This window comes from Nomascus leucogenys, chromosome 3 (assembly GCF_006542625.1).
Source record: "Nomascus leucogenys isolate Asia chromosome 3, Asia_NLE_v1, whole genome shotgun sequence".
Taxonomy (NCBI): Eukaryota; Metazoa; Chordata; class Mammalia; order Primates; family Hylobatidae; genus Nomascus; species Nomascus leucogenys.
Genome location: NC_044383.1, coordinates 13,860,545 through 13,931,085, shown reverse-complemented (window position 1 = coordinate 13,931,085; position 70,541 = coordinate 13,860,545). Strand labels below are relative to the sequence as shown.

The window sequence follows — 70,541 nt, the reverse complement described above, 5'->3', positions numbered from 1 at the left end:
GAGTTTACATCAGCAGACAGCATGATTCGTAATCCTGCTATCCCTGGTGTTTCTAAATTGTGCTATAAACTGCCTGGTGAGTCGTGCAAAAATGGCTGCACCAACCGAGAACAGTGGGGCTTCTCTGGCAAAAACCACCAACTGTCTAAGGGGAGGAGTAGTAAAAGCAAATTGTGGCTAGAACCCAGTTGACTTCAGTATAGAACAGATTGTTTTCAAGAGGCCCTCCACTAATTTGATCATCATCTTTGGATGAACTAACTCTTCATTATCTTACAAGAAAATGCTTGGAAAGGAAGTGGAAGGCTGATCTGAAGAGTGGCAGGGGCTGCTTCACTTCCTCTGCGGTTTCCTGGAGCTGCCTTGCTCCTCCTCAGGGAATTCGCTGAGAGAGGCCCTCCAGCAGCCAGACCCCGCTGCAAAGGTGTTTCGCGGTCTGCAGGAACAGGCCCCAGGAGCATCCCTCGGGGCCGAATGTGCAGTGGGCGATGCCCCTCCTGACCCAACAGATCCAAGACGAGAATGATCAATACAGCCTTGTGGCCAGCCTTGACAACGTTAGGAATCTCTCCACTACCTTTTTTTTTTTTTTTTTTTTTTGAGCCGGAGTCTCGCTCTGTCGCCCAGGCTGGAGTGCAGTGGCGCAATCTCGGCTCACTGCACGCTCCGCCTCCCAGGTTCACGCCATTCTCCTGCCTCAGCCTCTCCAAGTAGCTGGGATTACAGGCGCCCGCCACCACGCCCGGCTAATTTTTTGTATTTTTAGTAGAGACGGAGTTTCACCGTGGTCTCGATCTCCTGACCTCGTGATCCGCCTACCTCGGCCTCCCAAAGTGCTGGGATTACAAGCGTGAGCCACCGTGCTCGGCCCATCTCTCCACTATCTTAAAAGCGATTCATTTCCGAAAATGTGCCGTGTGTTTCGCAACTAAAAATGGAATCAAAGTAACAATGGAAAATGCAAAGTGTGTGCAAGCAAATGCTTTTATTCAGGCTGGAATATTTCAAGAGCTTAAAGTTCAGGAAAAGTCTGTTACTTTTTGAATTAATTTAATTGTCCTTTTAGACTGTTTATCTATTTTTGGATCAAGTCCTATGCCAGGGACTTGAACTCCACTTCGGATGTGTTACCAAGGTTATGGTTACCCTTTGATGCTGTTTCTGGAAGAAAGAGTGGTGGCAGTCTGCCAAATCAATACACAGGAACCTGAAGGGACCTGGACTTTAATTTCTACAGCACCAATGTTATTGATAAAATTCTGCAGTCAGAGGGGCTCTGTGAAGCTTTGTCTGAACTGGATATGACCAGTGAGGTCCTACAAATTACCATGTCTCCTGACAAGCCTTATTTCAGGTTATCTACTTTTGGAAATGTAGGAAGTTCCCACCTTGACCGCCCCAAAGATTCTGATTTGATGGAAGCATTATAATCAGACCCAAGTCAACAGATGCAAGATTTCCTTACTGAAACCCTCTACAAAGGCATTAGTCCTGTCTTGTCAGGTATCTATTCCGACAGATAACTGAGGCTTCCTTTCATTACAGTATATGATTGGAAATGAAGATGGACCAATATATTTTGTGGAATATTACTGCTGCCCTGATGAAGAAGTTCTTTAATCTGAGTCTTGAGTGTGACGATTCACTGATATTTATGTGTACATTGATGACAGATGAAGTTCTCATTCTGAGTATGGTACTTTTTTTTTTTTTGAGACGGAGTCTCACTCTGTCGCTGAGGCTAGAGTGCAGTGGCACCATCTCGGCTCACTGCAACCTCCGCCTCCCAGGTTCAAGCGATTCTCCTGCCTCAGCCTCCCGAGTAGCTGGGATTACAGGTGCCCGCCACCACGCCTGGCTAATTTTTATATTTTAGTAGAGACGAGGTTTCACCATGTTGGCTAGGCTGGTCTTGAACTCCTGACCTCAGGTGATCCACCCGCCTCGGCCTCCCAAAGTGCTGGGATTACAGGCGTGAGCCGCCACGCCCAGGCTTGAGTTCAGTACTCTTTATAATTTCATGTTGGATTTCCTATAGAGAAGAAGCATGGGGAAGATAGAAACAAGGTCCGTGTACCCTAGTAGTTGCTATGTGTTTTGTAAATACATTTTGTAGAGGCATGTAAATAAATGTTTTCATGTAGTCATAGACTATTCAGGACTGTCCTGTAGTTCTGTCTTTTGAACTCATGGGAATGATTGTGAGCCAAGATTAATAAATTATATGTTCTATTTCAGTAGAACATTTCAAGAGTCTAAAGACTTATGCAGCTACCTGAAATGTTCTTTTATTTATTTACTATTAGAAAAGGCAAAGGTATATGCTCATTGCTTATTAGTTTGAATTCTAGAGACTAGATCTTAAAGCAGTGCTTCTCAAAGTGGTGTGCCCACACCAGCATCAGAACCACCTGCAAACTTGTAGCAAACTCTGGGGAGGAGGCCAGCATTCTATATTTTAACACGCTTTCCCCAGGAGATTCTGACGCATGCTAAATTTTGGGAACCACTGTTTTAAAGGAAACTTTTTTTTAAACTAGCATTTAATTGTATTGAGATGATTGCTTTTACGTGTGATTTCTTTGCAAATGTTCTGAAGTTGAGGCATCACCAAACAAGTCTGAACAATTCTTTATGTGATTTATTTTTAAAGTAGACCTTTTGAAGAGATCTATGAATGGGATATAAAATAATTTTCAGGCCTGGTGCAGTGGCTCATGCCTGTAATTCCAGCACTTTGGGAGGCTGAGGCAGGTGGATTGCCTGAGGTCAGGAGTTCAAGACCAGCCTGGCCAACATAGTGAAACCTCATCTCTACTAAAAATACAAAAATTGGCCGGGCGTGGCAGTGCATGCCAGTAGTCCTGGCTACTCAGGAGGCTGAGGCAGGAGAATTGCTTAAACCTGGGAGGTGGAGGTTGCAGTGAGCCAAGATCATGCCACTGCATTCCAGCCTGAGCAAGAGAGACTCCATCTCAAAAAAAAAAAAAAAAACAATTTTCAGAGTTACAGGTTTTCTTCTTGTTCTCAAAACTGTTCACTCCAGTAGGCAACTGCAGTAAGTACTTATTAGATACCTTCCATTTGCTTATAAGTTTCTTGACAAATCAAGCTGTAGAAAACTGGTTATTAAGTGATTTTGTACTTTTCTGGTAGTCATCACTAAAATAATTTTTGTGGCATATAAATATTTTTATATTTAATAAAATACAATACTAAAAAACAGAAAATACATGGACACCAATCTTGGTCTGCCTTTCTTTACTATCTTTTTTGCAGATAATAGAGTAATACAGTTAAAAGCATGGGAATGGCTTAATGAATATCTCCCAGCCTCCATTTCTTTGTCTGTAAAATGGGGATTATGGGCTGGACCCGGTGGCTCATGCCTGTAATCCCAGCACTTTGGGAGGCCGAGGTGGGTGGATCATGAGGTCAGGAGTTCAAGACTAGCCTGGCCAACATAGTGAAAACCCATCTCTGCTAAAAAGATATAAAAAATTAGCCAGGCGTGGTAGCGGATGCCTGTAATCCCAGCTACTCAGGAGGCTGAGGCAGGAGAATCACTTGAACCCAGGAGATGGAGGTTGCAGTGAGCCGAGACTGCACCACTGGACTCCAGCCTGGGTGACAAGAGTGAAAATCCATCTCCAAAAAAAAAAAACAACAAAGCTTTTACTACAACACCCAGGACAAGGCCACTGCCCAGTCCCAGGTGTTAGGGCTTTAGAAGTTTCTGCATAGTTTTAGTTATTCCTGTATATTTTGTTTTTTTTTTCTATAGCCTCACAACAGAGGTGATATTTATGTACATGTTTTAATGCTCCTACTACTAGATTATAAATTCCCTGAAAGCAAGATTAATGTTTGCTTTCTTTCTATGTCTTCACACTTCTTATACACGGTAGGAACTCAGTAAATATTTGTCGAATAAATGAACATATTGATCCTATATTTAAGTGAAAAAAACTGCAAAATGTGCTTTATCTGGGCATTAATGCAAAAGTTCTCAAGATAAAGTTAATCTGTAGCTGTAAGTATATCTGAGATCTAGAATAATATATCTATGTCAGTTGCTAAGAGGGTCAAATGAGATGTGTATGAAAACCTCTTCAAAAATAGTAACATAGGGCCAGGTGCCGTGGTTCACGCTTGTAATCTCAGCACTTTGGGAGGCCGAGGCAGGTAGATCACAAGGTCATGAGTTCAAGACCAGCCTGGCCAAGATGGTGAAACCCTGTCTCTACTAAAAATATAAAAATTAGCTGGGTGTGGTGGCAGGTGACTGTAATCCCAGCTACTTGGGAGGCTGAGGCAGAGAATTGCTTGAACCTGGGAGGTAGAGGTTGCAGTGAGCCAAGATCGTGCCACTGCACTCCAGCCTGGGTGACAGAGTGAGACTTCATCTAAAAAAAAGAAAAAAAAATGGTAACATAGGGCCAGGCACAGTGGCTCACACCTATAATCCCAGCACTTTGGGAGGCAAAGACAGGTGGATCACTTGAGGTCAGGAGTTTAAGACGAGACTTGCCAACATGGTGAAAACCCATCTCTACTAAAAATATTGAAAAACCAGCTGTGCGTGGTAGCACACGCCTGTAATCCCAGCTACTTGGGAGGCTGAGGCAGGAGAATCGCTTGAACCCGGGAGGCGGAGGTTGCAGTGAGCCGAGATCGCACCACTGCACTGCAGCCTGGGTGACAGAATGAGACCCCATCTCAAAAAAATAAAAATAAAAATAAAAAATGGTAACACAGCAAACATAGGTAATGTGTTATTGGTTTATATAATATACATATATAATATATAGAAGAAATCTATATATTATATATAGAAATATAAATATATTATATATTATATATGTATATTATATATAGAGAGAGAGAGGGAGAGAGGGATTTGTTCTTCTATGCTTCTAGTGGAGCAGCTGCTAATTCCAGGGCATAAACTGCCCCTAGTATGTATTTGGGCCACCAACCACACATGTCAGCAGTAAGCAACTAGCAAGTGCTTATACACAAGCGAATACAAAGACTTTTTGTTGTAAAGAAACAAAAAAGTATATTAGTTATCTATTGCCGCCTAATGCTTTACTCCAAAACTTAGCAGCAGGAAACAACAGCAAACACTTATCATCTCACAGAGTTTCTGTGGGTCAGGAATTCGGGAGCAGTGAGTGGTTTTAGGTTGACTGGGGCAGGAGGATCCATTTCCACGGTGGTTCACGCACACGCATAGTGAGTTGGTGCTGATTGTCGGTGAAGGCCTCAGCTCCTCCCAGGTGTGGCCTCTCCACAAGGCTGCTTGAGTGTCTTCACAACATGGTGACCGGCCTTCCTCAGAGGCAGTGATTCAAGAGACCAGAGCAGAATCTGCAGTGTCTTTTATGATTTATCTTGGAAGTCACAACCATCTCGTCTGGAATATCCTATTGGTCTACCTTATTCAGTGTGGGAGGATACAATACCAGAAGGCGACGGTCATGGAGTCATCTTGGAGGCTGGCTACCACAAAAGGGAACTGATCTCAGAAATCAAGAATGGTAGCTACAGCCCAGCCAGGCTTCCCAGAGACAAGAGCTGGAGGGCATCCCAGGAGCCAGGGCAGCTCAAGGCACTTCAGTGGCAGCCATCCCCCTGTCTTCACTCCTCCTGTTCCTTCCTCTTCATGTGACTCAGCCACACCCCTTCTCTCTTCTCCTGCCAGTTCTTCCCATGTTTCTTAGTTCACATGCCTAAAAGCAGAGCCTGATGGTTCATCTTTTTTCTCAGGTCATCACAGGTCACATGCCAGCCTATGGGTTGGCTTCCAAGGATCCACTCTAAGACCAGGCATAGGGGAGGCAAGGTTCACTTGGTCCAAAACATGGGCATCTTACCCCAGGGCTGTGGTCAGGACAGTCTTACTAAGATGAAATAACAGGTGGGACACAGCTTGGGAAGTGTGGCCTGCCCCATATGGCTACTGCTCACCAGGGATTGTGCTGGATGGAAAGGCCACAGATGGGGCAAAGAAAGAAAAATGGGCGGGGCGCAGTGACTCACACCTGTAATCCTAGCACTTTGGGAGGCCAAGGCGGGTGGATCACCTGAGGTCAGGAGTTTGAGGTCAGCCTGGCCAACTTGGTGAAACTCTATCTCTACTAAAATACAAAAATTACGCAGGCATGGTGGTGTGTGCCTGTAATCCCAGCTAGTCGGGAGGCTGAGGCAGGAGAATTGCTTGAACCCAAGAGGCAAAGGCTGCAGTGAGCTGAGATCATGCCACTGCACTCCAGCCTAGGTGACAGATCAAGACTCTGTCTCAAAAAAAAAGAAAGAAAATTGAAGTCCCATAAATTGATCCCTGGCTTCTCTGTTTAGCGAGACCATAACCAAATAATTTGTGCGTGATAAGGCTGTACTAGATCTCTCATGGCACTCCGGGTGTTGATTGCCTCTACCTGCGGACCACGGAGAAGTCTCCCCAAGAAACTTGAAGGCCAGGGCCTTGAAGGATGAGCTGGAGTTTACCAGATGAAGAGAAGGGAGAATGGCATTTCTGGCAGGAAGGAACCTGCACAGGGTATTTTGGCGGAAGGTGAGACGCTGTAGGTGGGACTGGGGAGCAGGGCAGCTGGGAGGAAAGCTGGCAGGGCCAGTAGGGTGATGTTGTGACGAGCTTGGTGGGACCAGCAAAGAGCTTGGGCTCTACCGGAGAGCAGTGGGAAGACCTCTAAGGATCTGAAACAGGAACGACCACCGTGGGTGGCTCCAGAGGTGATAGCAACTCAGAAGGGAGGCCGGATCCAAGGAGGCACCTGAGCATCCTCCCCTCTTCAGAGTCCAGTTCATACGGAGCTGCCTGTGATTTTTTTTGGAAAGCTGTATTCTCTGTTACAAAAAGACATCCGAGCTTGTGAGGAACTAACGACCGCCCCTCCACTGGTTCCCTTGAATAGCAATCCCTCCAAATATAATTCCACAGGCATCCAAATTAAGCAAAGCTTTATTAAGCACCAAGCCGGCCACATCTGCATAATGAAAATATTTCATTGGAAGCCTGAGAAAACTCCCTGTGGACTCCTTATCAAATAACCCCTCATCCTCCTACAAATACCTACCCAGCCAATTCAGAAAATAACATCTGGAAAAGAAACCCCTTTTTTCAGTTCAGGCCATTCCAGTGAGCAGCTTACAGCAGACTCGGGATTTCTACCCAAGGGAGTGAAGGCTGAGTACGCCAGTCTGGAAGGTTTATTATTTAAATGTCCTCAGGCGGGGCTGGACATGGGCACTCACAGCTATAATCCCAGAACTTTGGGAGGCCAAGGCAGGAGGATTGCTTGAGCCCAGGAGTTTGAGACCAGACTGGGAAACATAGTGAAATCTTGTCTCTACAAAAAAATAAAAATATTAGCCAGGCATGGTGGTGTACATTTGTGGTCCCAGCTACTTGAGAGGCTGAGGTGGGAGGATGGCTTGAACCCGTGAGCTGTGATCTCACCACTGCAGTCCAGCCTGGGTGACTGAGCAAGACTCTATCTCAAAAAAAAAAAAAAAAAAAATCCTAAGGCCAATTTTATATCTTACTGACCATGTTTATAGAGTGACTTCAGAGGAAAAAGCAAGCTCCTGGGTTTGTTTTTTTTTGAGATAGAGTCTCACTGTCTCCCAGGGTGGAGTTCAGTGGTGCAGTCTTGGCTCACTGCAACCTCTGCTGCCCAGGTTCAAGTGATTCTCGTGCACCAGCCACCTGAATAGCTGGGATTACAGGCACACACCATCACGCCTGGCTAACTTTTATATTTTGGAAGACACAGGGTTTCACCATGTTGGCCAGGCTGGTCTCGAACTCCTGGCCTCAAGTGATCTGCCCACCTCAGCCTCCCAAAGTGCTGGGATTCCAGGTGTGAGCCACTGCACACAGCCACTCCTGGGCTCTTTTACTCAGAGAAATGAGTTGTTCTGGTGAAGTCTGGCCTCAGGTAGAGGGACTATTACATTGCAGGAGCCCCTGGAAGCTGCATGGCCTGTGGTTAATAGGCCAGCCTCTGCAGCCAGCCTGCCTGGGCTTATATACTCCTGTGAGACTTGCTACTGTGTGACATTGAGCAAGTTCCTTGAGCTCTATGTACCTCAGTTTCCTTGTCTGTGTAATGGGAATGATACCAATAACACCTCCCTCTTAGGGCTCTTAAGAGGATTAAGTGAATCTTCTAAGGACTAACCTCTTAGAAGAACTTTACATAGCGCAGAGAAAGTGCCCTATAAATGTTTGCTATTATTATTATTACTTTAGTGTAAATTTACTGATCTGCAACTTTCCTCTCGTTAAGGTATACCTACAACAAATTTTCACTTTGAAATTGCTGTCCCAATGATACTAAGTGGAACTAATCATTTATCACCAAGTTCTGTTGCTTTTTTTTTTTTTTTTTTTCCTTTTTTTTTGAGACAGGGTCTTGCTTTGTCACCCAGGCTGGAGTCCAGCACTCACTGCAGCCTCAACCTCCTGGGCTCAAGTGATCCTCCCACCTCAGCATCCTGAGAAGCTGGGACTACAGGTGCATGCCACCATGCCTGGCTAATGTTTGTGTTTTTCGTAGAGATGGGGTCTTGCTATGTTACCTAGGCTGGTCTCGAACTCCTGGGATCAAGCAATCTGCCGACTCAGCCTTCCAAAGTGCTAGGATTACAAGCTTGAGCTACGGCACCCGGCCTGTTGCCTCTTACTCTGAAGTATGGTTTGAGTTGATCTGATTATCTCTGGTATAGGTGATAATTGAGCCCATGGGGCATGCTGTTATGGGTGGTAATTAACCCCAGGAGTTCAAATCCTGGCTCTCCATTCACCAGCTGTGTGATCTCAGGCAAGTTTCTTAACATCTTTGAGCCTCAGTTGTCCCTATAAAACGACAATAATGATAGTACCTATTTCATAGGTGTTTGTGGGGATTGAATGACATCATGCAGGTAAATTGCTGAGCACAGCAGGTAAATCACTGGTACTAATATATATTTAATCAAACCCATTCTTGCCCCAGCCACATCATCTCTCCCTGAAGCGTTCATGTTGGCCTTTTTTTTCCCCTCTGCCTTGCCCTCTGGCCTTTGAACTTATATGGGAACCTGAAGTCTGCTTCCAATCTTACCCTCCTGCAAGGCATTCTCCACATGGCAGTCAAATGATTTTTTAAAACACAAACCTGATCATGCCACTCCTCTGCTTAAAATTCTGCAAGTGGGCTGGGTGCAGTGGCTCATGCCTATAATCCCAGCACTTTGGGAGGCCCAGGTGGGCGGATCACCTGAGGTCAGGAGTTCGAGACCAGCCTGGCCAACATGGTGAAACCCCGTCTCTACTAAAAATACAAAAATATTAACCGGGCATGGTGGTGGGCACCTGTAATCCCAGCTGCTCAGGAGGCTGAGGCAGGATAATCACTTGAACTCGGGAGGTGGAGACTGCAGTGAACCAAGATCATGCCATTGCACTCCAGCCTGGGTGACAGAGTGAGACTCCATCTCGAAAAAAAAAAAGAAAAAGAAAAAGAAAAATTCTGCAAGAGATTCCCATTACCTTTGGGATAAATTCTTGCATCCCCATAGAGGCTCCCCGGGCCTCGCCTACTTCATTAGCCAGAGGCCTATTCAGCATGCGCCTCCCTCAGTGGCCTTGTCTCATCCCCTGAAGGTTCCTTAGCACAGACCTTCACACCTGCAGTGGCCGTCGTTTCTCCCCACACTCTTCCTGCCCAGCTAACTCCCACTCATCCAACAAGCCTCAGCTTACATGTGACTTCCTCAAGACGCCTTCCCGACCTCCCAACTTGGAGGGTTCCCTCCATATTTAATTTCTCAAGGCATCTTATTCTATTCCTTCTTAGTGTTAACAATTGCACCAAAATTATTATCTTTATAATTTGAGTGTCAGAGTTTGTGTTGTTCACGGAACATCCCCAGAGTTCGGTGTGGTGTCCAGCCCGTAGTAGGCACTCAATAAATACTTAAAGATCACGTGGATGAATGAATGAATGATGAACAAATAGTGGCATTTGCAGCCTGAGGCCTATAACCCACTCTGCAAACACCATTCTTCAGAGCCTTGCTTCACTCTGCCTTTTCTTGCTCTGTGGGGGCAAAGGGACATGCTGTTTAGAACCCAGCAGGCTGAGGACAGGCGCTCCCATCACAAGAATCAGAGCCCCAAGTCCTTTTAGAGGCTGAGACAATCCAGTCTTCTGCTCTGTTAATACGGCTGGTGACCAGGAGCTCACTCCTACTTGTTAGCAAGTTCTTCCCATTATCAACCTTAATCATGTCTCCTTAAGAGTTCCCACCCATTTGTGAGATTTTTATTTGTTTGTGACTTCTGTATTTTCTAATTTTTATTTATTTATTTGAGACAGGGTTTTGCTCTGTTATGAAGGCTGGAGTGCAGTGGCACAATCAGGGCTTACTGCAGCCTCGAATTCCCAGGCTCAAGTGATCCTCCTGTCTCAGCCTCCCAAGTAGCTGGGACTACAGGTGTGTGCCACCATGCCTGGCTGATTTTTTTTTTTTTTTTGAGATGGAATCTCACTCTGTCGCCCAGGCTGGAGTGCAGTGGTACGATCTCAGTTTACTGCAACCGCCACCTCCTGGGTTCAAGTGATTCTCCCACCTCAGCCTTCCGAGTAGCTGGGACTACAGGCATGTGCCACCAGGCCTAGCTAATTTTTTTGTATTTTTAGTAGAGACGGGGTTTCACCACATTGGCCAGGCTGGTCTCGAACTCCTGACCTCAGGTGATGGCCCACCTCGGCCTCCCAAAGTGTTGGAATTATAGGTGCGAGCCACTGTGCCTGGCCAGCTGGCTAATTTTTAAAAAATTTTATTTTATGTAAGTACAGGGTCTCCCCCTATGTTGTCCAGGCTGGTCTCAAACTCCTGGACTCAAACAATCCTCCTGCCCTGGCCTCCCACAGTGTTGGGGTTACAGGTGTGAGCCTCCGCATCCAGCCATTCAACTTTTATAGAGTATATATAAATTGCTTTTGTAATTAGAGAGAAAGCAATACATTTTCTAAAGTTCTAACTGCAGAATCTAGTTCTGCCCTTTATGTTAACAATAAAGGCAAAAAAAGAGAAAGAACCATATTACTGGCCTCCTCGCCCACATCATGTTGGCAACTGAGTCCAGCACAAGCACACCTTGGTCTTTGTGTTTGGACCTGCCTGCCATTTGCACATACAGTGAGCTGCCACTAACTAGCAAATGCTTTCCCCAGTTTTCAAAATGTGCCTTTACCAGCCTAGTGTTGAGGCCTGAAATAGTCTTGGGACTACCAGTCCTAACCCTGAGGGCACAGGCTGCCTCGCGAGGTATGGAGCCCTTGAGGGCAAAGATTGCCTGCTCCAGTTCAAGAGTAGGTCTTGGCATCCTGTGGCCAATCAAGAGTACAGAACAGCTGGATGAGTAACCCACAGGTTGTTTTTTTTTTTTTTTTTTTTTTTTTTTTTTTTTTGTGACAGAGTCTTGCTCTGTCACCCAGGCTGGAGTGCAGTGGCGCGATCTTGGCTCACTGCAACCTCCGCCTCCCGGGTTCAAGCTATTCTCCCACCTCAGCCTCCCGAGTAGCTGGGACCACAGGCACACGCCGCCACGCCTGGCTAATTTTTTTTTGTATTTTTAGTAGAAACGGGGTTTCACCATGTTGGCCAGGCAGGTCTGAAACTCCTGACCTCAGGTGATCCTTCTGCCTCGGTCTCCCAAAGTGCTGGGATTACAGGCACGAGCCACCTCACCTAGCTGTAATCCACAGATTTTGAATGAAATTAATCTGGAACAGCCGGGCGTGGTGGCTCACGCTTGTAATCCCAGCACTTTGGGAGGCCGAGGCGGGCGGATCACGAGGTCAGGAGATCGAGACCACGGTGAAACCCCGTCTCTACTAAAAATACAAAAAATTAGCGGGGCGTGGTGGCGGGCGCCTGTAGTCCCAGCTACTCGGAGAGGCTGAGGCGGGACAATGGCGTGAACCCGGGAGGCGGAGCTTGCAGTGAGCCGAGATTGCGCCACTGCACTCCAGCCTGGGTGACAGAGCAAGACTCCGTCTCAAAAAACAAACAAACAAACAAACAAACAAAAAGAAATTAATCTGGAACAGAGGAATTTTGGAAAATGGTAACAAGTTTTCCCCAGGTGCAAGTGCATTAAGCTCCATGCCTATACCCTATAAGAACAACCCTCAAAGGGGCCGAGCGTGGTGGCTCATGCCTGTAATCCTAGCACTTTGGGAGGCCAAGGCAGGTGGATCACTTGAAGTCAAGAATTAAAGACTAGCCTGGCCAACATGGTGAAACCCCATCTCTACCCAAAATACAAAAATTAGCCAGGTGTGGTGACGCACACCTGTACTCCCAGCTACTTGGGAGGCTGAGACAGGAGAATCACTTGAACCTAGGAGGTGGAGGTTGCAGTGAGCCAAGATCTCACCACTGCATTCCAGCCTGGGTGACATAGTGAGACTCCTTAAAAAACAAACAAACAAAAAACAAACAAACAAAAAAACCCTAAAGAAAACAACATTATATTGAATATTGACAATGAAAAAAATAAATAAAATAAAAAGAAAGCAACAAAAGGGCCAGACCAAGACTTGTTGGATGATAAGTTTCCTTTATTCAATTGTTTAATATTTTATTTTATTTTTGAGACAAATTCTCGCTGTCGCCCAGGCTGAAGTGCAATGGCACAATTGCGGCTAACTGTAACCTCTGCCTCCTGGGTTCAAGAGATTCTCCTGCCTCAGCTTCCCAAGTAGCTGGGATTACAGGTGTGTGCCACCATGCCTAGCTAACTTTTTTGTATTTTTAGTAGTGATGGGGTTTCACCATGTTGGCCAGGCTGGTCTTGAACTCCTGACCTCAGGTGATCCACCTGCATTGGCCTCCCACAGTGCTGGGATTACAGCTGAGCCACCATGCCTGGCCTAAAATTTTAAATACATTTTCAAACAAGTATATGTTTTATGTATTATTTATGTACTTAAAAATTATTAACATTTAAAAAATCACAGGCCGGGTATGGTGGCTCGTGCCTGTAATCCCAACACTTTGGGAGGCTGAGGCAGGAGTATTGCTTGAGGCCAGTAGTTTGAGACCAGCTTGAGCAACACAGTGAGGCCTCACCTCTATGAAAAATAATTAAATCAACTGGATGTGGTGGTGCCTGCCTGTAGTCCAAGCTACTCAGGAGGCTGAGGCAGGAGGATTACTTGAGCACAGGAGGTCAAGGTATAGTGAGCTATGGTTGCACCACTGAACTCCAGGATGGGCAACAGATCGAGATCCTGTCTCTAGAAAACAAACAAACAAACAAACAAACAAACAAACCAAACATAAATAAGGAAAATGGTGTTAAATATTCTTTCCACTTACTAAGAACAATGTTTCTTTTTATTAGTGAAAAGTAATAAAGTTAAACCAGTTTGGTCTATCAGGGTAAACAGCTGCTCCCTGGTAGAAGAATGTGACCTTTGGACACAAACAACAACAACCAAGAAACTCATTAAACTGAGGCCAAGTTTCCAGAGGGACCCAGGGGAAGTAATGAAAAGAATCCTTCAAAATGTAGCAACACATTTTCTATAAAATGGAAATGGCTTTGGGGAAATGTTCTGAGGGATTTGTTTACCACAGCTTGGGAAAAGAAAAACGTGTTTTCAAGCACAGCAAAAAGAGCCTGTGTCCAGCAGCCAAGAGATGATGCAGAAACACCGGAGTCCGTAAAAGCTTTGATTCTAGAAAACTTTCTTTTCTTTTCTTTTTCTTTTTTTTTGAAACGGGGTCTTGCTCTGTCACCCAGGCTGGAGTGCAGTGATGCAATCTTGGCTGACTGCAACCTCCACTTCTCAGGCTCAAGCAACCCTCCCGTCTCAGCCTCCTGAGTAGCTGGGACTACTGGTGTGTACCACCACACTCGGCTAATTTTTTTTTAAGTTTTTTTTTTTTTTTTTTGAGACAGCCTCCTAAGTAGCTGGGACTACAGGCACCCGCCACCATGGCTGGCTAATTTTTTGTATTTTTAGTAGAGACGGGGTTTCACTATGTTAGCCAGGATGGTCTCGATCTCCTGACCTCGTGATTCACCTGCCTTGGCCTCCCAAAGTGCTGGGATTACAGGCGTGAGCCACCATGGCTGGCCTTTTTTTTTTTTTTTTTTTAAGACGGAGACTTGCTCTGTTGCCCAGGCTGCAGTGCAATGGCATGATCTCGAATTGTTGCAACCTCCACCTCCCGGGTTCAAGCAATTCTCCTGCCTCAGCCTCCCAAGTAGCTGGGATTACAGGCGCCCGCCACCATGCCTGCCTAATTTTTGTATTTCTTAGTAGAGATGGGGTTTCACCACGTTGATCAGGCTGGTCTCGAACTCCTGATCTCAGGTCATCCACCCGCCTTGACCTCCCAAAGTGCTGGGATTACAGGCATGAGCCACTGCGCCCAGCCCAAAAGATTTTTTATAGAGATGAGGTCTCACTATATTGCCCAGGATGGTCTTGAACTCCTGGATTCAAGCAATTCTCCTGCCTCAGCCTTCCAGAGCACCTGGATTATAGGCATGAGCCACCACGCCCACCTGGCCTAGATAACTAACTAGACACTTCCAGAAGCCAGGAATACCCTATGCTTGCCTTATTTACCTTTGTATTTGAGATCCTACACACTGGCTAACACACAGCAAGCACTCAATAAATACAGAGTCTTAGTTCAAGAGCAAGGAAAGATCTGATAATGTGGCAATAACAATACACTACAACTTACAGTCAGTGGCAATTTAATGTTATTTCATTTCTCAACTCATCTCTGGGCAATGAGATTACAGATGTTCTTTTTTGTATTTTTATGCATTATCTGAATTGTTTACGAGGATGTATTTTGAAATAGAAAACAATAAAATTGACTCCCCATTGGGAAAAAGCAATTCTCATAACCATCGTTGTCAATTTTTTGACACCTTTTGGAAAAGGGTAGTGAATTAATTCTGCCATTGACTATAATTCAGCAGGAAGGCAAAGTGAATTCATTCATTTCGTAATATTTAATCAACACCAACTTGTGTTAAGAATGGAACTAGGTAGACATGAGGAATGTATATGTGCTCCAAATACCAGCTTATGGCCTAAGGAGAGAGACAGACATTGAACACATACTGCCACTAAGAAGTGTCCAGGTGCAACTGTGGCAGCTGCTATGGGGAAGGTAACAGAGCACCTGTGACCCCGAGATTGGTCTCCTGCTTGGGCCTAGCTCCATATGTTTGCTCTTACAAATGTGTTTCCCTACCCAGAAGGCCCTTCCTTCTTCCTCCATCTAGTCAAACTTGACTTTGCTTTGGAATCTTGCTTAAATCTCTAGTTCCTGTTCAAGGTCTCTCTGATTGGAGGCTTCCTTCAGGTAATGTCAGATATCAGCACGAAGATAATGCAATTCATTAAGAGTTATATTAGCCAGGGTTTCCCAGAGAAAAAGAACCAACAGGATGTGTAAATATAGAGCGAGATCCATTGTATGGACTTGACTCACAAGATTATGGAGGTGCAAATCCAAAGTCTGCAGGTTAGGTGGGCAAACTAGTGATTTAGGGAAGGGGCAGGGGCAGTCTGCTGGCAGAACCACTTACCTGGGGAGGTTTGTCTTTGTTCTGTTGAAGACCTTCAACTGATTGGATGAGGCACACCCATATTATGGAGGTCAATCTGCTTTACTTAAAGTCCATGGATTTTTTTCCCCCTTCATAAATCCTTCATTGGAATCAAGGTCCTCACATTTAAATGTCAATCTTGGGTGGGCACAGTGGCTCATGTCTGTAATTCCATCATTTTGGGAGGCCAAGGCAGGTGGATGGCTTGAGCCCAGGAGTTTGAGACCAGCCTGGGCCAACATGGTGAAACCCTGTCACTACAAAAAAAAAAAAAATTAGCCAAGCATGGTGGCACATGCCTGCAGTCTCAGCTACTTCGGAGACTGAGGTGGGAGGATCGCTTGAACCCAGGAGGCAGAGGTTGCAGTGAGCCAAGATCACGCCACTGCACTCCAGTCTGGATGACAGAGCAAGACCCTGTTTCAAAAAAAAAAAAAAGTCAGTAAATGGCATCCAGAAAACGTCTTCACAGAAACATCCAGTATAATGTTTGACTAAATATCTTGGTACTGGGACCAACTAGACACATAAAATTAACTATCACAGAAGCCTTAACTCCCCAACTGGAGTCTACCATTTTAGAAGGCATGGATCAGCTCTTCCATGTCTTTGAAACCTTCCATGGAGCCGAGCTGAGGGATTATTGTCAGGAGGTGTTCAAGAAATCCCTGAAGAGGGCCAGGCGCGGTGGCTCACGCCTGTAATCCCAACACTCTGGGAGGCCGAGGTAGGCGGATCACGAGGTCAGGAGTTCGAGACCAGCCTGACCAACATGGCGAAACCCCGTCTCTACTAAAAATACAAAAATTAGCCAGGCGCAGTGGTGCATGCCTGTCTTCCCAGCTACTTGGGAGGCTGAGGCAGAAGAATTGCTTGAACTCAGGAAGCGGAGGTTGCAGTGAGCCGAGATCATGCCACTGCACTCCAGCCTGGGTGACAGAGCAAGACTCCTTCTCAAAAAAAAAAAAAAAAAAAATCATGGGGAACGTGCACTCTGAACACTGCTGGTTCTCTGATCTTCTCTGACCTCCTTGGAGACAAATTTGGCAAAATAACTTAAATTTTAAAATGCATTGGCCTGATGATGGAGCACTTCCACTTCCAGGTATTGATAGATCTACTCGTACTTTCTTGCAAAATGACCTGTGCACAACAAAATACATTGCAGGCCAGGTGCGGTGGCTCATGCCTGTAGTCCCAGCACTTTGGGAGGCTGAGGCAGGTGGATCATTTGAGGTCAGGAGTTTGCCCATCTCTACTAAAAATACAAAAAAATAAGCCAGGCATTGTGGTGCACGCCTGTAATCCCAACTACTTGGGAGGCTAAGGCAGGAGAATCACTTGAACCCAGGAGGTGGAGGTTGCAGTGAGCTGAGATCATGCCACTGCACTCCAGCCTGGGTGACAGAGTGAGACCCTGTCTGTCTGTCTCTCTCTCAATCTCTCTCTCTCTCTACACACACACACACACACACACACACACACACACACACACACACACACACTGCAGCATTGTTTGTAATAGCAGAAGATTGGAAACTATCTAAATATCTATTAATAGGAGACCAGTTCAATAAATTAGAAAGTACTGTACAGTCACGTAAAGGAGTAAAGAGGCTCTGTGTGGAGTGATACTGAAAATTTCACAGGAACATTGTTAAGTAAAAAGAGGAAGGTGAATGCCAGTGCACATGGCTATCATTTTACAAGTAGGAATAATGTGCACATATATGTTGGTAAATGAATGGGAGACCCCTGGAAAAACACCCAGTAAGCTGGAGACATTGGTTGCCTCTAGAGCAGGGAACTGGGAAGCTGGGGAGTATAGAGGAAGGGAAGTTTCTTTTTCTTTTCTTTTCTTTTTTTTTTTTTTTGAGACAGAGTCTTGCTCTGTCACTCAAGTTAGAGTGCAGTAGCATCCTCTCGGCTCACTGCAACCTCCGCCTCCTGGGTTCAAGTGATTCTCCTGCCTCAGCCTCCCGAGGAGCTGGGATTATAGGTGCCACCATGCTGGGCTATTTTTTTTTTTTTTTTTTTTGTATTTTTAGTAGAGACGAGGTTTCACCATGTTGGCCAGGCTGGTCTTGAACTTCTGACCTCAGGTGATCAACCCACCTCGGCCTCCCAAAGTGCAAGGATTACAAGTGTGAGCCACTGAGCCTAGCCGGGAGGTTTATTTCTCAGTGAGTAACTGTTATGGGTTGAATTGTGAACCTCCCCCACCCCCGCCAAGTTATATGTTGAAGTCCTACCTCAGGTCCTCAAAATGTGAGTGTATTTGGAAATAGTGTCATTGCAGATGTAATTAGTTAAGATGAGGTCATACGGAGTAGGGTGGGCCCCTAATGTCCTTGTTGAAAAGGGAGAATTTGAGGCTGGGTGTGGTGGCTCATGCCTGTAATCTTAGCACTTTGGGAGGCTGAGACAGGAGAATCACTTGAGCCTAGGAGTTCAAGACCAACCTGGGCAACACAGTGAGACCCCACCTCTATATAAAAAAGAAAAAAGAAAATGAGGCAGCCAGGTGTGGTGGCTCATGCCTGTAATTCCAGCACTTTTGGAGGTCGAGGTGGGTGGATCACCTGAGGTCAGGGGTTTGAGACCAGCCTGGCCAATATGGCAAAATTCTGTCTCTACTAAAAATACAAAAATTAGCCGGGCATGGTGGCAGGTGCCTGTAATCCCAGCTACTGGGGAGGCTGAGGCACAAGAATTGCTTGAACGCAGGAGGCAGATGTTGCAGCGAGCCGAGATCATGCCACTGCACTCCAGCCTGGGCAACACACACACACACAAACACACACACAAAGAAAGAAAGAAAGAAAGAAAAGGGAGGAATTTGGACCCAGGCAGGCATACAGGAAGAATGCCGTGTGAAAATGAAAGCAGAGATTAGGGTGATGCCCAGCAAACTACTAGAAGCTGGGTGAGAGGCATGGAACAGAGTTTTCCCTTGCAGCCCTTTGAAGGCTCCAATCTTGCTGACACCTTGACTTGGACTTCTAGAGTCCAGACCTGAGACAATGCATGTCTGTTGTTCTAAGCCACTCAGTTTGTGGTACTTTGTCCCAGCAGCCCTAGTGAACTAACACAGTCTCCTTTGGCACCTAGAGTTCTGTATCGTGTGTATACTACTGATTATTGATTTAAAACTTTTTTCAACACAAATGTCTCCCTGAAGCCTTCCCAGATTCACTAGGCTGAGTTTGTTGCTCTGTCTTTTTGGCTCCCGCAGCATTTTATCTGTATCTCTGCAACAGCATTTACCACGTTGTAATGTAATTTAACTCTTCACAGGGTTCTTGCCTTCACAAAATCATTAACTCCTGAGCACAGAGGCTGAGCCTGTTTCATTTATCATTGTAATCCCAGAGAGTGGCATCAAATGCTTGTTAGAGGGAATAAACAAATGGGTAACCAGACATTTTTCACTTCCCTCCTATATTTGTATCATTATTTATTGGTTTTTGACTTGACAAGCTATCCATTCATTCATTTTTAGTCAGGGTGATATAATTGAAAACTGATCTTAAAGAAGAGGTCAGGAATGAAGGTGGTGGCAGGGCCATGCTCTCTCTGGAAGATGCCAGGCGAGAATCCTACCTGCCTCTTCCAGCTTCTGGAGGTTGCGGACAATCCTCAGTGCTCCTTGGCTTACAGGTGCATTGCTCCGATCTCTGCCTTCATTGTCATATGGTCTTCTCCCTGTATGTCTGTTTCTCTGTATCAACATTTCCCTCTTTTTATTTTTATTTACTTATTATTTATTTATTTATTTTTGAGACAGAGTCTTCCTCTGTCACCCAGGCTGGAGTGCAGTGGCGTGATCAAGGCTCACTGTAACCTGTGCCTCCAGGGTTCAAGTGATTCTCCTGCCTCAGCCTCCCCAGTAGCTGGGATTACAGGCGTGCACCACCACACCTGGTTAATTTTTTTGTATTTTTAGTAGAAATCGGGTTTCACCATATTGGTCAGGCTGGTCTCGAACTCTGACCTCCAATGATCTGCCCACCTTGGCCTACCAAAGTGCTGGGATTACAGGCACGATCCATCGTGCCCGGCCCCTCTTTTTATTTTTTTTTTGAGGCATAGGTCTCACTGTGTCACCCAGGCTGGAGGGCAGTGGCATGATACTGGCCCACTGCAACTTCTGCCTCCTGAACTCAAGCTATCCTCCCACCTCAGCCTCCCAAGTAGCTGGGACTACAAGTTCGCATCACCACGCCCAGCTAATGTTTGCTTATTTTGTAGAGACAGGGTTTCGACATGTTGCCCAGGCTGGTCTCAAACTCCTGGACTCCAGGGATCTGCCTGCCTTGGCCTCCCAAAGTCCTGGGATTATGGTTTTGAACTGGTCTCCTCTTCTTATGAGGACACCAGTCATTGGATTAAGGCCCACTCTAATCCAGTATGACCTCATCTTAATTTGATCACATCTGCAAAGTAAGGTCACATTCTGAGGTTGTGGGTAGACGTGAACTTGCGGCGATACTATTCAATGTAGTTCAGCTGCTCAGCTAGGACTCACCTAAAAAAGAGAAGCAGCAAGAGGTAGAGGGCTGTTTCGCCTTGTGGTTAAATACAGGTTGCAGAATCAGCCAGACCTGGCTTCAAATCCTGGTTTTACCTGCTGGTCAGCTACGTGAGCTCAGGCAAGTTATTCAACATCTCCAAGCCTGTTTCCTCAACCATGCAAAGGGTTTAATAAAAGCCTGTGCTTCCTAGAGTTGCTGGGTAGATAAATGAGATCAGGACAGCATCTGATATTAAAAAAAAAAAAAAGAAAAAAGAAAAAAAATAGCTGAGCGTGATGGTTCTCGCCCATAATCCCAACACTTTGGGAAGCAGAGGCAGGTGGATTGCTTGAGGTTGGTGGTTCGAGACTAGCCTGGCCAACATGGTGAAACTCCATCTCCACTAAAAACACAAAAATTAGCCAGTGTGGTGCCACACACCCATAATCCCAGATACTCAGGAGGCAGACGTTGCAGTGAGCTGAGATCCCATCACTGCACTCAGCCTGGGCAACAAAGCGAGACTCCACCTCAAAAACTAAAACGTAAAAAATAGTTAGCGTTTGATGCTAGAGTCCCCAGTACCACGGTTCCTGCCATTCTTTCAGGGAAGAATGCAGAGAGTTAAATAGCTAAACGGGATGGTTTGTGATTAAAGGCCCAGATGCTTGTTCCGGGATGTACCTGCCACACAAGGTCAGAGAGCACAGGGCGACTGGGCTCAAGCAGGCACAGACTTTAACTTTTAATAACAAACAGATGCAAAGTTAGTGCTGCAATCTGAAACTCTGCAGCGAAGCCATATTGATTTCCCCTTCCACCTCCAGCAGGGCGTATTTATAGAGCTTATCACAGCAGTCTGCACAGTATAACCAGGCCGGACATCTTCTATCCCCTTCAGTGCTAATACCCACTGCCTGTAGCCCTTCTCTCCCAATGCACTTGACCATCAGGACATTAGAGAGAGGCCATGGCTTCCATCCAGATGGCCCTGGCCTCTTTTTATCTAGGCTGCCCCTAGTGGAAGGGCCCCCTGAGAGGGCATGGCTGGTGAAGGTGTGCATAGCTGCACGTGCTGATCTCTCACAACATTCCAAAGGCAAACAAAAACGACCTGGGATGACCAGCATTTTGCACAGATCAGGGAGAACTGGCTGTTCTCCTATGTTGGCTCTTGTGTTCCATTAGAAATGGATTAAATCACCCAGACGCTAAAATCTTGTGGTTGACATTTTCATTTAAAACTCACCATTATAACTGGGCTTGAGTCCTCTGTCTGTGACCTGTGCTATGAGTCAGCCACGCCTGGGCACAGCATTGATAGGGCTGATTTATAATCTTCCACAGCAGCCAGCTACAGCTCCTGTTTCCTCGGCATTGAGAAAAAATCATTTGCACAAAACTTTGTTTCTCAATTCTAGCCTTTTACATTTTTTCCCTTGGTGACAAGTGGGACTAAGCCATTGATTCACTTATGTTTGAGTGCCTGGTTAATAGCGTGGGATCCAGCGTCAATTGCCACAATTCAAATCCCACCTCCACAAATCAAGAGCCTTGTGTTAACGTCTCCAAACCTTAGTTGCTTCATCTGTAAAAGGAGAATCATAATAACGCCTACCTAGAAGGCTGCTGAGAGGATTGTTCCAGGCTTGGTTCCTCAGGAAGCTGACTATGAGAGGTAGCAAGCTGGACTTTATTACGGAATCCTCCTAGGAGCAACACAGGAAGCAGGACTGTGCAGAGGGAGAAGCTGAGCTGTGATGCAGTCCCAAAGAAAGCAGCAGTCAACCCCAGAGGGCGCTCTGGAGCCGGGGTAGCCCGTTAGCCCTATCCTGAGTTGGACCAAAGGGACTGGGCCTCTAAGCCCACTGTGACTCTAAGTCACTGGATGCAGGTTGTCCCTGGAGGGACGTGTGACCTTGGGCAAGGCAGTTTTCTTCAGCTGCATCAGTCCCCATAGGTAGCTGAGACTGGGCTTCCTACAGCATCCCCAACAGCAGGTGGAATAAGTCCCTCATCCCTGAAAGTGGATCTGGGCAGCATGCACCACAGCTTCTCCCATAAAAATTAAATGCAGTAATCCACACAAAGCCTTTCACATGGTACCTGGCATGCAGTAAATGCTCAATAAATGGTAGCCATTACAACTACTCTTGCTTTAGTAACTACTATCTGTCAGGCACCATGCTAGAGGCTGGGGACCCAGTGGTGATTGACAAGTCTGCTCCTGCCCTCACGAAATTCAATCCATGGACACATTAGACCATCAGACAAGCAATTGCAATGCAGTGCAATTGACAGGGTGGCACAGGATGTATAAGGGAGCATGTTATAAGTAAAATGTTTATTTAGAAACAGAGTGCTTGTTCCCTGGTACGGCAAGGAAAAATTGGCATTTAGACAAAAAGTTTTTTTCAGTAAGGCAATTTTACTTTCTGCAGAAAGGGTGCTCCTTGCAGATGGAGCAATGGCAAGAGCACACTTGAACAAAGAAGGGAAGTAATTTTTATCCTTTATGCAGTTTGTCTCTGCTACTGTGTCCTGTCTCTACTGGCTGGAGCAGGACCTCACAGTCTAAATTAAATCCGACTGGCTAATAATTTAAAACTTTCTTAAACAGGTAAAAGCAACAGAGAACAAAGGAAAAGAGGAAGTTGCTTGCGAAAGGACTTAGAAAAGTAATAATATTTTTAAATAAGAAAGGGGCATAGGCTGCAAGCTGGAACGTGCCTGCGAGCACGTCTAGTACAAATATCTTGGTTAAAGTACAAGGACATAGACTGTACTTATTCTTTTTTTTTTTTTTTTTGAGATGGCGTCTTGCTCTGTCTCCCAGGCTGGAGTGCAGTGGCGTGATCTCGGCTCACTGCAATCTCCGCTTCCCGGGTTCACGCCATTCTCCTGCCTCAGCCTCCAGAGTAGCTGGGACTACATGTGCCAGCCACCACGCCCAGCTAATTTTTTTTTTTGTATTTTTTTAGTAGAGACGGGGTTTCACCATGTTAGCCAGGATGGTCTCGATCTCCTGACCTCGTGATCCATCTGCCTTGGCCTCCCAAAGTGCTGGGATTACAGGCTTGAGCCACTGCGCCTGGCCAACTGTACTTATTCTTTTATATCTAATAGCTACATAGGACAAGGCTTAACAAAGAGTTATTAGCACAAAGCAAGGAGGCTTGAAGGAAGTTTAGTCTTTAAAAGAAACTATTATTTTTAACATTTATGATTTATTTTTTAACAAGAAGGGAAACTTTGAACAGGAAACTTTTTACTTTCCACAGAGCGCCTATTGGGTTGGTGCAAAACTAATCACAGTTTTTGCCATAATAGAAGGGACACATGACTCAGGCCAGGAGGATGAAGAAGAGAGATGCCACATCACACTCCGGGGACTGTTGTGGGGTTGGGGGAGGGGAGAGGGACAGCATTAGGAGATAAACCTAATGCTAAATGATGAGTTAATGGGTGCAGGAAATCAACATGGCACATGGATACATATGTAACAAACCTGCACATTGTGCACATGTACCCTAAAACCTAAAGTATACTAAAAAAAAAAAAAAGAAATAGTAAAAAAAAAAAAAAAAAGAAGAGAGATGCCAAAGATAATACTTGATGATGAAGGGGGGTCAGCCAGGCAAAGAGAGTGGGAGGCCATTGGGTGTTGGAGAGAAGGGCTCTCCAGGTGGAGGAAGCAGGGTGGGCAGAGGCAAGGGCAGGCTGTATCAGTGCCTGCATGATATGGTGCAGCAAGGCCAGCCAGAGTACACACCAGGCTGAGGGGAGGAAGGTCTTGTGTACACCAAGCCAAGGAGTGTGGAGTCAACAGAGAGGCATTAAAGAATTCTAGGCAGAGAAGGGACAAGGCCTGTTTTGTGCTTGAAAGATTGCTCTGGCTACCATGTGGGCAATGAATTGGGGATGAACAAGATTAGAGGCTGGTTTACATGACCAACTGCTTACACACACACACACACACACACACACACACACACACACACACACACAAAGATTAGAAGCTGGGAGATCTATCAGGAGGCCGTGCCAGGGTCCAGATGACAGGCAAAGGTGACCTGGATGGGTTGGTGGCACTAAAGACAGACAGGAGTTCACAATCAAGGAATATCTAGGAGGTGGAATCCACAGATTTAAGGATAATTAAATGGGCCAGGTGTAGTGGCTCACACCTGTAATCCCAAAATCTCAGCACTTTGGGAGGCCAAGGCAGGAGGATCACCTGAGGTCAGGAGTTTAAGACCAGCCTGGCCAACATGGTGAAACCCTGTCTCTACGAAAAATACAAAAATTAGCTGGGCACAGTGGCAGGTGTCTGTAATCCCAGCTACTCGGGAGGCTGAGGCAGGAGAATCGCCTGAACCAGGGAGGCGGAGGTTGCAGTGAACCGAGATCATGCCACTGCACTCCAGCCTGGGCGACAGAGCAAGTCTCAAAAAAAAAAAAAAAAGGATAATTAAATGGTGAGGGGCAAAAGAAACTTAGGGTTATGCTTAAACTTCTGATCTGGGCAAATGAACTCCAGGAGGCCTAAAGCGGGAGTGTCCGAGGGCCTGGAGAAAAGAAAAAGCCACCAAGGACAGACACGATGCTCAGTATTCAAAGTGGCTCAGAGCAGCTTCTTCTAGCCAGCTCTCCAAGATTTATGTCTCTGTTTTAGACAAACCCTGTGGAAGTCCCTAGTGGAGGATAACGTTCTGCGGTGAGCAGGTCTATGCACACCTACCCTCAAAGGCTGGGGAAGCTGAGAGGCTGAAGAAAGAGGTGGACAAATCCAGTTTCTCAAAGAGAAACAATAGGGACTTACAAACACAAGCCATGTCCTGGATGGCTGCAAGACAGGACGACGGATCCCTGCACTGTTACCCTCAAGTCCCAGGGCTTGTATACCATAGGGAATTCGCCACAGGCAGGATTTGTAGTATGTGTTTACAGTAACACCAACGTTATTTTGACCTAAGGGTAAGTATGTGAAAATAGAAATCTTAGAGACATTCCTGGAACTGGGGTTCATCAGAAGTGAACATGGCAGATGAGCATCCAAGATAGAGCTGCTTTAGCCTCCAGAGCAATGGTCAGAAGCAGCTATGTTAATCCCAGAGTAACCTGCTTCCTCCCTGCTGCTTCTTTCAGGGGAAAAATGGCCAACACCACTTTCAGTATTTGTTTGTTTGTTTATTGAGACAGAGTCTTGCTCAGTTGCGCAGGCTGGAGTGCAGTGGCGTGATCTCAACTCACTGCAAACTCCGCCCCCCGGGTTCCAACTATTTTCCTGCCTCAGCCTCCCAAGTACCTGGGATTACAGGCAGCCACCCCCATGCCCGACTAATTTTTGTTTTTTTAGTGGAGACGGGGTTTCACTATGTTGGCCAGGCTGGTCTCAAACTCCTGACCTCAAGTGATCCCCCCGCCTCTGCCTCCCAAAGTGCTGGGATTACAGGCGTGAACTGCCACACCCGGCCTCCGTGTTTATTTAAACTGTAGTTATTTAAACTATAGTGGAAAGCAAATGGAGCAAGGAAGAAGATAGAAATAAAATTTTACTCCGGATTCAATCTTCGATAAACATCAACATTTATTGAATATGGACTCTGGGTTCAGGGCTGCAGACATAAGGAAGCGTAAGACAGGTACTGACTAGTGAATTTGGGGGTCTAGCTCCTTCAACAGTAATATTTCCCATGGGAAACTAGTGCATTGACATTCGGGTTTATACACCTGTCTCTAACATGTTTGGTGACCTGCATCAGTCCCTGGGGCCTAATCGCCGCTGGAGTTACTGGACTCCAAAGCGGATAAGCACACTTTTACAAGTGAGAATCATTCCGTTGGAAATGATAGGCAGGCCTCTCTGGCACTTCCTCCAGAAGGAGTAAGCTGAGGGCAGGAGAGGGCAGAGGTATTGACTGGGGTTCGAGGATATTCTCTGATTCTGAATTGAAAACTAGGCCCAATATTAGTTCAAAGCGTTTCTGGGGACGGGAATGAGTCAGTATGCCTAAAGATCCAAAATGTCACCTCCCAAACATTCTCTCTTTCTGGAACACAGTCTCTCTTTCCCAGGGGAATTGGGGTGCTCATTGACGTTTGTTAAATAAAAGTTATAAGAGGTCACTGTTTTGGACTAAGCTCCTGCATTAGGCCTCAACAAACCCCACTAAAAATCAGAAAGGAGTCACTCATGCTAAAGTTCCACATCACCAAACCAAAACCAAGTTGTTATCTGACTTTCTGAGAAATCAGGAGACATGATAGTCTAATTTCCCAAACAGGCTACTTTCAAATGAGGGGTGAGGGTTGGGGGGTGACAGGAGGTGGCTGGGGGCACCAACTCCTGCAGTTGAAAATCCCTGCAAAGCTGGGCGAGGTGGCTCATGCCTGTAATCCCAGCACTTTGGGAGACTGAGGCGGGTGGATCACTTAAGACCAGGAGTTTGAGGCCAGCCTGGCCAACATGGCAAAACCCTGTCTCTACTAAAAATACAAAAATTAGCCGGGCATGGTGGTACACACCTGTAATCCCAGCTATTCTAGAGGCTGAGGCAGGAGAATCGCTTGAACCCAGGAGGCGGAGGTTACAGTGAGCTGAGATTGCACCACTGCACTCCAATCTGGGAGAGGGGGCAAGACCCTGTCTCAAAAATAAATAAATAAATAAATAAATAAAATAAGAAAAGAAAAGAAAAAAGAAAATCCCTGCATACTTTTTTGTTTGTTTGTTTTTGAATTGGAGTCTGGCTCTGTTGTCCAGGCTGGAGTGCAGGGGCATGATCTTGGCTCACTGCAACCTCTGCCTCCTGGGTTCAAGCGATTCTCCTGCCTCAGCCTCCCGAGTAGCTGGATTACAGGTGTGTGCCACACATCCAGCTAATTTTTGTATTTTTAGTAGAGTTGGGGTTTCACCATGTTGGCCAGGCTGGTCTCAAAATTCTGATTTCAAGTGATCTGCCGCTTGGCCTCCCAAAGTGCTGGGATTACAGGCGTGAGCCACCATGCCCCGCCCCTGCATACTTTTGAATCTCCCAAAACTACCAATAGCCTACTTTTGACCGAAAGCCTTGCCAATAACATGAACAGTCAATTAACACATATGTTGTATATGTATTATATGTATTCGTGCAATAAAGTCAGCTAAAGAACATGTTATTAAGAAAATCATAAGGAAGAGATGTACATTTACTACTCATTAAGTGGACGCGATCATCATAAACGTCATCATCCTCATTATCTTCATGTGGAGGCTGGGGAGGGGAAGGAAGAGGAAGGGTTGATTCTGCTATCTCAGGGATGACAGAGGCAGAAGAGGTGGAGGAGGTGGAAGGGGAGACAGGAGAGGCAAGCACATCGGTGTAACTTTTATTGAAAAAAAATCCATGTACAAGTGGACCTGCTCAATTCAAACCCATGTTAAGGGTCAACTGTACAGTAATCTGAAGTATAACCAATCATTTCTCTCTTTCTTTCTCTCTCTTTCTTTGAAAGAGACAGGGTCTTGCTCTGTCGCTTAGGCTGGCATGAAGCGCACAATCATAGCTCATGGCAGCTTCAAACTTCTGGGCTCAAATGAGCCTCCCACCTCAGCCTCCTGAGTAGCTGGGACTACAGGCATAAGCCACTGCAACTGGCTTATTTTTTGTTTTTGCCGAGATGGGGGTCTTACTGTGTTGTCCAGGTTGGTCTCAAACTCCTGGACTCAAGAGGCCCTCCAGTCTTGACTTTCCAAAGTGCTGGGATTATAGGCATGAGCCATGGTGGCAAGCCCTCATCAGTTATTTTTCTATGATTCTCTCTGTCCCCTCCTTACAAGGAAAGTAATGTTGAAACAACCAATCCAGTCTTGGTTCTTTGTTTCTGCTTTCTTCAGCCCTTCTCTGTCTATAAAACCAAGCTCTTCTGCTCAGCTCACGGGAGCACTTATTCTAATTTAATGGAGGTGTTGCCCAATTCCAGAATCACAAATAAGATCTTTAACAATAAAAGTTAAAAAATGAAAATCAACAACAACAACAACAAAGATCTTTAAATGTGTTGTAATTTTCTCCTTTGACAGGTTACAAGTGCAATTGAATAAACCAAACAAAAAATGTCATGGTTAGGTTCGGTCTTTACTTCCCAAATCAGGGTCAAGATGTAAGATAGCAAGAACCAACCTGTACCATAAAAAAGATCCAAATCCAAGAAAATGTGAGTTATCTTTAAAGCTGTTCACTGCAACGAAACTTTCTTTTTAGTCTAGGAGACTAAAAGCTATCAGCTGATACAATCCCTTTTTTTCTTGAAGTTTCCAAAGGAAGGCAGGTGAGTTTGCACTGACTTCCATTTTCTCCCTGGCTTCCTTCCGGTGTCAGATGAGCGTCCCCGCGCTCCTCCCGGACAGCCCTCAGGGTCCCCAGCTATCATATATGGGGGAGGGGGTGGAGGTGGGCGAGATGGCTTTGTTTGTAAAGGAAGGAGTGGCGGCAGGCACGGGGAGCACGGGCTCCAGCCCCGGGAACACTCACTCGGCGCAAAGGAGAGGGAGAGAACGAGTATGAAAGCCGAAACCCGCCTAGGGCGCACGGAGGACGCCCCCAGTCCAGCTCGTCCGGCTTCCCACCCGCAGGCGTACCCCGAAGGCGCGCCCGCGCCCGCCCGCGGCGACTCCGACCCGGGCACGCGCACGAGGCGGAGGGGGGAGGGGCGGGAGGATGTGGGGGAGGGGCGAGCGGGCCGAGGCCCCGCCCCCGCCCCTCAGCCCCGCCCCCGCCCCTCAGCCCCGCCCGCCGCGATTATAGCCGATGACTCAGGGCGGAGCTCCGCATCCAACCCCGGGCCGCGGCCAACTTCTCTGGACTGGACCAGAAGTTTCTAGCCGGCCAGTTGCTACCTCCCTTTATCTCCTCCTTCCCCTCTGGCAGCGAGGAGGCTATTTCCAGACACTTCCACCCCTCTTTGGCCACGTCACCCCCGCCTTTAATTCATAAAGGTGCCCGGCGCCGGATTCCCGGACACGTCGGCGGCGGAGAGGGGCCTACGGCGGCGGCCCGGCCAGAGACTCGGCGCTCGGAGCCAGCGCCCTGCACCCGCGCCCCGGCGAGCAGACCCCGACCCAGCATGAGCGCCGCCACCCACTCGCCCATGATGCAGGTGGCGTCCGGCAACGGTGACCGCGACCCTCTGCCTCCCGGCTGGGAGATCAAGATCGACCCGCAGACCGGCTGGCCCTTCTTCGTGGACCACAACAGCCGCACCACTACGTGGAACGACCCGCGCGTGCCCTCCGAGGGCCCCAAGGTGAGCCGGGCCCGCGGCCCGCCCTGGTCGGCGGCGCCTCCTCGACGGCAGGCGGCGGGGAGTGGGCTGGGCCGGGGGGACGCGAGGCGGCGGGGCCCGGGGGTCGACGAAGGCCCCTCGCGGGCGTACACCGGCTCCCCGCCCCGCCACACACTCCCGCTGCGCCCGGACGAGTCCTCGCTCCGGACCCGCCCTTGACAGGCGTCGGGGCGAAAGGAGGCCCCGGGATTCGGTGTCCCGGGAAGCGACCCCGCAGTGGCTCCTGTGCCGTCCACGACTCGACTCCAGGGCGGAAGGCCGGGTGTCCGGCGCTGGCCTCGCGCTCCCGGGCTGGGAGAGGGGCGGCCGGCCTGGTCAGCTCCGGAGGCCCCGGCCCACCGCGGCCCCTGCTGCCCGCTCGGCCTCCGGGCCCGGGACCCGCGGCGCACCCCGCTGACCGCGGACTCGAGGGGGACACTCGCAAGCTTGGATGGTGGTTTTGGGGGGAATTTTACTGCTCAAGTTCTCCAACTTGGTTGAGGGGTATCTTGACTACTGTCCCATGTTAGGCACCCAATGACTCTGGAGGCTGGTGTCAAAACATTCATATATATATGTGTGTGTGTGTGTATTTTAAATTAAAATTGTATTATTGTTTGAAAGTGCTTTCAATATGAACGTATCTTAGTATGACTTGTAAAATAAAAAACAGGGTGTGCTTCTCCCCAGCAGTTTCTAAACTAGAGATCTGAGACTTACAGTTGGCCATTGCCTTACCACATTGCCTCACACTGGAGAGAAAGAGAATGATACGTGTATATTTATAATGGCATTCGCTTCCTGCCTTGTTATGGTATTAAAATACTTAGGATTTGTTACCAGTACACAAATAACTGAGTAATGATACTCTTGTGAATACAGCAGAAGTATGTCTCATTTACATATATGCAAGGATATATACTTAATCCCCAAGAGCATGAAATTTGAAAACGTAAATTTGGAATGAGTGTGTTAATTTTCAAAAATCATAGTCATACTATTCTTTCAATTTTCTATAAATTTGAGCTTTCAAAATAAAAAGTTTTTAAAAATATGTTATACTTAAAGCGTAACTGTTAATGCCGTCTGGGCAAGATAAAAGCAGCAAAGAGCTGGTAAATTATTTTGAAGATTTAAAAACTCACCAAATTAAAACTGCTTTGTAACCCATTATTTTAGAAGAAAGACCTGTATTATTTCCCTTCATCTTTATGCACTTTTTGTTTTAACAATATTGATAAAACTCCGGTGCCCAACAGTGAGACCGTGTACAGGCAGCAGTTTACATTTACGAGAGATTAGTTGTATATTTATTCTTGAAAATTAGTACAAGAGGCTGTAATTAGCTGGGATGGGCACAGTTACATATACCTTTTTGTGTGTCTGTTCAACCCATTTTTGGGTGAAACTGACGCTCATTTCAAACCACCTTTCTTAGGGAGTCTGCGTGGATGTACCTGATCTTTAGTGTGGTTTACAACTATTATTTTGAGGCCTTCTTCCTGTAGACATAGGGACAGTGGTATCTGCTGGCACCTTTGTTGTGAGTGAAGATCAAGTTTGAACATAAACATTCCCAGCACTTTGTTCTCAGCATGAAACTTACCCAGCAAGTTGAGATCTTCCTGTACCCACCTGGTGCATGGGTTAGGCTGTGATTTCATAAACCTTATTAAAATAAAAAAAGCAGGTTTAGTTACCATTATTATTCTCAACAAATGAAAAGAACTACCAAATCAGAAATCTGATGCTGGAAAGATTTATTTGAAAATTTCGCAGTCAAAATTTTAAAGTTGAAAGGTCCTTGAAGATCTCTTATGTTAGGCTTCTTTATTTTCTGAAACCCAGAGAGCTCAGGTGTGACTTTGAAGGTCATCCAGCTAGTACCAACAACAGGGAGAGAACTAGTGTCAGGAAAGTCCTAGTAAGAGGCAGTGTGTCTCTTCAGAAGTTGGAAGTGAATGTTTTGTGAAGCTGAAGCGTGCAGGCTAGAATACTTGATTATCTTTGTGCCCTCCTGGCCACCAAGTTATTGGGTCACTGACCTCTGTGCTGAGGTTGCTTGGATTTTGATGATGGGATGTGATCAACTCAAGAAAAGAGCTCCCTTTACCAAGTGAATGACTTGAGGCTTGTCAGCATGGCACCAAAACTTGAGAAAACTAACATTCAGCCTATGAGCTGTTTGTGCTTCCTTGCTTTCAATCCTGTGCTTTGACACACACAATATCTGGTTGCACTTGTGTGAGTTACACCTTACTGGAGACTAAATGTAGTGGAAAATCCTTGAATATCATTTTGTATTTGAAATTGGCTTCTCAATGCATAATGTGAAAAAGGCCCTTGCATAAAACAAAGGGCGATTTTGGAGGAGCTGAGCTGAGGCCCGCCTGAGCATCATCATCTTCAAGAGGAAATGCTGTCAATCAATAAAAAGCTGTTCATTGAGCATGAGGAGCTCAAGAGACGACCTCTCTTTTGGGGGAGGACTCAGCTTCAGGATGTTTAAAATTTAACCACGTTAGTAAGAAAATGGAAAGAAAAGACCAGACCTTTGTATTTTATTTCATCTTCTACTGCTGTCTTGCAGTTAATCCTCCGCCCTCTCCAGAACTGGTGAGGACAACTCCCTGTTTTCACAGAGGGGCAGAGCGAAAGCAAGTATCTTCTGTTGTTGCTGAAGCAGGAGGCTCACGGCAAAGATGTTGGGCTTCATCCAGCCTCATTCTAAGCAGCTGGGCCTCCCCACCTGCAGTCTTCCTGGATTTTGATTTTCTGCACACTTGGGCTTCCCACTAATTTGGCAAGTTCATACCAGTCCAGGCCCCTTCCTGGCAGAGGTTGGCATTCAATGCTGGTGCAGCCACTCCTCCAGGCTCCTCCTTGAATAAACAGAGGCCGGATATTCTGGAGTGCTGTTCCTGCCAGGCCTCCTTGGGATGAGAGGGAGACCTTCCTCCCTCTTGGAGCAGGGCTGCTCTAGCTCTGTGGATCTTGGGAGTTACCAGCCTGGCAGTCTCCAGGGAGTCCTGTTAAGAACACAGATGGTGGCTGTGTCTCATCGCCTCCCTGCCCCAACCCCATGTTCAAATCTGAATTGCTCAGTGTAGGGCCCAGAAAACTATGAAGTCCAAAAAGCTTTTTTGGTGGTTCTGATTCTGCTGCACGGGCAGTGGGAGTCACGGATGGCCAGTGATCCCATTTTGGGGAGGAGGAGCTGCGGCTTAGTGCCTCCTGAGCATCTAACTTGCGGAGCATTTTCCTGAGCCTCCATTTTCCTTCTTGGGGAAACTTCCCCGGGTACCCGGGCTTCTGGAGGTGTGAATATGGGGGTGACATGGGAAGCCAGCGGAGACAGCACCTTGCAAAGTCTGGCAGGGTGGCTGGCAGTTCGAGAGTGGGGAGGTGGTCCAGAGATCCTCCTGGACCCCAGGAAGAAGCAAGCCAGAGCCTTTTCTTTCTGTCTTGCCCACCTGGCAGAATCTCACCATAATCATTTAACAGATTATACTCAGGCACTGTGAGAAGGAGGTAGAAACATCCTTTCAGATGACACTGGAAATGTTTCGAGTTATGATTGAAGTAGAGAGACCCATTTATTCTGCTTAAGGTTCAGCAGAGCCTCCTGAATTTTCTTAAAGATGAGATGAGATCGTTTTGCTCTTTCCAGATCGATTGCAAGCTGTTATGCCTCTTAGCAGAGGCGGAGCACAATCAGGAAATGAGTGGCCATTCTCTCCTTTGTATTTCCAGCAAGTTACAGTTGTGGCTGAGGAAGTTCCTGTGCGACTGCATGAAAGTGATTTGTTGGGGGGCAGATGAAGAGCATGGCCAGATGCCTTGAGCCCAGCTCATCCAGGACTTTCATTTTCCCCTCTAAAGAACAGCCTGTGTTGTTCACATGAGAACCGACTGCACCTCTGAGAACATCATTTTGTCCCGTTTCGTAGGGTAGATTTGCCCTTTATGAGGGTGGAGCCTGTACACAGGACCTGCGGCAGCGTTTGACGTTAGCCAGGGCTGGGAAGGCTTAACTGTTGGATGCTGTCAGGGCTGCTTGTGAGTCAGAAGGCTTCATACCACCCATGAGGCTTGCTTAGTGCTGTCCTCGTTTCTGGAATGACACACAGTCACCTTATATAAACCACTCTACATGTTTATTACTTTCTATTGACATTTAAAAATGATGTTCTGATGTTTATCATCCAGAGTAGAAAACCATTCATCATCCAGACCTACTCTTTCTCCTTTAAGTTTTGCTGTTTTAATATTGCTCTTAAATGTTTAAGAGAGCTTACAGAGGAAACTGAAGACAACAGCCTTGCTTATTAGGATCTTTGAGACCCTCTGGCACTGGCGAACACGAATGAACCCTGTGTCACACTTGACTGTGTTATTCTCCAGCCTCTCCCGGGTTCCCTTTTGTTGTGACTGAACACACCCCTGATCTGCTTCTGCCTCAGAGCATAGACTCAAATGGCCTTCTCTTTTTTTTTTTTTTTTTTTTTTTTTTTTTTTGAGACAGAGTCACACTCTTGTCTCCCGGGCTGGAGTGCCGTGGTGCGACCTTGGCTCACTGCAACATCTGCCTCCTGGGTTCAAGCGATTCTCCCGCCTCAGCCTCCCAAGTAGCTGGGATTATAGGTGAGAGCCACCATGCCCATCAGCCAGCTGTCTGAGGCAGGCTCCAGGGCCCCTCGTTTTGCAGGTGCAGGATTCCTCTGTATGCATCATGTGGCACATGTGATACCATGTGAGATATCTGGTGTTAAGTCGTCACGTATTTCGATGAAGGTATCTTTGGGACCTTGGCAGCCTTTTAGGAAGCCAGGCAGCTTGCAAAAGCTTAGGAAGAATTTGGGGAGAGAGGAGTGAATGTAGTGTATTTCTGTCTGTCAACACACTTATATATATGTATATGTGCCAGATATGAGTGGGTGCTTTTGGTAGCCTTATCTCTAAATCCTCACCAGCTCTCTGAAGTAGAAACTATGAAGTGTCTTAGGCATGGGACAGCAGACTTGGAGAGGCAGTGTGCCTGGCCTGTGATAAACAGAAAGACTTCTGTGGCTTTACCCTCACCTGGGTTCCTGAAGGGGTGACAGACAGACTTGCCTTTAGCGGGCCTGGCTGCTTTATACTCCCCAGGCACAGCTTGAGGTGATAAACAGCCCTGAGTCCATCTTTGTACAGTTAATCAGAAATGTTGGCCTGTTTCTTGAACCTGGGTCTGGATTTAGGAGATGGGCCCAACTCTTTACTCACTCCTTCACCCCATCTGAAATTCACTGAGCGCCCACGATGTGCGAGTCACAGTGTTAAATGCCATGTAGAGGACAAGTCTGCCCACTTTGAGGCCGTTCCCCACAAAGCATGTCCTGCCTCTTCCTGGTCCAAAGCAGGCTGTCTCTCCTCTGGACCCCATATTATTTTAATTTGAATCTTTTTTGCTAAGCTCTGCACTTTTCTGCTTTGCCTTGGGGTCACACCCCTGTTAAGAGTTCTGGGGCAGAGTCTGTGTGCTTCATCGCTGCCTCTTGATGCCTGGCAGGGTCCACAGGCTCAGAAAAGATCAAACGAGTGACTGTGGAGAAGGGTAGAACACGGGCCTGCCCAGAGCGTGAAGGCAGATACAGAAGAGCTGCCCGTGAAGGGTGCAGGTGTGTCCCGGGAAGCCTTCCATTGGTTCCTAAGAACTTCAGAGTTGCCCTGGGCTCCTAAAGGTCCCCAGAGGCCTGCTCCTTTTTGTCACTTTGTGAATGGCCTTCTCTGCACAAAGGACTTCACTATTGATTCCCTAAGTTCATCCTTACAGGTCTGGAGAAGCTCTTTTTTGTTTCTCCCAATGACACAGCATCTTCCAGCAGGGCTGGAGAGGCTGGGAGCTGGCAGCAGCCAGACCCTACTTCCATAGCTGTGCAGAGAGCAGCCCCTGGCACTGTAAAAGGAGTCTCTTAAAAATTTTTTTTCGTGTGGCTGGCAGTAAGATCAGACACCGTATACGTGAAACTTCTTATTCACTGTCAATTCAGAAAAGTCTAGAATCACAGAGTGCCAGCTCTGTGCGTCAGGAGCCTGTAAACAGCTCAGTTGTCCAAGAGCTCCCAGCACAGAGCTGTGCCCCAGTGAACTGGGGAGACTTTCTACGGAATATTCCTTAGCATTCAATTGGAGAACAAATGTTTGCTGTTTTAAAGTATCTTCCTCAGTGTTTATTAAAGTAGAATTACATATTTTTTTCAGTTATTTCAAAAAATTATTCCTTGACATTGAATGAATGAATAAATGAATGGATGGTTTAAAAATTCAAACGGCGGGAGGATGGGAAGGCCCCTTCATGTGCAGAAGAAAAGCCAGCCCCTTCGCTGGCCCACCTTTCAGGGTCAGTTCAGACCCCCAGCATCCCAGCGGGGTTAGCACTCCTTCCTGGGTTGGACGGGGTCTTCCCCGGTTCTGACAGCGCTCCATGCCGGGCGTCCCTGCAGTCTTGGGGCTGTGGTGACTCAGAATTAAGCTGAGTGCCTTCACTCTCGTGTGCCCTGCCTGGCTGGCCCGATGACTCAGCATGGAGCGCTGGCTCCCTGACCCAGAGCACACTTGAACTGAATGTTCCAGGTCTGAGCCTCAGCCCAGCGTGGCTGGGCAAAATGGAAGGCTTTCTCTCCTGCTGCCTCTCCTGCTGCGTTTTACCCTGGGAGATGAAGGTTTTGGAGACGTTAGTGACACATGGATGTTATCACAGTGTACAGCTCTGACAGGAGTAGTAGAAAGGTTAGCATCCACCTGGCCTTACCATCAGACAAACCTGGGTTCTAGAGATCTTAGGCAAAGCACTTACCCTCCCTGAGCCTCAGTCTCCCCTTCTGTGAAGTGGGCATAGCAACACTCCTGTTAGCAGGATTGGGAGAATCAAGGAAGATGGTGCGTGGGAGGCGAACGCCCCAAAGCCTGAACTGATGCATGCGTGGAACTCCTGGAAACATTTGCAGCCTGCTCTGTGGAGTAGAAGTGTGTTTGTGGATAGGTGTGTGGCCTCTCCACACAGCAGACCGTCCTGGCTGTCCATGGGCCTTTCAGCTCTCAGAGAGGCCTGGGGTCTTGTTTCCTAGAAGTGAGGCCTCCTCTTATCCCCCTTGTACAGAGTGTAGCTGACTCCTCCGACCAGTGTCCAGGTAGCCCTCAGAGCCCTCCCTGGGGCTTCCCGTGCCCTTTGTGAGTGGAGGATGTAGAGGAACAGTAACAGATGAAGCTGTGGGGCCTTCGGGAGCCTTGACCCAGCTGCCAGCCCTCGCCCCATGCGTCCGTAGACGCATCTCCCCATCCTCTGCCCGAGACAGGCTGGGTCCTTGTTTCCTGCACTGCGCTGTGTAGAGCGCTGACTTTACTCAGCCCCAGCTCCTCAAGGGGAGGGTCTCCCTCAGCCGTGTCTGTGCAGCCACAAAGTACCAGGCAGGAGCTAGGAGCGCAGCCTGTGAGGGGGGACGTCAGCCCACCTTACTGAGGGGCCGATTACCTGCACAGCTGTTCTGGACCCAGCTCTCGGGTGTAAGTGTCACCGCAGATGGAAGGAAGGAGGGGTTTTCCAAGTGCCACCACCCTCTTCTGGGGGGTGTGGCTGCTGTGGGCCAAATGCTTGAGAAGCCACTGCAGGTGGGAGCAGAGCCCCCCCGGGACTCAGGGGTCTCACTGTCCATCAGAGAGGGTCCCCTTGCCTGCATGGCAGCTGATGAACTGAGGATGTTTTTCTTTTGGAAATTGTATTTTATACAGAATACACGTCTGCTGATGTCCTGTACGCTGAGACCTAACAGACACTTGTAGGGTCGTGTCTGGAGGATGGACTTGCCAGGTGGCTGACCATTACATTTAGCATGGAAATGTAGCAGATGAGAGAGGCCCTTTTCCTTGGCTCTGTCTAGATTCAGAGCTTCCTGGGATGGAAATTTCGGGTAGTTTCTGTCTGTGATTTGTGACTTTGGCTTGATTAAAGCAGGTGGCTCTGCTCTTTTTTTTTTTCCCCCTGAAGAAGAGGTAGGTACGTTCTAACATGCCCTGAAGCTAACTTTTCTGTGACCTTGGGCCACATGCCAGTTCCTACCTCTGCCACATGGAACCCGTGAGGCGGGCTGCAGGGCTGGGGCTGCAGGGAGGCTGGATGCTGACTCAAGTGCCCCCAGCAGGGGAAATACCAGCAGCTGCGGATGGTGCCTGGCCTGGAGATGGCTGACATGTGCCCTGGTGAGGGGCCATCGAGGATGTTGAGGAGACGCCAGCAGATGTTCTGCTCCCAGGCGGACCCTTCTGTGCCCCAGCCTGGCCTGGCTTTTCTCCCTAGGCCTCAGGGAGATGTGTCAAGAAGCCACAGTCAGTGCAGCTGGGCGCCCTGCTCAGCCAGGAGTTTGACTGCAGAGCAGGCCTCTTCCCCAGAGCAGCAGCCCAGCCTGTTGGAGAGGCGGGTAGTTTAGGGCTCAGGTCCCTAGAGTTGTCTTTGGCTGTTTGCTTCCAGGTTGTGAAACTTTGGATAAAGTCTTAAGCAGGGAAAGTGACATTCTTGCTAATTAGTCCTCTTAAGACTCTCAGATAAAGGGGCTTCTAACTCTAACCATCTTACTACCAACTCGGTGAGACAGACTAAAGAATTAGGCTTTGTTGAACAGGGCGCGGTGGCTCACACCTGTAATCCCAGCACTTTGGGAGGCCGAGGCAGATGGATCACTTGAGCCCAGGAGTTTGAGAGCAGCCTGGGGCCCATAGCGAGACCTTGTCTCTAAAATAAATAAATAAATTTTTTTTTTTAAAAAGAATTAGGCCTTGTAAACTGTAAGCCCAACCAGCTAGTGCTGGAGAAAAGCTGAGTCCGTCAATAACTATTTGTGGAATAAAGAAATGCAATTGTGGCTGCACGTGGTGGCTCACAGTTGTAATCCCAGCACTTTGGGAGGCTGAGGCAGGAAGATCACTTGAGATCAGGAGTTTGAGACCATCCTGGCCAACATGGTGAAACCCCATCTCTACTAAAAATACAAAATTAGCTGGGTGTGGTGGCACATGCCTGTAATCCCAGCTACTCAGGAGGCTGAGGCAGGAGAATCACTTGAACCCAGGAGGCAGAGGTTGTGGTGAGCCAAGATCATGCCTTTGCACTCCAGTCTGGGTAACAAGAGCGACTCTTCATCTCAAAAACAAAAACAAAAATTAGCTGGGTGTGGTGGCATGTGCCTGTAATCCCAGCTACTCGGGAGGCTGAAGCATGAGAATTGCTTGAACTCGGGAGGCGGAGGTTGCAGTGAGCTGAGATTGTGCCATTGCACTCCAGCCTGGGCAACAGAGCAAGACTCAGTCTCTTAAAAAGAAAAAAAAAGAAAGAAAAACCCGATTGTTTAGGGCACAGAGCAGCTCAGAGTTTACAAAGACTTGTACCTTATTTCGTACCTTATTTCACTTAACTCTTGCAAAAACCACTGGGAAATATGGGGATCTTTACAGCTGGGGAAACAGTAGCAAGGAGTCCTGACCGTGGTCACACAGCTGGTGAGCATCAAGGAGGGACTGGAACCCAGGGTGGCAACTTGAAGACCCAGGCTCATGCTGGTTCATTCCTGTTTATTTGGACACAGCTGCAGAGAGAAGCAGTGTTGGTTTCATCGTCTAAAAAAAATTTTCCCCATTGAAAACACATAGGGACAGTCATCTGTTTCTCCCAGGATAAAATGTATATATAATTTAGTAACAGGCATATTAGATAAAACCTCCAGTGGCCTGTGACTTGTGATAGTTTATCGAGTATGTGGTTGGCACAGACCTCTTGTCTTACCAGGAGTCTCTGGACAAAGCCTAACTCCTCAGGTGTGCTGTAAGTGAAATGTGGACTTAGTTTATTATTAAGAATTTTCCCCGAGTCTATTATGTGTCCAAAATAGTGCTGGGGGAGTGGGAGAGACCCTGTATTACAATCCAGTGGGGACTGAAGGGATTTTGACTTTGGCTGTAGGGATGTGAATGGCTGTTTATTGTTTATTTCAGTATCAAATGGGCAGTAAGACTGAATTCATTCATGCACCCCGTCATAACAAGCAGAGAGCTTTTGTAGGGTGCTGAAACTCGACTCCAGTTGCACTTTGTTTTTTGTTTTGGTCGTTGTTTTAATTCAGAGCCTCACTCTCTTGCCCAGGCTAGAGTGCAATGGTGCGATCTCAGCTCACTGCAACCTCTCCCTCCTGGGTTCAAGCGATTCTCCTGCCTCAGCCTCCCGAGTATCTGGGATTACAGGCGCCTGCCATCATGCCTGGCTATGTCTTTTTGGTTTTTTTTGTATTTTTAGTAGAGACAGGGTTTCACCATGTTGGCCAAGCTGGTCTTGAACTCCTGACCTCAGGTGATCCGCCCGCCTCGGCCTCCCAAAGTCCTGGGATTACAGGCATGAGCCACCACGCCCAGTTCCAGTTGCACTTTGGAAGAAAGTGTGTTTTGTTTGTTTCCTGCCTGATGGAGGCAAGCCAGGCCACTTAATTTTGATCCAGGCCTTAGCCATATGGGGAGTTCCAGGATTCCTGTGTTCTTCCATCTTTTTTCTTTGTTTTAGAAGTTTTGAAGTGTTCACTTGACCCATGTGAAGGCTCTTCTGGCCTAAAAACCCAGTTAATACAGTCTGTGTCCTACTTAATTCTCCAGGCCTGCCAAGTCGTAAGTGCTACGAGACAGCCCTAAGAGTTGCCTTTGTTACTGTTTCTCCTAGTTCAGACCAGAGTGATGGAAGCTGTGGTTTGTAGATGTGGAGCTCACTTTTTAAAGAGCACTATACCTGGCCGGGCGTGGTGGCTCACGCCTGTAATCCCAGCACTTTGGGAGGCCGAGGCGGGCGGATCACAAGGTCAGGACATCGAGACCATCCTGGCCAATATAGTGAAACCCCGTCTCTACTAAAAATACAAAAAAAAAAAAAAATTAACTGGGCATGGTGGCGGGCACCTGTAGTCCCAGCTACTCAGGAGGCTAAGGCAGGAGAATGGTGTGAACCTGGGAGGCAGAGGTTGCAGTGAGCCGAGATCACACCACTGCACTCCAGCCTGGGTGACAGAATGAGACTCTGTCTCAAAAATAAAAATAAAATATAGAGCAGTGTACCATGGAGCCAAGATTGGGGCTCACAGAAGGTGCCCATTTTCGGATTTCAATGGCCACTCAGTGTACAGGGAGTCAGTTGTGGGTGGATCAAGATAGATTCTTCTCCATGGCTCTTTCGTGAACATGCATGTGCCCAGTGTACGCCTCTTTAGGCAGACACCTTGCAGGTGCCCAAGGGCTGTTGTTCCCACCCTGCTTTTAGGGCACAGGGTTGGGGGTTAGAGCCTTCCTTCTCTTCATTTGTTTTTGTTTTTTGAGACAGAGTCTCACTCTGTCGCCCAGGCTGGAGTGCAGTGGTGCAATCTTGGCTCACTGCAACCTCGCACCCCCGGGTTCAAGCAATTCTTGTGCATCATCAGCCTCCTAAGCAGCTGGGATTACAGATGCCCACCACCACGGCCAGCTAATTTTTGTATTTTTAGTAGAGACGGGGTTTTGTCATTTTGGACAGGCTGGTCTCAAACTCCTGGGAATGGATCTGACCTCAGGTGATCCACCTGCCTCGGCCTGCCAAAGTGCTGGGATTACAGACACGAACCACTGCACCCGGGCGGGCCCTCCTCTTCGTCTGGGACATGAAACTTTGGGATGCTCTGAGTTCCAGCAATTCTGATATGATTTGAGTGTAGTTAGGAGTAGTCATTTTTAGATTTCTGTGACATTAACGTTTCCTTGTCTGGGGGCTTTGTATAGCTGTTGAGAGCTTGAAGGGACTTTGGAAATCAGGCCACGCGGAGTGTGAGAGCTGAAAGGAACTTTCCATCGTCATTTTTCTCAGTGCGGACCTTCAGGCTTCCTCACACACCTATGGAATCAGACCTACTTGGGTTGGGCTTAGAGTCTGCAATGTTTGCATTTCCTCGGTGCTTCGATACCCCAAGCGCTGGAGAACCACTGCTTTCTAGAACATTTTTGGGCCTCCCCTTCATTTTGCAGCTGAGAAAACTAAAGTTCACAGAGGGCATGTGAGCCGCTTCCGTAACACATGTATTTAGGGGCAGAGCCAGCGTTAGGACCAAGTGCAGCCTCTTCCCGGGTCTCCTGCTTGTTCCCTCAGCGCTCATGTTGCTGCTAAAAACCACTGGTGCAGTTTAGACCTGCTCTTAAGCAAATGAGCCCAACAGCTCACCAAAGCTCAGAACCTGACCTCGGGCTTTCTCTAATCATAATATCTTGTACATAATAGGGCAAATTTTGGCTCGTCTGGGGTCATTTTTTTCCTGCTTTCTGTCTTGGCTATCTCATGGAGTTGTTTGGTGCCCTGAGACATGCCTCAGATTTTTAATGCAATGCACAAACAAGGGAGCAGAATTAACTAATTCATTTAATAAATTAATATAGTGAGATAAGCAGTGAGAGTCAGGACTGAGCCCCTGGGCTCTTCTTTCCTAATTGGGTTTTGTATGATATATATCATCTGATATTCCTGATGTCTTTAGCCAGAGATAAGGATAATGAGCTCTGAGCTGCAGGCGGGCCCTGACGAGGTGGCCATGAGGATCAGCAGTCATCTGCCTGGTCACTGTGGTTGCGTCCCAGTCCCTGTCCCGTAATCACACAGAGCTGTCCGGATGTGCTTGAACTTGAAAACACTTAGTAGACTGAAGAGACATGTTTTTGTCAGATTCTAGGAGAATTATAAATATTACACATTTTTTCTTTTGATTCTTTTATTTACAAAATATCTCTCTTTGCTAAATTGTGTTGAAAACACCGTAGAAGAGAGAAAGGGCAATTTAACTCTTCCAGGTGGTGTTTAGTGTGTGTGTGTGTGTGTGTGTGTGTGTGTGTGTGTGGTTTTTTTTTTTTGGCGGAGTTTCACTCTCGTAGCCCAGGCTAGAGTGCAATGGCGTGATCTCAGCTCACTGCAACCTCCGCCTCCCGGGTTCAAGCAATTCTCCTGCCTCAGCCTCCCGAGTAGGTGGGATTACAGGCACCCGCCACCACACCCAGCTAATTTGTGTGTGTGTGTGTGTGTGTGTGTATATGTATGTGTATATATATATATATTTTTTTTTTTTGAGCTGGAGTCTCGCTCTGTCACCCAGGCTGGAGTGCAGTGGCGCGATCTCGGCTCACTGCTCACTGCAAGCTCCACCTCTCGGGTTCACGCCATTCTCCTGCCTCAGCCTCCCGAGTACCTGGGACTACAGGTGCCCACCACCACTGCAGGCCACCACCACCCTGCACTACAGGGTGCAGGGGCTGGGAGCTGGCTGACGCTTTGAGGCCCAAGTCACTCGGGAAGATCACAATGCCAAGATACGCTGGCTAATTTTTTTTTTTTGTATTTTTAGTAGAAACGGGGTTTCACCGTGTTAGCCAGGATGGTCTCAATCTCCTGACCTCGTGATCCGCCCACCTCAGCCTCCCAAAGTGCCGGGATTACAGGCGTGAGCCACTGCGCCCGGCCTAATTTTTGTATTTTTTTTTAGTGAAGCCGGGGTTTCACCGTGTTGGCCAGGCTGGTCTCGGACTCCTGACCTCAGGTGATCCACTCGCCTCGGACTCCCAAAGTGCTGAGATGACAGGCATGAGCCACCGCACCTGGACCAAGTGGTGTTTTTTACTTAGTAAAAGTGGAAGCATTTGCTGTTGTGACCCTAATGATAGTGGATGGGAACATTAGAATGTGGCATTGGCATTCCCGGCACAGACCTCATTACAGGTGGGAGTTTCGTTTTTGGTTGAAATTATTCATTCACGTAGAAGTATTTAATTGCCTATTTTGTGAAATTCGTGTGTTTTTTATTTAAAGCAATGTTTTTTGTTTTTTGTTTAACAAAACCCCACCGGAGTAGAAGGGGAGCCTGGAACGTCTTTTAGATGCAGTGCTTACAAGGAGACACTTGGTTTTTTATTAAATGGCAAAAATGGGTCATTAATTCACCCAAACCCAGGAATACAGACCTCGGGACTGTTGGAGAAGCAGCCAGGCCGCCCTTGCCTGTCTTGACTGTCTCTGCTTTCCAGCTGTGCCGGCAGGCTTGGCCTGTTCAGTGGACCTCACGCGCAGTGGAGACCTTTCCCCTTCCCCCCACGTGCCTCTCATTTTTCTGGGTGCCCTTTCCCCTCCAGGCCCTCTGCCCTGCTTTGTGCTCATCTCCTCCTCCATGACGTCCTTCCTCACTTCCCAGCATGTCCTGGCTTCTCCTTTCCAGTCCCTCTGTCTTGCTGAGGCATCTCCTGTGATGGTTGGAACACTCAGAAGGGTGGACCTCAGCCCCCACTTCCAGCCTGGCCCCTGGGCCTCCAGCCAGATCTCCCTCAGCTCAGCACAGACCCCCAAGCCTGCCCCTTGCCACTGCTTCCCACCACTCTTCTGACACAACTGCCCCTGCCTGCAGTGACTACATTCCTTCCCCGTGGACCAAGCCATGTTTCTGGAAAGGTTGAATATTGGCTCCAGCAAGCAGTCTCTGCTGTCACAGTCTTGTGTGCAGACAGAGTCGTTTTTCCTTCCTCCCTCTCTCTCCTGTCTTCTTCCCCTCCTCTTTCAATGGAGGCACAAAATGTGCTCAGTGAGATGCATGAGGTGCTTAGCTCATGGCTGGCTGGCTCAAGGGCCTTCTGGATCCAGGGACTTCCCCCAGGAGGAGCTGCATCTCCTCAAGGCCTGTCTGAGGACTCCAGGCCCTGGAAGGGTCTGGCTACAATGGGTTGGGATCAGCAGCTCTCCCAGTTGAAACCAGAGAGTGTGGGTGGGATATGGTGGAGTGGGCAGTGTGGGGGTTTGATGGAGTTTTACATATCTATACACCCATTTACCACCGCCCAGAAAAAGAGAATATTCCCATCACCTCAGAAAGCTCTTTCGAGACCCTTCCCAGCCACTACCATCTCCTCCAGAAGTGACCACCATTCTGGTTTCTAGCACCATCAATTCACTTTGTACTTCACTTTTACTTTTTCTTTTTTTTTCTTTTTGGGACAAAGTCTTGCTCTATTGCCCAGGCTGGAGTACAGTGGCAAGATCTCAGCTCACTGCAACCTCTGCCTCCGGGGTTCAAGCGATTCTCCTGCCTCAGCCTCCTGAATAGCGGGGACTACAGGCGCCCACCACCATGCCCAGCTAATCGTATTTTTAGTAGAGATGGAATTTCGCCACGTTGGTTAGGCTGGTCTCAAACTCCTGACCTCAGGTGATCTGCCCGCCTTAGTCTCCCAAAGTGCTGGTATTACAGGCTTGAGCCATGGCGCCTGGCCCTATCCTTCGCTTTTGATTCCTTTGACACTTTGGAGTCTGAAGAGCATAATTTTGTGCCTATTTAGGGAGAAACTCACATTTATTGCCAGTCTTCCGGGCATCTCTCGATATGCCCTTATAAAACCTCACAACATTTCTCCAGAAGCAGGTGTTGGCTAGCTCCATTTTCTAGAAAAGGAAATGTAGGCTTACAGAGGTAAGAGAATTACCCAAGCTCACAGAACTGCTAGGAATAGGGGTATGAATCACACTTAGACCCTACCTAGGGCGGCGTCTACCATGGAAGAGCCTGTGCCTTTCCCCATCCCTCAGGGCCTCCGTGCTTTCCAAGTAATTCTGCTTCTTGTTTGTTTCCTGCCTCCTTAGCCCATCTTCTAAGTCCCTGTTGGCAGGGAGTGCCCCTTGCTGGTTTGGTATCCCCATAGGACTCCTCAGTGGGTGACAGGATGTTTGCCCAGGAGCAGGTGGCGGATGAAGGTTTGCTCACTGCTGGGCCCTGCTGTGTGGAGTGCACAGATGGTTGAGGCTTTTGTGCGTGGCTGGGAAGAAACAATGAGCCCCTGGGCAGCCAGCAAAAATGACACTGCAGGACTAATGCAGGCCCTGATTTCGGCTGGAAGGAGGAGGACCTCAGTGAGTGGACAGAATGCCCACAGGCACGTTATGACTCAACACCGAGTAGCAGAGGGTTTCTTCAGCGCCTCTTGCTGGCTCCCTGTCAGGGCCGTCTCACGGCAGGAATTCAGCTCTGAATGTGAGGCCTGGACCTGCTCCTGCTCTTGGGTGACCTGAGAGTTAAGCAGGCTAATGTAATGCCGCCGCCCTGAGCACGTGGCTGTTCTAATCTGAGAATGCCTGTCTGCCCATGTCCCCAAGGACACAGTGACACCCATGCCTTTCCTGTGTGCTGGAGGCCCTCCAAGGGCAGGGTCTCAGCAGGAGGGAGGCAGTTGATGGGACTGAAAGGGCTAAACCAGGGTCAGCCACCTGGTGCCCACGCCTGCACACAAATAGAAACATCACAGAATTAATAGTCTGTTCACTCAAAGTGCAGAGCAGCCCTCAGTATCTGTCCTTACTTTTGATTGATTCTGCAGCACTAGAGATTGTCCCTGGCAAGCTCATAGATTGTTAGCCTTTGGTGTTTGTTCGCCGTGCAGAGAGCTGCCTCCTTCAGGAAAGATCACTCCCCTTCTTAAGACTTGCCCTCTACAGATATGTGCAAGTGACACTTATCAGTAGCTCCCCTCCTGGGAAAGGACCCTCAGCACTCGGGGACTGTTAGGACTTCTGTTGCGCAGCCCCAGCTTGCTGAGAGATGGCATTGCCCAGTGAGTGACTGGCCAGCCTTGTTGTCTGAAATAAGATCTTTCCTGTGGTACATCTGGAACTTGGCCTTCTCAAGGGTCCCAAAATAGCCAGGCCACTGAAGGGAGAACTTCAAGAGAGGACATAAGAGAAGGACCCCAACTGCTCCTTGCCCAAGCAGGCTCTGTTGTGTTGAAGAAAAAGTTCTTCAGTGATACTTGTGAAAGCACAGTCAGGAAGATTTATTCAGGGCCATCAAGATAGGCATAGGGACCACGGCAGTGGGGTCTTGCAGTTGTGGGGAGAGACTGGGCACAACTTCAAATACAGCACGGGCGAGTGGGAATTTATAGTCAAGGAGCAGTGTGGATGGAAAATTAGAAGAGGAAACATCAGGGCTAAGGGCTAATCTTGACCAAACAGGATTCTTGCCGAAGACAGGCCAGGGTGATTAGACAGCACCTGGGGATGATGGAGGCTGAGGAAGCTGACCAGATAGTGAGGCTGGGGAGGGGGCTTCTGGCTAAACTGACTTAGCAGTGTCTTTTGCTAAAACTTGACTTTATAAGGAAGTACACAGATGGGCCTAGGAGATGCTTCGGAAGCCGAAGGTTTGGTCAAGCAGAGAATCTTTGTCAGTTGGCATCGTTAGGCGACACAGTTACCCCTGGGTGCTCCTCTCTCCCTGTGCTGCCTCTGCATCCCTGTCCTTCCCCTTCCTGCAAATTGTTCTAACAATACTCCTGAGGAGGCAGCCCTCGCTCCCCAGCCAACTTCTCTGTAAAAATTCCCAAACTGTGTCCTGTGTTTGGGCCCAGTACAAGCTCTATATTGCTGGGAAATGTGAGGGCCTTTTTGGAAACAGAGACACTTGCTGTAATGTAGAAGTTGGAGCTGACCGCTGCTCCTGGAGCTCATCTTCTGATCCAGGTCTCTGAAAATGAGGGCGTGGGCAGCTCTCCTACACCCCCCCGCTTCCCTCGGTCACCCAGAAAAGAAACCTGTCTTACCAGTTTGGGGAATTGGGACCTTTCCTGTGCTTAACAGATACTTTTGGCTTTCTCCTGATGCCCCTAATTCCTAAACTGTTGGCCAAATAGCAGCCTCTGTGGGGTGGGGGGTTTGGAGGGTACAGGGGCTGGGAGCTGGCTGACGCTTTGAGGTCCATGTCACTCGGGAAGATTACAATGCCAAGTGCCACACTGTTTCCTCTGCCAGGAGGGTTCACTTCCCAGTTTCTAACCAGCCTGTGTTTCTCCACTTTTTGTTTCAGGAGACTCCATCCTCTGCCAATGGCCCTTCCCGGGAGGGCTCTAGGCTGCCGCCTGCTAGGGAAGGCCACCCTGTGTACCCCCAGCTCCGACCAGGCTACATTCCCATTCCCGTGCTCCATGAAGGCGCTGAGAACCGGCAGGCGCACCCTTTCCATGCCTATCCCCAGCCTGGGATGCAGCGATTCCGAACTGAGGCGGCAGCAGTGGCTCCTCAGAGATCCCAGTCACCTCTGCGGGGCATGCCAGAAACCACTCAGCCAGATAAACAGTGTGGACAGGTGGCAGCGGCGGCGGCAGCCCAGCCCCCAGCCTCCCACGGACCTGAGGTAAGGAGAGGCCAGGCTCACGGGCCTGCTGGGGAGCAAGCCGCTGTGCTTCCCAGGCTGGGCCCAGCCCCCGAGGACAGTGTCCTGGGCCAGGCACCTGTTCACATGCAGGGCATCTGGGTCTGGCCTGCAGCATCAGAGGTCACCCAGCAGAGACAGGGTGATGGCCCCACATCATCCCTCGGCATCTCATAGGGCTGTTCTTCAGTGGGACAGGGCAGGAATCATGTGGCTTCTTTTTGTAGTTAAGGAACGGCTTGGAAGGGCACACCGCAGCCTGCCTGCTCCAGATGCACACAGGTGGAGGGAGCAGAGCTGGGACCGGAAGCCTGGCCTGCCTTCTGGCTCCTAATTTCCGTGCTCCTTCTTCACACTGGGCTTTCCATTCAGAAGCACAGAGATAGCTGTGTATTATTTTGTTCAGTTCAATGCTTATGGATAAATCTTAACCACTTGTGGAGCTATGTTGATAGGAAAATGAGACCCCATGCCTGCCCTCACCGTGCACCACGGTTTAAAAAGAAATACAGAGTCAGGAAGGCAGCTGCTTTAAGACAGCATTTTAATCCTGAAGCCAAACATCTCAGGGATCTGTCAATGGATTCTGTGCATTAATAGCTAAAAAATAGTTCTTAATCTGGTTCTTAGCTGGATTTGAGGCATTCCTAGTAGGATTCCTGAGCAGTAAGCCCTCTCATTTTCCTGTCTGCAGATCATCCTGTTGTGTGTGCCAGTGTTGTTGCTGGGCACAAACTCCCGTGTCGTATCTGCACCCAGAGTCATGCTTGCCTCTCAGCTCCGTCTGAATCGGTTCAGCTTCACACCTGCTTGAGAGTGAAAAGTTACAGTTAATGTGGGATACCAGAGGCTCTTTTCTTTTCTTAAAGAGGTAGTAGCTGGCTGAGGCAGGTGGATCACTTGAGGCCAGGAATTCGAGACCAGCCTGGCTAACATGGTGAAACCCCGTCTCTACAAAAAAAAACAAAAATTAGCCAGGCGTGGTGGCACATTCCTGTAATCCCAGCTACTCAGGAGGCTGAGGCAGGAGAATTGCTTAAACCCAGGAGGCAGAGGTTGCAGTGAGCCAAGATCGCACCACTGCACTCCAGCCTAGGTGATAGAGCAAGACTGTCTCAAAAATAAAAAAATAAGTACTGCCTGTATTTATAATGGTTTTGCTGCGAGAAATCAAAGTGACACATAAATGCGAGACATCTTCGCAAATTTAGGCTAACAAGGCACTTAGAAGAGGAAATGCTCTCAATTTCGAGGTGAATAGAAGGTGGCCCAGCAGGGAAAGGTGCTTGACCTGCCTTGGGCCACACAGGATGCTTGCAGCTCGCAGTTGCTCAGCCAAGTTCTCTGTATATTGGCAGAGAAAGGGTAGTGGGGACAACACATCCCTTGTATGAGTGCCTCCTGTGTGCTGGCCTGGGGCTGAGGCACAGGCCCAGGTGACTGACCTCATCTTCAGAGCAGCCCGGTGAGGGAGGGACACTCTTCCTATATTTTGAATGAAGCTTAGAAAACGATTGAATTACTAGGAATTTGAACATAGGCCCCTTGACTCCAAAGCCTTCAGTCTTTGTTGTGTGTGTGTGTGTGTGTGTGTGTGTGTGTGTGTGTTTTGTTTTGTTTTTTGTTTTTTGAGGTGGAGTCTCTCTCTGTTGCCCAGGCTGGAGTGCAGTGGTGTGATCTCAGCTCACTGCAACCTCTGCCTCCTGGATTCAAGCAATTCTCCTGCCTCAGCCTCCTGAGTAGCTGGCACTACAGGCATGTGCCACCACGCCCGGCTAATTTTTGTATTTTTAGTAGAGATGGGGTTTCACCATGTTGGCCAGGCTGGTCTTGAACTCCTGACCTCAGGTGGTCCGCTCACCTAGGCCTCCCAAAGTGCTGGGATTACAGGCGTGAGCTACGCTACCGCGCCCAGCCCTAAAGCTCTCAGTCTTAACCCCACATTTTGAAAATTGAAAATTACAGATAGGAGGTTTTACAATATGGATTGCCCTGAGGAGGTGCACAGCAGAAGGCATGGTCAGGATACCAAGCTAAGGGAGTCATTTGTGGGGTCATGCCCTCTACCCTGTGTCTCTTGCAGCGGTCCCAGTCTCCAGCTGCCTCCGACTGCTCATCCTCATCCTCCTCGGCCAGCCTGCCTTCCTCTGGCAGGAGCAGCCTGGGCAGTCACCAGCTCCCGCGGGGGTACATCTCCATTCCGGTGATACACGAGCAGAACGTTACCCGGCCAGCAGCCCAGCCCTCCTTCCACCAAGCCCAGAAGACGCACTACCCAGCGCAGCAGGGGGAGTACCAGACCCACCAGCCTGTGTACCACAAGATCCAGGGGGATGACTGGGAGCCCCGGCCCCTTCGGGCGGCATCCCCATTCAGGTCATCTGTCCAGGGTGCATCGAGCCGGGAGGGCTCACCAGCCAGGAGCAGCACGCCACTCCACTCCCCCTCGCCCATCCGTGTGCACACCGTGGTCGACAGGCCTCAGGTACGGGAAGTTAGTCGTCAGCAGACCGGTTATGGTGGTGTGTCTCCAGGGCTGCAGGAGCTCTGTGGGTGCCCTGGGTTCCCCCTTCATCCGTGCCTATTTAAACATGCGTGTACCTAGAGGCAAGTGAGATTCGAGAAATTGCTAGGTATTAACAGAAATGCGGGACAGTTGCTCAGGCTGTGATCCCTCCGCACTCTGCAGCTTTTGCTGGGCTGATCATTGTGCATTGCAGCTGACTTAGAGCAGACGAAACAGCTTGGCAGAACTTACATACCTGGGACCAGGTTCCTTAGTGCCCACCACACCCTTTCAGGGCTCTTCACACCCCCATCCACAGCGCAGCCACAGCCTCATCTTGGGTGTAGGCAGCGTGTCACCTTCTGCTCAGTTACCCACTCCACTCTGCAGGCCCGTTCTGCTCATTCCCACCCCTGTGCCTTTGCCTGTGCTGAACCCGCTCCCTGAAATGCCCACACAGTACAGGTTCTCCCCATCCTCTGAGGGACGAGCCAGTCTTGTCTCCTCCATGAAGCCTACTCATCCTTCTCATCTCGTGATGCCTCATACGAGTCCCTTAATGAGAACTCCCAACTTGTATGAGTTCAACATGTGATTATTCGCGGTATTTCAGAAGTGTTCGTTTTATCTCTTCAGCTTAGGGCTGAGCCTGACCACAGGGCCCATGTCTTAACCCCCCTCCTCCCTTTGTAATCAGGTACCATGTGGTCTGGCTGAGGCATCAGCCAGCTATGGCGGATTGGAAGCCGGGCTGGCCTGGGGAAGGTTGTAGTCAGGGGTCTGGTTATCTTCCAGTGGAGACACAAGGTGCAGGTTCCTGGAAGAGGATGTCATTTAGTTTGAGCAGCTTGCAGCTTAGCAGCAGAACAGTCAGCAGCCCTGGGCCCCCTGTGGCTGCAACTTGAGCAGCTGAATGCTACAGTTTTTAAAAAGGAAAGCCCCCGGTGAACAAATGTGGGATATTCTTTCATTACAAATGGTCACACTGGCCAGGGCCCTGGAATAGAGCACCCTCCTCTTAAAATTTTGTTTTATTTGGAAATAATTTCAACCTCATAGAAGAGTTGTGTGAATCATACAGAGTCCCACATACACTTCATCCAGTTCACTGTTTGTCAATATGTCTGCATTCGTCTTGTCATTTCTTCTCTCGTATATTATTGATGTGTTTTAACTGTTTGAAAATTAGTTGCAGACATCATGTCCCTTTTCCCCTGAATAGCAAATATTTTCCGAAGAGGAGGACATTCTCATTCATAACCGTGGTAGACTTACCAGATTCGGGAAATTTAACATTCTTACAACATTATTATCCAGTACACAGCCCATTTTCAAATCTTTTTTATAGCAGTTTTCCCCCACTTCCAGGATGTCTTCCAGGACTGAAACAAGGATCATGAGCACCACATTTAGACGCAACTTCTCTTCAGTCTTCCCTCAGCCTTTCTTTGCTTTCACGGCCTTGACGTTTTTGAAGAGCACAGGCTGTGGAACACCCTCTCTAAAGTGTTTCTAAAGTCACTTCTTACACAGCCATCATTGTCAGAACCTAGGGAGGGGTGCGTGGTTGGGTTGTGAGTGGTAAGGGCCAAAGTTGCGAATGTCTGCATTGGCGAAAGAGATTCGATGGAAAAGGAGGTTGCTGGAGTGTAGACAGCTACATCGATCCATACTTGGGTTCAGCAATCCTAGGAGGGTCCCATTTGTAGAGAGAGGGATATTTTCTCCAAATCATTCCCATGTATTTCTCATAATCAGTGAAACTATTTCATCCTGTTTTTACCATTAATCGTGTTTGTAGTAACCTCCCTTTTAGAGCTGATTCAAAGTTCCCTTTTGGGAGGCTTTCCAGCATTTCACCAAACTGAACATTATAGTGGAATTGAATGTTTTAAGCTGGGAATAGTTTAGAAATAATATAGTCCAATTATTTCCCAGTTGATGAAATTAGGGTGAGATTTTAAAAGAGGTGTTAGATATTCACTTACATGAATAAGAGCCAAGATAAGGCCAAGCGCAGTGGCTCACGCCTGTAATCCTGTAATACTAGCACTTTGGGAGGCCGAGGTGGGGGATATCACTTAAGGTCAGGAGTTCAAGACTAGCCTGGCCAACATGGTGAAACCCCATCTCTACTAAAAATACAAAAAAAAAGTTAACTGGGCATGGTGGCGGGCGCCTGTAATCCCAGCTGCTCGGGAGGCTAGGGTGGGAGGATTGCTTGAACCCGGGAGGCAGAGGTTGCAGTGAACTGAGATCACACCACTGCACACTCCAGCCTGGGTGACAGAGCGAGGCTCCGTCTCAAAAAAAAAAAAAAAAAAAGAGTCAAGATATTTTTGCTTTGAGCATAGCTCATTTAAAAGTATATGGCTGGCCGGGCACAGTGGCTCACGCCTGTAATCCCAGCACTGTGGGAGGCCGAGGCAGGCGGATCACGAGGTCAGGAGATCAAGACCACGGTGAAACCCCGTCTCTACTAAAAATACAAAAAGATTAGCCGGGCCTGGTGGCGGGCGCCTGTAGTCCCAGCTACTCGGAGAGGCTGAGGCAGGAGAATGGCGTGAACCCGGGAGGCGGAGCTTGCAGTGAGCCGAGATTGCGCCACTGCACTCCAGCCTGGGCGACAGAGCAAGACTCCGTCTCAAAAAAAAAAAAAAAAAAAAAAAAAAATATATATATATATATATATATATGGCTTACTAGGTGTGGTGGCTCACACCTATAATCCTAGCACTTTGGGAGGCCGAGGTGGGCAGATTGCTTGAGCTCAGAAATTCAAGACCAGCCTGGGCAGCATGGCGAAACCCTGTCTCTACAAAAAAATATAAAAATTAGCCAGGCACGATGGTATGTGCCTGTAGTTCCAACTAATCATGAAGCTAAGGTGAGAGGATCACCTGAGGCCAGAAGGTTGAGGCTGCAGTGAGCTGTGATAGCCCCACTGCACTCCAGCCTGGGCAACAGAGTGAGACCCTGTCCCCCACAAAAATCTATGTATCTGTATGGCTGTAGTTTATAGTCACATGAAAACCTGTGCAGCCAGAGGTTAGCACAGAGGCGCTGTGTCATTGCTGAATGTTAGGCTGCAGCACAGCTATCCTAAAGCAAGATTGTTCTGGAGTTAACTATTTAGAGCATCTTGGCTAATTCTAAAAAAATACATTGGTCTGGGCAGAAACTACTAGGCTGTCACGGTTTTAAAAAAAGAAGATCATATCTTTTCTAAAACAGGAGACAAGAAGATCACACCGTGAGCAGACTGTCTGCACAGCGTAAGGAAGGAGGACCAGAGGCAGCGACTCCAAGGCTGCATCACCTGAGAGCTGGAGTCACTCAGGACTCTGCTCTGAGTCAGCCTAGTTCAGCAGTCAGCATGAGTTTTTGCTATTTTTTTCCTTCCTTCCATCCTTCCTTCCTTCCCCGCCTCCCTTCCCCCTTCCCTTCCCCCCTTCCCTGATTCCTTCCTTCCTCCCTTCCCCCTTCCCCCCTTCCCTCTTTCTTTCCTTCCCCCCTTCCCCCTTGCTCCCTTCCCCCTTCCTTCCTTCCTTTCCCCTTCCCCCTTCCTTCCTTCCTTTCCCCCTACCCCTTCCTTCCTTCCTCCCTTCCCCCTTGCCCCCTTGCCCCCTTCCCCCTTCCTTCCCCCTTCCTTCCTCCCTTCTCCCCTTCCTTCCTTCTTTCCCCCTTCCCCTTTTTCCCCTTCCCCCTTCCCCTTTTCCCCCTTCCCCCCTTCTCCCCTTCCCCCTTCCCCCCTTTCACCCTTCCCCCCTTCCTCCCTTCCGCCTGCCTGCCTGCCTGCCTGCCTGCCTGCCTTCCTTCCTTCCTCCCTCCTCCCTCCCTCCCCTCCCTCCTTCCCTTCTTTGAGACAGGATCTCGCTCTGTCACTCAGGCTGGAGTGCAATGACATAATCATGGCTCACTACAGCCTTGGATTCCTGGGCTCAAGCGATTCTTCCACCTCAGCCTTCTGAGTAGCTGGGACTACGAGTGCAAGCTCCCACACCTGGCTAATTTTTAAAGATTTTTTGTAGGGTTGGGGTCTTACTATATTGCCCAGGCTAGCTATTTTCATTTTTGAGTATTTTATTGGGTTTCTTTTCATTGCCGTTAAGAATACCATCTACAGAGAAATTCAGTGAGAGGTAACAGACAAATAGCCCGGGGTGATCAATGGAAGCCTGACTAATGGTTTGGTTACATACATGATTAATACCATGTTTTTATTTTGTAACAGCCATTGATTGACTTTGAAAATCTTTTATATTATTAAACTTTTTTTAAAAAGCCATTTCTCAGTTTTCTTTCTAATCTGTACTAGCTACAAACAATTTCTGTGACTTTCAGTCAGTTATTAAAAATATCTTTTTGTGTCCTTTTTTCAGCAGCCCATGACCCATCGAGAAACTGCACCTGTTCCCCAGCCTGAAAACAAACCAGAAAGTAAGCCAGGCCCAGTTGTACCAGAACTCCCTCCTGGACACGTCCCAATTCAAGTGATCCGCAAAGAGGCGGATTCTAAACCTGTTTCCCAGAAGCCCCCACCTCCCTCTGAGAAGGTAGAGGTGAAAGTTCCCCCTGCTCCAGTACCTTGTCCTTCTCCCAGCCCTGGCCCTTCTGCTGTCCCCTCTTCCCCCAAGAATGTGGCTACAGAAGAGAGGGCAGCCCCCAGCACTGCCCCTGCAGAAGCTACACCTCCAAAACCAGGAGAAGCTGAGGCTCCCCCAAAACATCCAGGAGTGCTGAAAGTGGAAGCCATCCTGGAGAAGGTGCAGGGGCTGGAGCAGGCTGTAGACAACTTTGAAGGCAAGAAGACTGACAAAAAGTACCTGATGATTGAAGAGTATTTGACCAAAGAGCTGCTGGCCCTGGATTCAGTGGACCCCGAGGGACGAGCCGATGTGCGTCAGGCCAGGAGAGACGGTGTCAGGAAGGTTCAGACCATCTTGGAAAAACTTGAACAGAAAGCCATTGATGTCCCAGGTCAAGTCCAGGTCTATGAACTCCAGCCCAGCAACCTTGAAGCGGATCAGCCACTGCAGGCAATCATGGAGATGGGTGCCGTGGCAGCAGACAAGGGCAAGAAAAATGCTGGAAATGCAGAAGATCCCCACACAGAAACCCAGCAGCCAGAAGCCACAGCAGCAGCGACTTCAAACCCCAGCAGCACGACAGACACCCCTGGTAACCCAACAGCACCGTAGCCTCTGCCCCATAAAAATCAGACTCGGAACCGATGTGTGCTTTAGGGAATTTTAAGTTGCATGCATTTCAGAGACTTTAAGTCAGTTGGTTTTTATTATTAGCTGCTTGATATGCAGTAACTTGGGTGGAGGCAAAACACTAATAAAAGGGCTAAAAAGGAAAATGATGCTTTTCTTCTATATTCTTACTCTGTACAAATAAAGAAGTTGCTTGTTGTTTCAGAAGTTTAACCGCGTTGCTTGTTGTTCTGCAGCCCTGACTACCTGGGCACCCACCACCTGTTAGCTGTGGTTGTGCGCTGTCTTTTGTAGCTCTGGACTGGAGGGGTAGATGGGGAGTCAATTACCCATCACATAAATATGAAACACATTTATCAGAAATGTTGCTATTTTAATGAGATGATTTTCTTCATCTCATAATTAAAATACCTAACTTTAGAGAGAGTAAAATGTGCCAGGAGCCATAGGAATATCTGTATGTTGGATGACTTTAATGCTACATTTTAAAAAAAGAAAATAAAGTAATAATATAACTCAAAATGGTTTTTGTGGTTTCTTAATCTTTGAAAGCAGTGGCATCATGGAGATTGTCTGTCCCTGGTTTCAGTTAGAATAAATGACAGGTACATTTAACAAGCCTGCTTTGGGTTTTGTGACGTCTCCAATAGCCCGCCTCATGAGAGAATTGTCCTGGTCACCTTTCAGTCTCAGATTGCAACAGGAACCTGGGAAGACTCAGGGCTGTGAACTCAGGTAATGGGAATATGCCTGCTGCATCCCTTCGGACCGACCCAGCCAACAGCCAAGGTGCCACTTAGGTAGCATGTCTGCCCACCTGGCCTCAGGCCTCACCAAGAGGCTGAGATTGTCCAAAAGTGCCCCAGAGGGCCTGGCGCAATGGCTCACACCTGTTATTCCAACACTTTGGGAGGCCAAGGCAGGAGGATTCGTCGAGGCCAGGAGTTTGAGAGCAGCCTGGGCAACATAGAAAGACCCTGTCTCTACAAAAAACAAATTAGCCAGGTGGGGGCGTGCGTCTTCAGTCGCAAGCTACCGGGGAGGCTGAGATGTGAAGACAGCTTAAGTCCAAGAGATGAGGCTGCCGTGAGCTGTGATCCCGCCACTGCACTCCAGTCTGGGCAACAGAGTTGAGACCCTGTCTCTAAAAATTAAAAAAGGAAGCGCACAGGGAAGCCAGCTCCCGCTATTGCCCAAGGCTGGCCAAAGTGTTCCTTGGAGTCTAGGTCACTGGGGGTTGGAAATGTGCTCTGAGAACCTTGGGGTCATCTTTATTAACACCTTGTGAGTCACCAAACCAAACTGAGACCAGATCTATCTTCCTGGATTGGGTTCCTAGAAGCCTCTGGAGTTAGGGATGAGATACACTCAAGCCTGGGTAGAAGGAGATTCTTCTTGCTGTGCCAGTGGGTTTTTTTTGTTTTTGTTTTTGTTTTTTTTTAAAAAGCTTGGGAGGGGCCACAGCCCCACAGCATGGAGATGTGCTAGATTTTTTTATTTTTTATTTTTATTTTATTTATTTATTTAACTGCTTGCCAAATAAAGTGAAAAGAGAAAGGCCTGAGACCTTGGAACTCTCAGTGAAGTGCTGACTTAAGAGCCCCCGAGCTGAATTTCTCATGACTGTATTGAGTTTAATACTGGTGCCTGACGATGCCGCACAAAAATACACCCTGGTGTGCTTGCCACTGTTAGCCTGCTGAGGAAGGCTGAAGTCATTCCCATGGGAATCTGCCAACATCATTCCTGGGTGAACTCATTTGGGGAGTACAAGCCGACGTGCCACTGATTCTAGAAACTCGAACATGTAAATAGGAAAAAAAAAGCCTACTAGACTATTTTAAAAATGAACCAGGCTGGGTGCGGTGGCTCATTCCTGTAATCCCAACACTTTGGGAGGCCGAGGCAGGTGGATTACTTGAGGTCAGGAGTTCGAGACCAGCCTGGCAAACATGGTGAAACCCCGCCTCTACTAAAAATACAAAAATTAGCCGGGCGTGGTGGCATACACCTATAATCCCAGCTACTTGGGAGGCTGAGGTACAAGAATTGCTTGAACCTGGGAGGCAGATGTTGCAATGAGCTGAGATCACGCCACTATACTCCAGCCTGAGCAACAGAGTGAGACTCGTTCTCAAAAAAAAAAAAAAAAACCAAAGATGATGTGACCACTTCTCTTTGGGACTCAATGGACCTCATACGACGTTAAGCCTCCTCGAGTGGTTCCTGAATGAGGTTGATAGTATTTTTATCACTAAACATCATCAAATAAGTAGCTCTTTAATGTGGTTGGAATATTTTCAATCATCCAAATGAGATGCCGTGGACATCAGGACGGGAGTTATCTGGCCTGTGTTGGTGGCCCCTGGGCCTTGTATGGGGAGCAGGGCATAGAGCTAGCTGTACGCTCTTGGTGACACAACTGTCTTGGCCCCTGTAGGCGGTGGGGGGCTACAGCCACTGAGCATCTACCAAGTGTCAGGGCTATTTCTTGCAATGCCTGCTCGGGCCCTCCCTATCTGCTTTTCCAAATCTTTCCACTCCATTTTTTTTTTTTTTTTTTTTGAGATGGAGTCTTACTCTGTCGCCCAGGCTGGAGTGCAGTGGTGCAATCTCAGCTTACTGAAACCTCTGTCTCCCGGGTTCAAGCGATTCCCCTGCCTCAGCCTCCCGAGCAGCCAGGATTATAGGTGTGTGCCACCCCGGCTAATTTTTGTATTTTAGTAGAGATGGGTTTTTGCCATGTTGGCCAGGCTAGGCTAGTCTCGAACTCCTGACCTCAAGTGATCTGCCCGCCTCAGCCTCCCAAGTGCTGGGATTACAGCTGTGAACCGCCATGCCCCGCCTCCAGATCTTCCCACTCTGAGGCCCCCCTTGAGTTGAAACTTTCCCCACCTGGACCACGCATTCCTTCTCAGACCCTCCTTTCCCAAAGCTCCCAGCACCCTTCTGTGCATTTGCCAAAGCCCAGTTGTTTTCTCAACATCCTGAGTCATTTCCTCAGCAAGACAGAATCCCCGGAGGGGTGGCAGGTCCATTCTGACACTTCCTTCTTCCCACATTGTTGTCCAGACCTGGGCACAGAAGCACCCTGGATGGCCAGGGGATGCTTAAAAGTCCCTTCCACTTAAGATGTTATGATTCTAAGGCTAAATTGATGTTCCTGCACAAATAAATACCTCTTTAGGAGATGTGAGTTTAGGGCTAACTCTTTCACCAACTTCCTTTCATAATTCCCAGATACGTAATTTATTTAAGTTAATTTATGTAAGTTATTTCCTCTCTCTGTGCCCTTTGCTGTCATCTGTGAAAGGAGGGCCTTGCCCAAGGCCCCTCTTGGTGATCTGGATGTTTCTGGCAGGTCTGCACTTGCTTACTGTTGTGGTCTCTGCCTTGCTATTTCTCCCTTAGCAGCCTAGCCAGGAAGCATAGCATGGAGCTCCATTATGGGCTGTGCGGTTCTGCAAGCCCCTGTGTGAGTGTGGCTGGCTGGCCTGCCCACTGTCTGTAACATTATACAAATGTAATCGAATGCCAATGGACAGGATCCAGGGTTGCAGTTATTTTGGGATGTGCAGGAGCCTGTGGGAAAAGGCTGGAACATGTCTTAGTCACTTGGGCAAATACCTTTCTTTCCCTGTTCCAGTGTGTTTTGAACTTTCAGGCAGCACAAGAAAGCTCCAGCAGGCACACCCACCCTTCGTGATTCCGGTGCCCTTACACATCCTGTGGCTCTGAAAAGTGTGAGTGCAGAGGGCTGAGAGCGGGGCTGGGGAAGCCCTAGACACCCACCTACGGAAAAAATTGTAGCGCTTCCCTCAATACGTAATTCAAAATAAAAACAACAAAAGAAAGGTAAGGAAGATCTGCAATTCCCACTTTATGCTTTGTTGCTTCCTAAAAATTGTAAAATTTCCTCCACTCATGCGTATGTGCGCTTGGCCAGGTCCCTGCCTTCCTGGTACTCTGTTGTCCAGCACTACCCAGTAAGAAGCACTGGAGACCAGGAAGAGCTGCATCAGTCCCCGGGGAGCATCTGAGCAGGTGAGGAGGTATAGGACCACAACAGAGGGCAACAGAAGCCAGCAATGGTGCCATCCTGTGCTCAGTGGAAGGGATGAGGAGGCAGCCACAGGTCCTTCCTATGGACAGGGTCGCCCCCGCACCTCACACGTGGGCCCAGAGTTCCTGGTGCAACTAGAAGCCGGCTTGAAGGTGCGAAGGGGGTTGGAAAAAGCGTTCCAGGTGGAAAGGGTCTTTTTCTAAAACATTCTCTTGCCTATCCTTACCTTCTCTAGCCAGAGCTTTGCCCTAGGATCTGGCTGGCTGCATGGAGGCTGAGGAAGAAGGTCTCCTCTAGTTTGAGAAGGGGAAATCCTTCTGCCAGCCCCTCACTCGCTGTCTTCCACTTTATCTCATTCTCTCTCCACTGGCTCTTTTCTTCTCCTTAGCCTACAGAAAACACAAACCAAAAAGAAACTCTTCCTCCTCACTTTACCCCCTGCCCCCACTTTTTTTTTTTGTTTTGTTTTTTTGAGACAGGGTATCACTCTATTGCCCAGGCTGGAGTGAAGTAGTACAATTTCGGCTCGCTGCAACCTCTGCCTCCCAAGTTCAAGCAGTTTTCCCACCTCAGCCTCCCGAGTAGCTGGGATTACAGACATGCGCCACCACACTCAGCTAAATTTTGTATTTTTAGTAGAGATGGGGTTTCACCACGTTGGCCAGGCTGGTCTTGAACTCCTGACCTCAAGTGATCCACCCGCTTTGGTTTCCCAAAATGCTGGGATTACAGTTGTGAGCCACCACGCCTGGGTCACCACCCCCAGCTCACCACCCACACTTTCTGATCACATGTCCTGGAAGAGCCAGCTAAGTCCCCTCACCTCCCACGTCCTGATCCACCCACAGCCATCCATTCTTGCACCCACCCCTACCGAAACCACTCCTGTGGGCACACTGTCACCAGTGTTATGCAATGTCTCCAGCTCTCCTCCCCAGCAGGCTCTGACTCACCCTCTTCCCTTGCCCTCTCTTCAACATCAAGGTCTCCAGGGTTCCTTCCTCAACCACCGCCCTTCCCACCATGTGAGGGTGTTTCAGGTGGCACCTTGGCTGGACCATACCACCCAGCTATTTAACTCCAACGCTAGATGCTGCTGAGCACATATTCTGCAGACTTGGTTAACATCTACCATCAGTTGACTTCTCCCGGAGGAGAAGAAATTCTGCCTCAAGACTACAGCATCTGCCCTGGCTGAGTTTCTAGCCTGCTGCCCCACCCTGCCCTGCCCTACAGCTTTCCAACTTGTCTGTCCACACAATCATGTGAGCCAATTCCTTAAAAAAAAAAAAAAAAAAAAAAAAAAAATACACACATGGCTGGGTGCGGTGGCTCATGCCTGTAATCCCAGCACTTTGGGAGACCGAGGAGGGTGGATTGCTTGAGCCCAGGAGTTCAAGACCAGCTTGGGAAACATGGCAAAACCCCATCTCTATTTATAATAAAAATTAAACCCACACACACATACAGATCCCCACCACACAAGCACTGTATATGTATATTTTGTTTCAATGGGGAACTCTGACTGATGCATACTGTTCACACTCACCGGTTCTCCAGCTTCCTCCTCCCAGGCCCCAGTCATCTCCGGGTCTGTTTCTGGTACCCTCTTTTTTTTTTTTTAAAGGGTAGAATTAATATTTTATTGTCATCCAGGTGGCAGTTGGGTTTATAGTTTCCATACTTTTTATGTAAATAAAAATAATTACAAGTTTTAAATAGCCAATGGCTGGTTATGTTTTCAGAAAACATGATTAGACTAATTCATTAATGGTGGCTTCAAGCTTTTCCTTATTAGCTCCAGAAAATTCACCCACCTTTTGTCCCTTCTTAAAAAACTGGAAAGGGCCAGGCGCGGTGGCTCACACCTGTAATCCCAGCACTTTGGGAGGCCGAGGTGGGTGGATCACTTGAGGTCAGGAGTTCGAGACCAGCCTGACCAACATGGAGAAAGCCCGTCTTTACTAAAAATACAAAAATTAGCCAGGCCTGGTGGCGCATGCCTGTAATCCCAGCTACTCGGGAGGCTGAGGCAGGAGAATCACTTGAACCTGGGAGGTGGCGGTTGCAGTGAGCTGAGATCTTGTCATGGCACTCCAGCCTGGGGGACAAGAGGAAAACTCCATCTCAAAAACAAACAAACAAACAAACAACAACAAAAAACTGGAAGGTTGGCATGCATTTGACTTCACATTCTGAAGCAACATCCTGACAGTCAGCCGCATGTACTTCAGAGAATACCATGTTGGAATACTTTTCAAAGAGGGAATGAAAGAAAAGCTTGATCTTTTTGCAAGGCCCACACCACGTGGCTGAGAAGCCAACCATGATAAGTTTATCACCTGCAGCCTCCGAGCCTTCCAGAAAAGCAAACTTGCTCTCAATTTGCTTCACCATCTTGGCTGCTAGGGTCTGAAAAGCAGCTGTAAGAACCGATGGAAACAGATCCAAAGTGCCGGATCAAGCTTGGAGCTCTGGTACCCTCTTTCTCCTGAACACCAAACTTATCTATGCCTACAGGGCATATCCTCCAGGAACCTGGAATTCAAATCCTGGGGTCCCCTCGGGGATCCCCCAGCACTGAGTCAGCTCTATCCCAGCACAAGCCTTCCACACGGTGCGACCCCACAGTTCACAGAGGCCAGCCAGGTGGAGGATTGACAGAGCCAAGCTGTCACAAGTTGGATGGGGGCAGACCCAGGGACTGATGTTCAGCCCCACGCGGCAATTGTCATGTGGGGCATTGGTCCAGTGTCGCAAGAGATTTCCCATTTTCCAGAAAGACCGGAAATTTGTTCCTGTGAAATCTCTCAATTTTTAATTTTTTTTTTAAGATGGAATTTCACTCTTATTGCCCAGGTTGGAGTGCACTGGCGCAATCTCGGCTCACAGCAACCTCCACCTCCCTGGTTCAAGTGATTTTCCCATCTTAACCTCCCAAGTAGCTGGGATTACAGGCACCCGCCACCATGTCTGGCTAATGTTTGTATTTTTAGTAGAGACTGGGTTTCACCACATTGCCCAGGCTGGTCTCGAACTCCTGACCTCAGATGATCTGCCTGCCTTGGCCTCCCAATGTGCCGGGGTTACAGGCATGAGCCCCAGCCTGACAATGAAATTTGCCCATCAAGAGGTATTAAGGGAGGGACAGGCTTCATGAACCCTTTAAAAAAATGTTTATGTCACTTTTCACTCAGGGCAACGAGTGCTTACTTGCCCTACATTTTCATAACCAAAAGAGTACACACAAGACTCTTGCCTAAATGTGACTGACTGTTTTCAGCCAACTCTGTCCACCCTCTGTCACTGAAGTAGCCGACATAATTTAAAAATGTCTCCCAAAAGGTGCCCAGTTTCATTAACATTTTTTGGAGACAATTTTAACTCATTATTGGGTCTCAAATTTCCTTCAGACAAAAAAAGACAAAAAGGCCCATTATCCCAAATATATACCTTTCAAACCCTTAGGATTTAAAAATACTAAAAACATGGTAACTTCTCCATGTTTGTTTTTTGTTCTTTATATTTCACTCTAACGATCAAGATATAAGAAAATACAGCCAGGCGCAATGGCTCACACCTGTAATCCCAGCACTTTGGGAGGCCGAGACGGGTGGATCACGAGGTCAGGAGATTGAGACCATCCTGGCTAACACAGTGAAACCCCGTCTCTACTAAAAAATAGAAAAAATTAGCCGCTCGTGGTGTCGGGCGCCTATAGTCCCAGCCACTCGGGAGGCTGAGGCAGGAGAACAGCGTGAACCCGGGAGGCAGAGCTTGCAGTGAGCCGAGATCGTGCCACTGCACTCCAGCCTGGGCGACAAAGCGAGACTCCTCTCAAAAAAAAAAAAAAAAAAAAATACATAGAGGTGATGGATATCTCAGCCACCCTGATTTGATCCTATGCATTTATACATGTATCAAAATATCACATGTATCCTCATGATAAGTACAACTATAATATATCAATAGAAATTTAAAAATTAAAGAAATTAACAAAAAAGTCTGTGCATGGTGGCTCACGCCTGTAATCTCAGCACTTTGGGAGGCTGACGCAGGTGGATCACTTGAGGCCAGGAGTTTGAGACCAACCTGGCCAACATGGCGAAACCCCGTCTCTACTAAAAATACAAAAAAAAATTAGCCGGGCGTCATGGTGCATGCCTGTAATCCTGGCTACTTGGGGGGATGAGGCAGGAGAATAGCTTGAACCCAGGAAGCAGAGGTTGCAGTGAGCCGAGATCGCGCCACTGCACTCCAGCCTGGGCGACAGCGAGACTCTGTCTCAAAAAAAAAAAAAAAAAAAAAAGTAAGAAATTAACAAACAAAAGAAAATATATGTTTAAAAATAAAATTACATTTCATAATTATTGCACGAATAGATTAAGGATAAAGTTTCAGGTTAGAATGAGAGAGGGCATGTGTTTACAAACATGCACGAGGCCCAAGAATAATTTACTGATTAGCATAAAATGTAAATGGTTGATTTTGCACAAATGCGATTTTTCTTTCTTTTTTTTTTGTGTGTGGTCCACTGGAATGAGAAACTCAAAATCTTTCTTTAGAGCTAAGGCTTTTTTTTTTTTTCAATCGACTTTCTCAGGTTGAAGGGAGTTAAGGCTTTACCAAAGCAATTTGAAGGTTTGAAATCTCCAGGGAGATTGATTTATGAGTACAGTACAAGTTAAGGCTACCTCTGACCTTGGCAGATTGTGGCTGTTAAATTAGGCCCTGGAGTCCTGAGACAGGGGCTCTTCATCTTAGCCTGCTTAGTATCTCACTGTGTGTTAGCAATTCCATGAATCCCACTGGATTCATGAAATTTCATTCATGGAATTGGATTCCTACTCATGGAATTTAATATAATTCCACTGGATTCATGGAATTCCACTTCAGTTCTGTGATTCGCAGTAATATTTATTTCTTTCTTTTTTTGAGACAAGGTTCCTCTCTGTCACCCAGTCTAGAGTTCAGTGGCACGATTTAGGCTCACTGCAACCTCCGTTGGCCTCCCCGGTTCAAGCAATTCTCCTGCCTCAGCATCCCCAGTAGTTGGGCACCACCATGCCCGGCTACTTTTCGTATTTTTTGGTAGAGAGGGGGGTTTTGCCATGTTGGCCAGGCTGGTCTGGAACTCCTGACCTCAAGTGATCCGCCCATCTCGGCCTCCCAAAATGCTGGGATTACAGGCGTGAGCCACCGTGCCTGGCCAGTTCTGTGATTCTTTGCAGTGCAATGGCGCCATCTCGGCTCACTGTAACCTCCGCCTCCCGGGTTCAAGCGATTCTCCTGCCTCAGCCTCCCGAGTAGCTGGGATTACAGGTGTGCGCCACGACGCCCAGCTAATTTTTGTTATTTTACCAGAGACGGGCTTTCACCATATTGGCCAGGCTGGTCTCAAACTCCTGGCCTCAAGTGATCCACCCGCCTCGGCCTCCCAAAGTGCTGGGGCTACAGGTGTGAGCCACCGCGCCCAGGCTCAGATCTTCTTAATCAAGGTTCTTAATCAAGTTTCTTAATCAAGGACTCATCCGAACTAATTGAAACCTGAGGTGAGGGATTTCTCCTCGCTGACCAGTAGGGGGCGCATCGTGACTGCGCCTTCTGCTTTCACTCCCCGCGCCGGGAAACGGTGTCCTGCTCTCTCAGAGAGCAGTTCCTGACTGTGGGCTCCATTTTATAATAGAATGACTCACCTGAAGAATCACTTCTTTCATTATTTCGTATTCCTTACAATACCAGGGATACACAAAAGCTTTATTTGAAAACCAAGTAAAGGAAAGGAGCACAGGATGTCTGTGCTGGTCTGGTCGGCGTTTATCTCCGCTGGTGAGAATGCAGCCGTGCCTCTGTTCACACTGTCATTCCTCCAATAAATGAGATATCCCTGTTTTCTAAAGTCAGGGAGATTTATGAGTCAGAAGTAATCGGGTCCACAATCTGATTAGAATTCTATCCTAATAACGGGAGCTGACCGCATCCATTTGTGATCCGGCCCAGTCACCACTTGGTGGGTGTTCCAGCACTGTAAGCCAGACTTTGGGGTGGGGGGAAGGTGAATGCTCCCCGCACTTTAATGCCAGGCTTATTTTTTCCTAACGACCAGGATCAAAATAATGTTAACAGGAAAAATATGCTTCCTCGTATGAGACTGCAGTATTTCACCTTGTATGAGAAAGGAAAAATGAAGGGTGAGACCTGCTTGTTTCTTACATAACTAGGGAGAAATCCATCCCCCCTTTCACCCCATAGCTCTTCCTGGTGGCAGTAATGATCAGAACCGGGAGTACCCAACTTCTTTCATGCTTGGGGGACAGAGCTGCCCCCTCCATGCAGAATGGGCAAAGTAAGGGCAGAGGAGAGACTATTAGCATCACAATAGGCCTAAAGCCTGCATTTGAAAGCTTCAAGAAAAGACTAAGAGGCAATCTCTTGCTGTTTCCCCTAAAGGCAGATTGGCAGATCAGCCCTCCTATCTGGAGCAGCTAGAAAAGCTGGCAAAACAAACAAGACATATTTGAAGGTAAGCCACCAAGGGGGTGAGGATTTGAGGGTCAAGGTCCTGGAAAGAAGGGTTAGCAGAGCTTTGAATATTGAGGCATTTGCCTATTTCATGAGGCAGAGAAGCTCCCAGCAGTCTCATGCTAAGGAAGGAAGAGCTCAAGTAGTCACCGCCAGCTTTCAACTTCCAAAGGGCCTCACCCTTTGGAAGGAACAGGAATGAAAATAGAGAAACTCCCACAAAGACTGAAACCCAGCTTCCCACTGGCTTAATGTTTGATTGTGTTACAGGAAAGGGGTCCTGATCCAGACCACAAGAGAAGGTTCTTGCATCTGGAGCAAGAAGGAATTCAGGGTGAGTCCATAGAGTAAAGTGAAAGCAAGTTTATCAGGAAAGTAAAGGAATAAAAGAATGGCTACCCCATAGGCACAGCAGCCCCGAGGGCTGCTGGTTGCCCATTTTTATGGTTATTTCTTGATGATATGCTAAACAAGGGGTGGATTATTCATGCCTCCCCTTTTGAGGCCATATAGGGTAACTTCCTGATGTTGTCATGGCATTTGTAAACTGTCATGGCGCAAGTAGAGTGTGGCAGTGATGACAACCAGAGGTCACTCTTGTCACTATCTTGGCTTTGGTGGGTTTTAGCTGGCTTCTTTACTGCAACCTGGTTTATTAGCAAGGTCTTTATGACCTGTATCTTCTGCTGACCTCCTGTCTCATCCCATGGCTTAGATTGCCTAACCTTCTAGGAATGCAGCCCAGCAGGTCTCAGCCTTATTTTACGCAGCCCCTACTCAAGATGGAGTTACTTTGGTTCAAATGCCTATGATAATTGGATTAGGGCAAGCTTTCTCAACCTTAGTGCTATTGACACTGATAAATTGACGTTATCAGTGGACCATCCTATGCAATGTTTAGTATTCCTGGCTTTTTTTTTTTTGAGACGGAGTCTCGCTCTGTCGCCCAGGCTGGAGTGCAGTGGCACAATCTCGGCTCACTGCACGCTCCACCTCCTGGGTTCACGCCATTCTCCTGCCTCAGCCTCTCCGAGTAGCTGGGACTACAGGCGCCCACCACCATGCCCGGCTAATTTTTTTGTATTTTTAGTAGAGACGGGGTTTCACTGTGGTCTCGATCTCCTGACCTAGTATTCCTGGCTTTTAACCACTGGATGCCAGTAGCACCTCTCCTTCCCCAAATTCTGATAACCAGACTTTCTCCAGACATTGCCAAATGTCCCCTGGTGGGGAAAATCACCTGTGGTTGAAAACCACTGGATTAAGGGTGTCTGCCCAGACCCCAACTGCCTTCCAGAAGCAAAAATAAATCTTACTATCATCTAGGGCCTCAAATTATATCTATAATTTTTCATACATGACGTGTAGCATGTAATAAAGAACAAAGCTTTAAAATACATAACAAAGTTGACAGAAGTAAAAAGAGAAATAGACAAATCCACAATCATAGTGGGAAATGTTAAGACATATTTCTGAGAAAATGATGGACTAAGCAGAAAAAAAATCAACAAGGTTAGGGTAACAGGGTAAACTGCGAAGAGAAGTATCTGGAGGAAAAGAGAAAGGTATCGGGTCTGGTTGCATGAAAGAGAGGCTGGCAGGAAGGGGGGTATTGAGGGCAGATGGAGAAATGGAGAGAAAAGGAGGGTCTTTGTGGGCCCCCTCCTTCTGGAGGCCTAATTCTATAAGACCTTTTCAGCATGAATGGTACAAAGGAACTGTGTCGTTTCCTTTGTTCCTTCGTCCAGACTATACTGGCTGCTCTGTGAGATCTATCTGTACCTCCAGTCTGTCGGAGGCATGTGAACCAGAGCAACTTCACCTTGAATAGGAGCTGGGTAAAATGAGGCGGAAACCTACTGGGCTGCATTCCCAGAAGGTTAGGCATTCTAAGTCACCGGATGAGATAGGAGGTCAGCACAAGATACAGGTCACAAAGACCTTGCTGATAAAACAGCCTGTAGTAAAGAAGCCGGCCAAAACCCACCAAAACCAAGATGGCAATGAGAGTGACCTCACTGCTACACTCCCACCAGCACCATGACAGTTTACAAATGCCATGGCAACATCAGGAAGTTACCCTATTTGGTCTCAAAAGGGGAGGCATGAATAATCCACCCCTTGTTTAGCATATCATCAAGAAATAACCATAAAAATGGGCAACCAGCAGCCCTTGGGCTGCTCTGTCTTTGCAGTAGCTATTTTTTTTTTTTTTTTTTGAGACGGAGTCTCGCTCTGTCACCCAGGCTATAGTGCAGTGGCATGATCTCGGCTCACTGCAACCTCCGCCCCCCGGGTTCAGGCAATTCTCCTGTCTCAGCCTTCCGAGTAGCTGGGTCTACAGGCGCGCGCCACCACGCCCGGCTAATTTTTGTATTTTTAGTAGAGACAGGGTTTCACCATACTGGTCAGGCTGGTCTCGAACTCCTGACCTCAGGTGATCCGCCCACCTCAGCTTCCCAAAGTGCTGGGATTACAGACGTGAGCCACCATGGCTGGCCTTTGTTTTCTTTTCTTTTCTTTTTTTTTTTTTTTGAGACGGAGTCTCAGTCTGTCTCACAGACTGGAGTACAGTAGCGTGATCTCGGTTCACTGCAACCTCTGCCTCCCGGGTTCAAGCGATTCTCTTGCCTCAGCCTCCTGAGTAGCTGGGATTACAGGCGTGCGCCACCACACCTGGCTAATTTTTGTATTTTTAGTAGAGATGGGGTTTCACCATGTTGGTCAGGCTGATCTCGAACTCCTGACCTCATGATCTGCCTGCCTTGGCCTCCCAAAGTGCTAGGATTACAGGCGCCTGGCCACAGTAGCCATTCTTATACTCTTTACTGTCTTAATATACTTGCTTTCACTTTACCCTGCAGACTCACCCTGAATTCTTTCTTGTGTGATATCCAAGAACATTCTCTTGGGGACCCCTTTCATTGTGGACTCCTTAGCAGCCAGTGGGGTTTGGGTTGGCAAAGACTAGTAAGGCGGCCAAAAGGGTGGTAAGCACTTTCTGATCAACTGGGAGAGTGTCTCCAGCTGCAGCCCTCCACCCCTGCCATGGAGGTGCTACCAGGTGTCACTAAACTTAGAGAATCCTATGGTCTGAGGCAGTTTCAAAATTGAGAGACAGTAAGATTGAATATTTAATTCCTGTCTCATCTCTCCTGGCTGTATTTTAGCAAGAAGTACTCCAGGATACAGAAGAGGAGCCTGTCCTACCTGGATTACACAGGTATATTGATACCTACTATACGGCAGACATTATTCTAATTGTTGCTAAGAAACGGAGAGTAGGCCAGGCCCGGTGGGTCATGCCTGCAATCCCAGCACTTTGGGAGGGCAAGTCGGGAGGGTTGCTTGAGCCTAGGAGACCAGCCTGGGAAACATGGTCGACCTTGTCACACCTGGGAAACATGGTGCGACCTAGTCAGTGATCCTGAGGTGACAGGATCACTTGAGCCCAGGAGTTCGAGGCTGCAGCAGTGAGTCATGATTGTGCCACTGCACTCCACAGCCTGGGTCACAGAGTGAGACCCTGTCTCAAAAAAAAAAAAGAAAAAGAAAAAGAAAAAGAAACACAGTGAGTTTAAGACTGGAATATAAAGATGGGTAAAGCCTATCCATTGTCTTCAGGCCTAATAGGGGTAAGGGGGTAAGGGCAGTGAATCAAGTAAACCAGCAGTTTGAATACAGTATGCTGGGGCAACTCAGGACAGAGCACAACGGGCTAAGAAGATGAAGAGTAATCGGGTGCTGGAGGGGAGACAGAGAGAGAGACAGTAGATTAGGGGAATCAAGTTAAGAGTCTGAAACGGGAAGAGGATCTTCTGGGGAGCAGGAGTGTCGTGAACAAAAGCCTGCAGGTGCGAAAGCACGACGTGCATTCAAGGAAAATTGTATCCCACAGGTATTACTGAATGCCTGCTCTATACCTGGCACTGTGCTAGGAGTTCAATGTACCTCGACGAACAAGATTCAGTCCTTCCCCGCAAATTGCTCAGGGATCTTTAGTAGGACAGGTTGAAAAGGAATGGGAAGCCGTTCTACAGTGAGCTGTCTGGAGGAGCTGGGGCATAGAGTGTTTGCAAAGAAGTAATGAAAAATGGCCAGGCGCGGTGGCTTTGGCTGAGCACGGTGGCTTACATCTGTAATCCCAGCACTTTGGGAGGCCGAGGCAGGCGGATCATGAGGTCAGGAGATCGAGACTGTCCTGGCTAACATGGTGAAATCGTCTCTACTAAAAATACAAAAAATTAGCCGGGCGTGGTGGTTGGCTCCTGTAGTCCCAGCTACTCAGGAGGCTGAGGCAGGAGAATGGTGTGAACCTGGGAGGCGGAGCTTGCAGTGAGCCAAGATCACGCCACTGCACTCCAGCCTGGGCAACAGAGTGAGACTCCATCTCAAGAAAAAAAAAAAAGTAATGAGAAACATGCCTGTCAGGTTACGAGGGGCTGTTGTATGCCTTAACACTGAAAGTGAAGACAGCCAGAATATAA

The 70,541-nt window shown here is 47.9% G+C and overlaps 2 protein-coding genes and 1 pseudogene across 3 annotated transcripts; 2 read left to right on the top strand and 1 right to left on the bottom strand.

Annotated features, from left to right (window-relative positions):
- Positions 1 to 488: 488 nt before the first annotated feature.
- Positions 489 to 1,632, top strand: LOC100594754 (annotated as a pseudogene).
- A 27,303-nt stretch (positions 1,633 to 28,935) lies between these two features.
- On the top strand, positions 28,936 to 55,991 carry BAG3 (BCL2 associated athanogene 3). 2 transcript variants are annotated; one of them, XM_003255029.3, is made up of 4 exons: positions 28,936 to 29,469; positions 47,400 to 47,726; positions 49,828 to 50,229; positions 54,633 to 55,991. In XM_003255029.3, the coding sequence occupies exons 1-4, from the start codon at positions 29,290 to 29,292 to the stop codon at positions 55,449 to 55,451; spliced, it is 1,728 nt and encodes a 575-aa protein (XP_003255077.2). In that variant the 5' UTR covers positions 28,936 to 29,289; the 3' UTR covers positions 55,452 to 55,991. The 2 variants fall into 2 exon arrangements, with proteins under 2 accessions (XP_003255077.2, XP_012361301.2); XM_012505847.2 differs by having other exon boundaries at positions 54,636 to 55,671.
- Positions 55,992 to 61,266: 5,275 nt separating this feature from the next.
- On the bottom strand, positions 61,267 to 61,929 carry LOC100595437 (thioredoxin-like). The gene is made up of 2 exons (XM_003255030.2): positions 61,687 to 61,929; positions 61,267 to 61,361 (listed from the first exon to the last, which is right to left on the bottom strand). The coding sequence occupies exons 1-2, from the start codon at positions 61,927 to 61,929 to the stop codon at positions 61,287 to 61,289; spliced, it is 318 nt and encodes a 105-aa protein (XP_003255078.1). The 3' UTR covers positions 61,267 to 61,286.
- Positions 61,930 to 70,541: the final 8,612 nt, after the last annotated feature.

Excerpts from the sequence above, each read along its gene's own strand:
- BAG3 (XM_003255029.3), top strand. The coding sequence starts at position 29,290 with ATGAGCGCCGCCACCCACTCGCCCATGATGCAGGTGGCGTCCGGCAAC. Across the intron at positions 29,470-47,399 it reads TGCCCTCCGAGGGCCCCAAG|GAGACTCCATCCTCTGCCAA; the intron begins GTGAGCCGGGCC and ends TTTTTGTTTCAG. Across the intron at positions 47,727-49,827 it reads CAGCCTCCCACGGACCTGAG|CGGTCCCAGTCTCCAGCTGC; the intron begins GTAAGGAGAGGC and ends TGTCTCTTGCAG.
- LOC100595437 (XM_003255030.2), bottom strand. The coding sequence starts at position 61,929 with ATGGTGAAGCAAATTGAGAGCAAGTTTGCTTTTCTGGAAGGCTCGGAG. Across the intron at positions 61,362-61,686 it reads CAACCTTCCAGTTTTTTGTT|AAGGGACAAAAGGTGGGTGA; the intron begins GTTGTTTGTTTG and ends CAGTTTTTTAAG.